A 72,089-nucleotide genomic window follows, 5' to 3' on the forward strand; every position below is an offset into this window, starting at 1 on the left:
TCCAAATCTCTCCCCTTAAAAAAATAATTATGTACTTTTTTCCTACTATATTCGACTTTTTTTGTCGGAGAGAGAAGCTAAGTAAACATTAGTCCTAGTAACTTTCAAGTTTTCGCTAATATTCCTAACCTACCATAGTGTTGTTTAGTTGATAATTACATATTCTTGTAGGAGACGTTTACATAACTGGATTGGATAACCCATTAAATAGTAAAACGATCTCTCACAAAAATAAATTTTAATTAATTAATTTACGCGTAAGTTCTAATCCATTAAATAGTAAAAACCAAAATACCTTACCATTACCAAAATTAAAATTTTATTTTGATCCTTTTTACCCAATGTAGGCGAGTAATTTACTGTATCACCCTTAACTGCAATCATATGGCAACAAAAAATCACACACAAAAATCATCAGATTTTACACTGAACTGGGAATAATGATTTTACCGAAACTGAAGCTGCAACAAAAGCAGAACTCTTCCCCAAAATAAAAGGTAGTGTACGTATGGCCCTAAGACCCATAAGCCCATAACTATAGTAAAAAGAATCGTACCTTCATAACTAGCACAACAAGTAACATTCAAACTCAGAAATACCCGTAGCCTTACACTAAAATACATCTACAAATTTCATATATTTCTTGTTCAAATCAATTAAAGCTAGTACCAAAAAACACTATAAATATTAAATACTTTCACATAATAAAAAATTATTAATAAAAATACAAATAAAAAAGTATACATTAAAACGAATCTAACGAAATCCATCAAAGAACGGAGTAAGTATTTCATCTACTTGTAATTTATACTCTCTCCATTCTGAAATATTTGTTATACTACGATTATTAGAACTATTCATCGTTTAAATTTATATTTTATGCATTAAAAAGTAAAAAAAAGGCAAATATAATTTTGTCTCAATCATCTAATTATATATTTTCACAATATTAATTTTTTATAATTTTAATTATGTATAATTTAATATATAAATTGCATTGAATTACGTAAAAGATCAAATATAACAAATTCAATATGATATAACATAACAAATACTACCTCCTATTCAGCTGAATTGTCCCATTTTTTTTTTGGCACTATTCACTTATCACTCTTAATTTGTATTTTACTCTTAATCTATAAGTTAAAACATAGTCATATGGGATCTTGTTTGATTTGTCTCAATACAAGGATTATTAATATCAACTTTTTATAATTTTTAATTAAGCATAATTTGAGATATTAAGAATTAAAATGTTGCCTCGACAAGTGTGAAAAGTCAAATGGGACAGTTCAGCTGAATAGGAGGGAGTATAAAATGCTCAATTTATTTATAATAAAGCTAGAAAAATGTATTCAATGTTTACCTGTCAGCATTGTAAGAGGAAGAACGTTGAAGATTAGTAGGAAACTCTTCTTTTTTTGTCTCAATCAAACTCCCACTAAAATACTCCTTATCTTCCAACGCCATTTTAGCAAAACTACTACTAACATTATTCTCAATCTCCATCATAACACCATTACTCCCTTCCACCGTCTGATTCTCTCCACGTGGCAATCTCGTCTTATAATGGGATATCAACGAAAACCCATGATCCTTCACTGTTGCAGCTCCACAATCTCTAAATGAGATTGAACCACAGCTGATTAACGACATTAAAACTGATGAAGCTTTCATTCTTCCACTTGGACAACTCCCTACCGTCTGATTATCATCACTTTGATTAACGGTTTGTGATAAACTTGATGATGATGAAGTAGTCGTTAGTATTAATCTTCCATCAGCTTTCATCAACGTCTCTAATGTCTCTGGACTTGAATCAGACGGTGGAGGTGAAATCTCTCCTCTACTTAATTCTGTACTCTGTTGTACTTGATTATGGTGCACTTTCTCGATTTTATCCTCTTCTATTTCGGGTTCTTCCTTGATCATTACTGCTTTTCTACGACGTCGTTTTTCATCCGTCTGAGTTGACGCGTTTGCTGCCGCTTTTTCGGCGAGTTCGAGATTTGACTCTGTTTTGTAGACTTTGTATTCGTTCATATCGATTGAGCTCCACGATTGATTTCTCCGGCGATTTCTCTTCGCTGGAAATTCAGAATCTCCGGGTACAAGAACATTCTGCCCGGTTGAAGAAGACGACGACGTTTCGGAGGATTTCGAAACTGTTGGTGGCGAAACATTATCGGTGATGATTTCAGAGCCTTTGAGAACGTATTCTCCACCATGAACTGGATGAATAAAATCATTCTGCTCTAAATCTTGCCATACATACCCATTTTTGTAACTCCTGTAAAATCAATTTAAATTATCGTAAATAAAAATTACTCCCCAAATAAAATAACAAAACCTAAAAATGAAATTAATTTGGGGATGAAGGTCCGTAGTGAGTGAAATTACCGTTTAGAGGACCAGGAATAATGAGAAGCCATGGATTTACCACGAAGGAGATTGAGACGATTGAAAACGTCACTAAGAAAAAGGCCCTGAGAAGAAGAAAGAGGAACTTCAATGAAATGGGGATGTTCAAGTTGACCATTTCTAGAAAGATAATAAACAACTGGGACAGAAACTTTTGTCTGGGTTTGATTTGTAGGAATCATGTTATTGTTATCTTCTTTATGTTTGAATTTTTGAAGATGAAGATGGTCGCTTCTTGCTCTGGTCATGGCTACCGCCATTAATGAAAGAGCAGAGCCAGAGAAGTTTGTTTTGGGGTTTTTCTAGTGTGTTTTTTGGAAGGATGTGAAGAGTAAAAATGGAGGGAGATAATAGGTATGAAAAGTATAAAACAGGGAAGGAGGATTCAAAAATTTGAAGGAAGGTCTCCAAAAAAAAAATATTAAGAGGAAGGAGGAGTGGGAACTGGGAAGGAATAATGACAAGAGGTAGAAAACAAAAGCAGAATTAGTATAGCTTTCAGTACAAATTTGGCCTGTGTGTTTGGTCAGTGTTTTACTAATTACACAACTTCTCATCACAAAGGGTTTTTTTAAAAGAGCACTTTTAAAGTTTTAATTTCGTGAGTCTATTATCAGCTTTTAATTGAATTAAATTTTGTTGGGTATGATATGAGAAAATATTTTTTAAAAAGACGATATTTCAAAAGACTAACTGATTTAATAGTACTAATTTTTTATTTCAAATTATTTTTAATGTTTGACCTTTTACACAATTTAATATATTGCTAATTTAATTTTTAATATCTTTAGTTATATATAATAAAAATTTAATGTTAATAATCTTTATATTGAAACAACTATATTTTAACTTATAGATTAAAAACTAATTACAAATTAAAGATATAAATAAATAGTGCAATATTTCTAATGTTAAACAAATTTGATATTTATCTGATTTTATTACTAAATTCAATTTGACCCACTATTAAAAATAAATTAATAATTATATAAAACTAACATAAATATAAAATTCAATTTTAATTCAACCCAAAACGTTAAATTCAAAATTGATTTAATAACGGAATCAATAGCTCAAGGAAGTTTTATTTTTTAAATTACTCTTGTTTGACTGAAAAAATACTGTAAACAGTATGATCTGAAAAGGACATAGAAGTACTCCACCATCCTTTCAAGCCTTAGTTATTCCAAATCTGATGATCTCATTTTATGGGCAAGTATTTAATTTTATGGAAATTTTACGTGGTAATTTTAATTTTAAGGTTTTGAATTTTTGGCGTGGAAATCAAAACTATTAAAAAATCTATGTGATAATTTTTAAGTTTGTCGTATTGTTCCAACCGTGACTTTTTTGAACATAAAATGTTAGAGAACGTTAATTTCGAAGCTTTAAGGTTGTTGTACGCTTATTTATGCGACTCATTATTTCAAATGACATCAGTTTGAACCTTTTTCCTCAAAATATAAACCTAGTGTTACCATCTTTGAATTTAGGGGAAAGAAATATAATTTGGATGAAAAATGATAGACGGGAAAAGGTTGAAGCTTCTAACATTTGAAATAGTAAATCGCATAAATTGACGTACAACAGCCTTAAAGCTTTGAAATTAACGTTTGCTAACGATTTTATGTGCAAAAAGATCACGGTGGAACAATTTGGTAAACCTCAGGGTTACCGCATGGATTTTTTTAAATGTTTTGGTTACCACGTGGAAAACACAAAACTTCATGGTTATCACGTGAAATTTCCCTTAATTTTAAGTTATACCCACTTATATTTCAAGTATATTTATGCTATTTAAGATTTTACATTATTCCTCCATTATTTTTAATTTATATTTATTTGTAATTTATAATTAGTTAAGTGATATCTTATTAATTTATTTTAATGTAAATTTTATTACTCTATACTTTTTTAAAAAATTTGAACATTATTTATTGATTGTTTTTAGTTTATGTATATCTATAATTTATAATCAGTAAAGTGAGATCTTACTGACTTGTTTCAATGTGAATTTTATTACTTTGAATTTTTCATTATGAAAATTATATTTTAAAAAAATTAGGTTTTAAGAAGAATAAAATAATCTCATATAACTATATTATTTCTTATGCATGAGTCGGAATTAAAGAAACGAAATTGGACATGATTAGTGTTGCTATTCAAATGTAATGGATAGTGTGGAACGGAGAAATTAATCCAAAGATTAAATTCAATTAACACAAATAAGAGAACCCAATCTAATGCTTGGTAAACTTCGGGTCTTACGAGTCAATGAGGTTAAATTTGTTGTTTGATGTTGGTAAGTAACTCAAGTATAAGACCGAAAAGAATTACTTAGGAACTTCTGATGTAAATAAGATAGCGTCAATAAAAATTTCTCCAATTCTAGAGTTGAAGATCAGCTACAGATAGATGTGTTGGATCACAAGGACACGAAAGCTATGTATAGAAGAACCTATCTATGTAAGTTCGAAATTAGCCACTCCAAAAAGTCAAGATGGACATATAGACTTTTATGAGCTTATGAAAAGATTACGAACACATGCTTTAGAGTATAAAGGTATAAAAGTTTATATATACTAAGAAATAATAAGGTAAAGCCCATAGCAAGTACTATGAAAATAATGGGTCAAAAGTGCTATGAAAATAGTAAGGACAAAAGGTAAAAACCCATGTCCAAAAATAAAAGGAAAAAGCCAAGTGGAAAACCGGACAGCTAGTAACTCGCGGCATGCAAGGGACAGTTCGGCTCGCGACTTTGTGACATAGGGCAGTCTTCATGGCTCGCGAATCCTCGTCAGTAAGTTTTTGGTTTGTTGGAGTTGTAATTCGCGGCTCGTAAAGTAATTTGAGTCTAGCGAGTTTTTAGGCCTACTGCTTCCTGGGCTTGTTTTCCGCGGCATTTTCATGGGCTTCTCCTATTAAAAGGCGGTTAGGGTTTTATTAACCCCTAATTATACATAATTTCACCCACTAATTAGAAATGAAAGTTGTGGGATCATGGGATAAGTGGAGTGTTAACTCAACTTCTATATAAGGAGATCAAATCAGAGGTTTTCAAGTGTAGAAATCTGCTGTTACTTTTTCTCTTTGTGTCCTAATTTTTATTCTCTACAAGTTTTTAAAAGTGAAGGAATCTTGCAAACTTTCCTCACATTAATTCTTAAGTTGTTCTATATAATCTCTTAGTCTTCAAACTGATCAATTATATAGTGCTTATAATTGCTTAAAAACCGTTGTTTCTCAAAAGTGTATTCCAAGTTTTTAAGCTTTAAACACCAAGTGGGCGGAATAATGCTTTTAGGAAAACTAGATTGTACCTCGGTTTAGTATCAAGTTTCTATAGATAGTATTGCCTTGAAGCATCTTTGATTTTTTGTTAGATCTATTTATGTCCTTTATTTCAATTGTAATTTCAATTTCTAGATTATTATAGTAGGAGTTAAGATATATAATTTCGGTTTGATACTTGTAATCTCTTCATGTTTTCCTATCTAAAATCATATAACAGTAAATGGATTAAATTTAATAATAAAATTGAAATAAGTGACTTGACCTTCATTAAATAAAAAACTTATTCAAAAGGTTCTTGTAATGTCGAAGTTTAATAAAATAAAAAGGTGTGTTGCTTCCAAAGTGGAAATTAGGAGAATGATACAATTGACTTTTAAAAGGTTTTTTTACTTTTATAATGAGGTTTGTTTAATTTACATACTTAAAAGTCTTCAAATTGAACCATTTAAAAGTATATACTTTTCATCAATTGAACCTTTTGGGTAATGGATTCCTAGGAACATAGAAATATTGGATAAATTCAATTTTCTTTTAGCATCAACATAAAATTTCTCTTTATTTATTTGAAATGCTCAAATAAATAACTAAAGAAAATTTGCAAAATAAAAAGTAATATATTTTACTTCTATTAAATATGCATCATTATGCTATGTTTCCAATAGAAGCACATCATGCTAATATTTCATATTCGTAATTTTCTTTTATTTTTAAATTTAAAAATATCAAAATTTTTAAAAATATTTTTAATTTAGACATAGACATTCAAGTATTTGTCCCGATCATATAATAATAATAATAATAATAATAATAATAATAATAATAATAATAATAATAATATAATATATCTTAAGAAATAAGAACCAACTAATTGTCATATGACATTCTTTGATTCATTTCTTTCCATCTAACAGTCTTAATCATATAATTATATAACAATATATTTATCTAAACAACTATCTATCACACATGACATTTTTTTGGTTCATTTGTTTCCCTCCAAAGTAACATTTTTAATATATATTTTTTAATATTTGAATAATCATCATATAATTATATAATATAATTGACATTCTATAGCTCATTTATTTCCTTCAAAAGTAACTTTTAAAATATACTCATCTTTTTAAAATATTTAAATAATCATATAATCATATAGTCATCAATATATAATCATGGAGTATAATATATCTAAAGGAAAACCAACTGTCATATGATAATTTTTAGTTTATCTGTTTCTCTCCAAAACTAATTTTACTAATACTTTTTTATTTAAATAATAATATATAATAATAATAATAATAATAATAATAATAATAATAAAAATAATAATAATAATATAATACTCATATCTTCATTATAAAAATGGTTTAGGGCAAATTAAAAAGGTAGAAATGTTTGAGAGCATAAAAATGGTTTACGGTAAATTATAAAGACAACAACCAACACTTAATAAAGGGTAGAAACGTCAAAATAATGAATCAAATGGAAATTGACAAGAATTTAGCGGAAAATACTACTGAAATTAAATAAGGCATAAACTGGATGTTACCATGTGAAAAAATCTTTAAAAAATGCTACCACCAACATTTCACGAAAATTAGATGCTCGTGAAATTTCCATTAATTTAATTTGCATTAAATTATATTTTACTATGTTTGTAAAAATACTAAATGACAATGATTCCATGTTATTTGAAGTTATACATGTATTTAGGTAGTCATATGTGTTTACTTTAATTATAGAGATTTTGATTATATGTTAATGTTGTTATTGCTAACTACATATTAAGGGTAATTTAGTAAAATACAATGTATCAATGTACATAGGCATTTAAAAGCTAAGAAAAAAATTGCATCAACAGACACTCTTAAAAATTGTAAAAAAAATGGAGAAAAGTATGAGCAACATATTTTAAATTGTAATTAAATAAAAAAACATTATCTAGAATAATCTAATTTTTTTCATGACTTTTCTATAATAATTCCATACCTATTGATTAACCATGAATGATCCAACTTTAGGGGATAATTGTCGAGAGTAAACTTGAATAACCCGATCACCTGTTATAATAGGTAATTCATAAATATAGTAAATTGAAAATTAATATAAAATAAGAAAAAAAATTTAAAATTTACATAAAAGATTTTGAATAATAAAAAAATTATTAAATTTTTTAAACATTTTTAAAATATTTTTTTCGATATTTTATTTTAATTTATCTTTTCTTTAAAAAAAACTTGCTATAGCAACTGATCCGGCTACCATGTTTATTCTAGAAAATATCCTTTTAAATTAGGATTATTCAAGGTTAAACAAGAGGTGGATTATTATAGAAAAATCGTGAATATGTTGGATTATTCTAGATAATTTTTTCTTAAATAAAATTGATGTGAAAATAAAAAAACAAACACACTTGTGAAATTTTTAAGTAAAAAAGGAAAATGTTTTTATTTTACAAAATTACCTTTATAATTTATAATATCCATCACACTATCACCCTCTCTCTCTCTCTCTCTCTCTCTCTCTATATATATATATATATATATATATATATATATATATATATATATATATATATATTTATTTATTTATTTATTTATATGACTGATATTAACTATTATCATCACTATCTCTATCATCAGTAAAACAATATTAACTACTTTGATGTATAAAACTTTTTAAAACGAGGAATATTGGTCATTGAATATTTACAAACATGATAAAATAACCTCTTTGGATTATGGTATGCTAATCCGTCTTTCATTCCTCCTTAGACTCAAATCATAACTATTTTTATGAGAACACATTATATATGTTTTAAATTTAATTTTTTTATATATTTTTTAAAAAAGCAAAAAAACTTATTACAATCGTATAATTGGACGGATATATTCTTAGTTCGATATTAATTTTAACACATTTAATATAATGGAGAACTTGAATTGTATAAATGATTCTATTTCCATCTGAGTCTACATAACTCAGTGATGCATGGCTTCTAAAAAAATGTAAAAACCATGAATATATATATAAATAATATCTACTTCAAATGTCTACTTTAATTGTTTTGTACCCCAATATTAACGTTGCTTTGGGCTAACGTTTTAGTAAAATTGCTATCACATACTCTTTTCCTAACTCTAGCTAGGACTCTAGCTTTTGCTTCAAAGCAACATTAATGGAAGATAACATGATTTATTCTTGATCTAAAAATAAGGGTACCTTATAGTTAGGCGCTAATCCAATGCCTTTCAATGACGTCACTAATAACATTTATGTTGGTTATGTATAGATTCATATATTTAGAGACGCTAATATATGTGATGGTTAAGTTGATAGGAGTTTTTATAATGTGCTATGAATAACATTTACTCAAATTTAAACCTTACTATGTACATGTTTTATCGATATTATTTACATTTTATCTGAATCCGCACCTGCACATAGTAACTTATTAAGGATATTTCCAAAAGGCAAGAAGACTAGCTTGATAATGCTACTGAGTCAATAACACTTGAGATGCATAATGTTATTTGTCATATAGGCTTTATCAATAAAGGGCAAGATATTTTCATATTTGGACATCTTTTATTGAAATAGAATTTGCTTCAGTTTGTGTTAGTAAAAGAATTGGTTATAGTAAATTCGATCTTTAAAAAGAAAGATGGTATTTGATCACATATAAGAGTAGTGGGCATACAATCTTAGTCAAAAATTATTTAGTACGTAAAGGGGATCACACCTCATGCTTGAATTGTAGGGTGGTGCTGCACACAAAGATGTCGACCCATTATTAGTGATGTTGTTTCCAATGAGGACGAAAATTATCGAGAAAAAGATAGATTTAAAGGGTAGTATCATGTGGGTACACTTACAGGAGATGTGGTCACAACCCTATCAAGCAAGATAAATTCGTTGGATTACCCAAGTCAATCTGGGGATGCAAATCAAATGTGGATGACTATGGACAAAACCATTAGGAAGTGAAAAAAGAGACCTTAGGGGTGTCGTCGGGAAAACCAAAGGTGTACAAAGAATACTAGTGGTGGAACGAGGAGGTTCAAAAAAAGATGAAGGACAAAAAAAGAAATTTAAGGAACTTATGGCACTCGAGTAGGAGAATATGATACACATGAGAGAGAGCTATAAAGAAACAAAGCGGATGGCAAAAAAAGCGGTAGCAGAGTCAAAAACATGTGCCTATAAAGACTTTTATTAGAAGCTTGATACCAAAGAAGGGGACATTTAAATGTTACTAAATCCTCTATATATACTATTAGAAATTTGAAGTAGCGACATTTGAATTAAATGTCGCTAAATATATCTCATTAAAAGCAAAATATGTTGTAGTGACAAGACTTAGAGACAATAAAATACATCAAAATGAGAAAGCGTTAGTATTTCTCTCAACTGCTTAATGAGACTAGGGGCAAAAGGGAGGAGGATAGATGAACTTTTGACGTTCAAAGAACAAAGACAGTTGGGAGTTGAACCACTGATGGAAAAATATAGGGAGTGGAAGAAGAATTTGCATATGGTGTCCATTTGGGATAGCCTCAAGGTTAAATGTATTTCACAAAGGTACGACGAGGCAATACGAGATATGTACGATAGAATATCGATTAACATTTAAACACCAGTGGGGATAACATAGTTTAGCCCAGTTAAAGTAGGCCTACATCAGAGATCGACACTAATCCCTTTCATTTTTATGGTCATTAAGAAAGAGATTTCTAAATCTATCTGGAAAATTAACTGTGGTGCATGTTATTTGCTGACGATATTGTATTGTTAGTAGAAACTAAGAAAGAAGTTAATAATAAATTGGAAGAGTGGAGGGCAATCATAGAGGGTAAAGGGGTGGCATGAGTCGTACGATGAGAGAACATTTGCGATACGACTTTGTGGGACAGAGTCGATAGGGGAGACAAAGTTGACCATTGGTAAAGAAAATTATTACATGTAGGACCATATTTGATTATTCTAAGTAATGGGGAAATTGAATGGAGATGCTACTCATCGTATACAAGCGTGTTGGCTCAAGTGGCGATCAGCAACCGGGGTGCTATGTGATAAAAAGTTTCTTAGTAGGTTAATAGGTAAATTTTAGCGAGTTGCAATCAGACTTGCTTTATAGTATGAGAAAGAATGTTGGCCCGTAAAAAAGACTTTTGAACATAAGATGAACGTGTATAGAATCAGGAACCAAGAGTTTAGAGAGAAACTAAGAGTTACCCCTATTTTTGTAAAGATGCATGAAAGTAGCTAGATTGACATGGTTTGGACATGTGTAGAGAAAGACTTTTGATGCCTCGTGAGAATGATCGAAAGCATCATTGTGGAGGAAAAGAGAAGTCGAAAAAGACCTAGGAGAACTTAGGAGGAACAATAAAAACCGAATTGCATGAGTTACACCTCAGTAAAGACCCGACTAGGGATAAGGGTGGTTGGAGGCGTCTTATTTATATCTTAGACTATTGATATTCTCTTAATTACCTATATGTGTTCTTGTTCTTGTTCTTTGCCTTTTACAGATCATTCTTTTACTCGTTTTTGCCTAGTTATTTATATTTTATTTATATTTTTTTATTTTTAATTTTATGATTAAGGGCTAAGCTTGTGTGGTTAGTTGTGAGCTTGCGGAATCTGCTTCAATTGGTTCTTTTCGTTGCAAGAATCTCTTTTTTCTGATGATCTTTCTCAACCCCATGGACTCTTTGGCCGCATCCTCGTTTAAGAGTATGGGTTGCCGCCTTCCTTCTCTCTCAAAACCCTGATTATAGTTTCCTATGAGCGGTATACATTAGATATAATGATGATGACGACTTCTTAATGTAGACTATATGATTTGGTAAAAATCTATTTTCCAAATATAATATTATGATATATTGCTTTTTTACCCAAATTAGATTGATTTAATTGATTGTAAATGATTTTTATTCAATGTAGACCAAATTATTCTAATTTACGATTATACATTTTCCGTGCAAATACTTTCAACTATTTATGAATTAATTATGCTAGTTTCACCATACATAATTATGACAATATTTTTTTTGAACTGATAATATTTACTTTTAGTTATGTTAAAAAGCATGTGATAATTATGATCAAGATCTTTACCAAGTCGAATTTTCTATTTACTAATTAATCAAAGTCTGTGTTAGTAATTTAACATTCCGCACAAGTTAAAGTGAGAATATGATCAAACTGGTATATAACACTTCTATGAAACGACTCCAACCATTTACGCCATGAGCCATGAGTTTTAGACGATTTTTGTGCACTTAGAATTAGAAAGAAGTATTAAATTGTCCAACAAAAAATTCAAAAGGTTAAATCAAATTAATGTAAAGTGAGAATCCACATAAAGGAGTTTAGTTTCACATTCACAATTCAAACATGGTTTCCAAAATTGTAATAAAATTCAAAATAGCGTTGACTAAATAAAGAATAATATTTGCTGTAACTTTGACTGCCACCTAACCATTGACTATAGTCACCAGTCGCGATAAATGCGCTGCTCAACAGTCTCTCCAGGCACCAAGACAACCCACAAAAGATTATTATAATTACTTTTTTGTGTCACGTACTCCCTTCTATTTTTTATATTAGTCTCATTTATTTTTAGGGGCCGTTTGGTTCGCACAAGGGAATCAGAATGAATTGAGGAAAGGGAATGGAGGAGAAAGGAATGGATTCCCCTAATTTAGCCTAGTCGTTTGGCTGTGTTCAGGAAACGAAATGAAATGCTCATTGATTCCCTTTGTGACTGTTTGGTTCAAGTTAAGGAATTAAATTATGAGTTTTTAAATTCTTTTATATTTTTTCCAAAAATAACTAGTTATTATATGATAAACTTGATAAACTTATTATTTAAAAAAATATCATTAACTTGTATCATCTTTTCCTGTAATATGAAAAAAAAACATAACTCTAAATAATATCTTTCAAGCTCCATTGATTACAAATAATAATAATAATAATAATAATAATAATAATAGAAAAGTGCGACTGGTATTTTTTTATTTTTTTAATTTCGAATTATGAAATTTTTTTTTAATTAATTTATTTTTTAAGTTATTGTTATTTAAATAAATGCTGTAATAAATTATTTTATTTTAATATAATATTATATTATGATAATGTTATTATAATAATTAGTTTTGAATTTAAATAATTTATTTGAATGTTTAATTATTTTTTAATATAATAATAATATATTAATTAAAATTTAGTTGTTAATTAATTTTTAATTTTTTATTAATAATTTTTTTATTAATTTAGTTGATAATAGTGTTATAATGTCCAATGGCAAATTCTTTTTAAAGTCTAGAGACAAATTCGTAATTTAATTAGGGGGTGGCGGTAAAATGAAAATAGTGGCGAATTATAACAATACCCATAAATCAAAGTTCAAATTTTAAGTGATGGGTAATAAAGTGGGGAATGGAATGGGAAAGTGTAGGGGGGGGGTGGGGAATGAGGGTATAATAGTTTGGGGTAAACTCAAAACTAAAATGGGGGAAAGGGAATAATAGAAAGTGACAAACAAACAACAACAACAAAGGGAATTGGGTATTTTCATTCCCTTTCCCTTTGATTATCACTCCCAACCAAAAGGCCCCTTAGATTATTACTCACTTATCAGTTATTATTCTTTATATATATTTTATTTTTAATTTATAAATTAAAATATAGTCAAGTGAGATGTTTAATTTGCCTCAATGCAAGGATTATTAATATCAAATTTTCATAATTTTTAATGAAGTATAATTAGAAATATTAAGGGTTAAAATATTGTCTCGACAAATATAAAAAAAGTAAAAATGAACTAATAAGTTGAATAGAACGGAGTATAAAATTTGTTATAGGTAAGGGCGACAAACGGATAAAATTTTACGGATTTTACGTCATAACATTCATTCCAATTAGAATAATGTATATATGAAGACGAATTTTGTGTATAATGTGTAGATAAGTGTCTAAAAGGTTTCTCCACTATGGGTAGTGAGTATGTAATGAGTACGAGATCTTAATCAAGCATATCCTTCTGTAATATATTTACATTTTACTACTTTATGTCGATTTTATATATTTTTATCAAAAACTATTGAAAAAAATTCAGGATATTAATCTTATCATATTATGATGTACTATCTAAATAAAACTAGATATACAATTAAATTTGTAGAGAATTGCGATTGCATGTAGGACATAACACGTACAACGAATGATCTGAGGCGTATATAAGATGGGTATTCAAAGAGTTGGAATGCATATGTAGGTGGATAGACGTGGATATGAAAATTTTACCGACCACACAAGGTAAGTAGGTGATGAGTATAAAATTTTAGGTGGATATGGATACCCGGATGGGGGACAGTGTACTGTACATGTCCACCCATTTTCTCACCCTTATCAACAAGTACTTGTTGCCAAAATACCATGTTAAAAAAAAAAGAAAAAGTAAAAATTTAGAAGAAATTGGGTGAAATGTGTGGATGAGATAAAAAGTAATTATATTTGTTGAATATAATTAAAGAAAGAGTATAAATTATGGTCAAAAATAAAAATGTAGTAAATCCTAGTACACGAAATAAAAATTATACGTAAGCCGCGAGATGAAGGGAGTATTACTATAATATGATTCTTTTATAAGGTGATCTTATTATGAGACGCAATAGCGCAATCAACACAATTATGAGAATACAAACTCTTATTTTGAGATCGTATCACCGAGAAGCAGTCTTTGACAAGGGTGAATGTAACTATAATTAATATGATGATTTAGTTATTTATTTATTGAGAAACTCTTATATACGAGAATGTCTCAAAATCTCATACGGGTCGTATAAAGATCCAAATTTTTAAAATATGTGTATTTAATATCTAAAGTGACAATTTTAAAATCTAAAATGATTTGTTAAATATTAAAAACTTGATGTAAATTATTGTATGATATAATCTCACAATAAAACGATTAATCTAAACAGGTCAAATATTCTATAATATTTCTTATTTTAAGGTCGTCTCACTGAGAGATGATCTCTCTCAAAATTAGCCTAATAATACATTGCTATCTAAGTTTTTCTAAAAAAAATTTAATTAATTGCACGTGTTTGGTGTAACAAATCTTTTTTAAAACTTAACTTTAATACTTAAAATGATGTAATAAATTTTTTTAATGCGACACAATTAGCTTTTTACCACTAATATATTCCACTTGACAAACCTCCATAAAGTCACCATTTGAAAATTTTCGATTCTTTCATTATATTGTATGATTATTTATTCAAGGGAAATTTAATGTACAAATACGCATTAATGTGCTTTGGAATACTGATTACTAATTATCTTTGTTCTTTATTTTAAGTTTTACGGTAAAAGTAAAGTTTATCACACTTCATCTATTAAGTTTTGAAAAAAATACTTTTAATAATCATTGTTAAACTGCAAATCATGAAAAACATGAATTTTATAAAGGTATTGGTATAATTATTTCAAATATATACATTTAAACATAAGTGAAATCTTGATTACATGAAGATATTTTACGATTGAATCTACCCTTGTAGAATTGTATGGTTGGATCGTTGAATCTTGTTATGATTCTACCACCTAAACTCTTGAGCAAAGTAGGATCGCACAATTTTACGTACCATATTATTTAAGATTCTACCTACGATCTGGATCAATCGCCTATTATTGGATCGTAAGATTGTAGAAATCGTAAATCAAAATCAAGATTCTAATAACTATTATCTATTGTCATATCATTTGTAATCCATAAGGGTATTTTCAGACGATTGAGACGAAGGTTCAAGCATTCTTTAAACGAACACAAATTCTTGTATAAGACGGTTTCACCGTGAGACATGCTTCATGCTTGAGTTAAGTAGCCCAATAATAGAAACTTTTATTTTATGGGCCTTTTGTTTTAAGGTCGTCTAACAGTCTTATACAAGACGGGTTGTTAAACGTGTTAAAGAGGCTTTTACTTTACATCCAAATATTCAATGACTTACGTTGATTGTTGTCCAATACATATGCTTGAAGCTTGAATAATGTCTCACTTTTTATGTCCTACAAAAATATTTTTTATCTGGAAACAATTGTGAGAAACGACCTATAAATATTTTTTTTTTTTGTTTTTTTTGTCAAAAATTACTTAAAATAAATATTTTTTTGTTAAAAAACCTAAATTACGTTTGTTTGTGATTGAGTTACTCTGATACTACTTTTGACACCTCGACCACATCAGATCACCGGTGATTATTCATGGATGCAATAGGCTGGCCCCATAGATCAACACAATTCTTTTCAGGACATGCTTGGATTTGGGTGTAATATTTAAGAGGGGGAAATAAAGTCAAACTAAAATAAAATAAAAGTAAATAGAAATGCATTTGAAGTAATTGAGATTATTGTGAAGAATGTAAAATGAGCTTGAAATAAAAATAATAAAGGAAAAACAAAATGATTTCCCCTATTATGGAAGTAATACATTCCCCCACCCTCCCCTAAGATAAATATTTACTCCACAAATTGAGAGCTCCCTTCATTTTTCATTACTTTGCAACCATTCTTCCACCTCTACAACAATTAAATTTCACTAATTTCTCATTTATCAATTTCGTTTCTTACATTGACTTTTTTTACCCCCTTAAATATTTACACCAAATCCAAGCATGCCTTTAGTATACTTTGACCTTACTAGGAGGTCACACATCACAACAATGCTACCTTGCCATCACACATGCTTAACTATGCAGGGCTGACCCTGAAATTTTAAAGGCCCTGAGCGAGATATAAATTTGGGCCCCTTATTTGTTATTTTAAAAATAAATTTAAAAAATTCAACATTATAATGCAGAAAAATTTGCAAAACTATTTAAATGATTTTTGTTAAATTGAATATATTAAGTAGCTTTAGAGACTTCAATTTCGAAAAATTGCTCTCAAAAATTACAATAGAGACAAAAATAATTATATGCATTTCGAAAAATCGAACGAAATGAGTACTTATTTGCCAATATTTTAATTCACTTTATTTTTAGGTTCTTTAAATAATTTTTTTAAAATAATCGGCAATAACACTTCATCTCGGCATTAGTTATGTTGGGCAAATACATAAAATAGGTAGGATTATTTAAATACAATCAAAAACTGAGTTTAGGAAGAGTTGAAATTTGGATTATGAAAATCAATTTTCCAAAAAAAAAAAAAAAATCCTTACAAAATAATTTATATTAATTTAAGTTTAGCCCTCTACAAAAATCAATCTCAAAAAAATCATAAAACTTTACCATAAATTCTAAATTCTTAATAATAATAAAGAATTTGAAAACATAAAACACAGTTTAATAGACAAAATAGCTAAAAAAAAAAATTTAAAAACTAATGAAACATAACCAAGTAGTTATAGTCCTAATAAATACACTTGACAAAAAAGAATCAAAACATTGACTGTAGCCTAGTAGTAAGTGCATACATTAATTTGCTTAAGTGTTCCAAGTTCAAATCCAAGCAATTATACTGTGTATATTATAATTTTGGTGAGTAGGCCTTGGGCATAGGCCCACCTCGCCCTTGCCTAGTACCGGCCTTGTAACTATGGAGTTTTTAGCAAATAAACTCCGTTGAAAAGAAGATACATTGTATTGATATGAGTAATCTATCAATTATTTTTAAAGCTCAATTCGGAGTATCACAAGTAACTAGTAGTTTTGTCCCACTCCTTTCCCCTTCCCCAAATTAACACTATGATCTTATTTATGTTGATGAAATTTAATTTATATATATATATATATTATTGACATTATTTGATTTTATTTTGGATCCGTCCTTGATCATGAACTTCTATGTAAGAACACAATTCCTTTTCACTAAAACCCAACTCTACATTACTAACTCTAATGCAATCATAAAGATTTTCAATACAGACCCAACGACTTAACAATTAATTACTCGATCTCATAATCTAACTCGATTTTGAGTTGACTCAAAAATGAATTTACAATTATGAAAAACCCAAAGTGGACACAAAATTCTATTTTAAACTGATCCAAAATACCTAATCTAAAATCAATCCGATAACCTAAATGTAGATCATTTTGAATCTTGAGTTGTCGATTAATCCAACGAGTTCACAAGACGTAATGAATAATCATGTTACAATACTTGATTCAGAATCTTCAAGATAGAAAAGCTCAGTAGTTTCAGACAAGTTTAAAATGACAAAGTATTTCCTAAAGAAGACTACAAAACAGAAAAGCACTAATGATTGATGAGTTATTTCCAATAATTATACATCAACTTCATATACAAATCATGCTATACTTTGATACTTCTATATCATACTTATTGTGGCCGATCTATGCAACTTATTTTCAATATCATACTTCTATATCAGTTGTTTTTGACTCATGTATCTCAAAAAACTAGACATATTTTAATTTGTTTCATTAAATTTGTTACGTTTTTAGTTTTGGTCATAACTCATACTTCTACATTTTCTTTTTATTGTCTACACATGTTCATTTATTATATACTCCCTATGTCTCATTCAATTTGCATCACTTCTATTTTTGGACAATGGCCCACCATTTTTTTTAATCTCATTTACATATTTTAACTCTCTTTTAATTTCATCAATGTAATTTATTTTATCTCTTCTTTTATTACTACTTTTTTAAAATTACACCAATTCCTCTTTGATGCAATTCAAAGAGGACGGAGTAGTATATGTTTTATTTTCCCATAAAATATATTATGCTTATTATTTTTATTCAATTTTCTTAATTTCACCGTATTTGTAGTTTTGACTATTTATTAGGGAACAATTGGAGTACAAGAGCTGTCCAATCACAACATTATTAGTATGTTTTTTTTTCTTTTATGGTGATTTACAAATAACAGTGATTGATTAAGATTTTCTATTCTACTTGGGCTAATGTTGTCTTATCAGGGCATTAGTCCTTACTATATATATGTTTTAAGCTAGACTAGACTAGACTACTTCAAAGGGCTGGGTATACTAATTCCTATAGTAACGTTTGCTAATACAAATTAAAATTTGAAAATTTGTATTTTCTCTTTGTTGATGGCTAAAATAAACTTACAAGAATACACTAAGAACAAACTTGAAGATTATCTTTGTAACGACAACTGTTACCCGGACACTTGATACTTGTTGTAGGCGTGTAATCACTTTCCTTTTGTGATATTTCCCCCACAAAGGCACTTGGGCTTTGACTTGGAAATTCACAACGAGATACAAGCAACACAACACACCCTTAGTACTTAGGGTACGTCCCTTAACAACAAGTGTTTGATTAATTATAAGTTTTGGAAGTTCTAACAAAAGTTTATAACTCTCTTGAAAGAACACAAGTGAAAGAGAAAAAGCAAGGATGAGATTTAAGAAAATTGGTGTCTAAAACAACCTTCCCCAAGTTCCTATTTATACTAATCCAAGTATAGCTAAGGGTCATGACACATTCAATCATCTATTGATGACCAATCTTAATGACCTCCAATCAATACCATTAACCAAGGTATTCATGAGCATTATTCCTCCTAATTACTCCTTCGTAACATCAAAAATGATATGGAATAAGTGAAGGAATCCAATGCAATTACCTTAAAGGAAACGTAAAGACACAACGTTCAGATCAGAGGAAAAAGCCGAGTCAGCTTTTGCTCCAATCCCAGGAAAGTCGACTCGGCTTTTCCTGCTGGACAAAATTAGTTTTCCAGAACCTAAAGCCGAGTCGGCTTTAGACCCAAAACCAGGAAAGCCGAGTCGGCTTTTCTTGCTGACTCGGTTTTCCAAATTTTCTTTTGTCCTATCCTTCGAATCCCTTTTAGACCTTGTATTTTAATACGCATTGTCCCACTACTTTTGTAGTACTTAGGTGATTATATAGTTAGAATTATTAGACATTATATGTTCAACAATTCTAAAAATAGGAATGTGTGATAATCAAGCTTAAATTGGAGTAATACCTAATTTTGGATACCCCTATGGATTACTCCTTTGTCTTTTTCATTCAGATTTAGCATTAGGAAAAGGTTTATATTTGATAATAAATAATAAATAAAAAAGAGATTGAATTTTATGAATTAAATTTAAAGAGTGTTAGAATGTATTGATCATAAGATAGAAAGAAAGGATTTGTTTATTTTCAAAAATAAAATAATGCAAAATAACAAAAACAATTAAAAATAAAAAATGTTTAACGGAAACGATTGAGGGAACATAACTTATCATTCCATGCTTTTTCAGTAAGCTAAATTAGATGGATCTCATCTGATTTCTGAATTTTTATAGTAGTCAACTGATTATTATTACTGATCCACAAAGACCATTTATATCTTTAACTACATTATCAGTTTATCATATACCTCTCCATCGCGTACTAAGTTACTATGGTGTGGATGTATCTTTATTCGTACGCAAGGATAACCACATATCCATGGTAAATTGATCCTACATTACCAAATATAAAAATATCAAGTAAAATTAAAGATGCATAGTACTACATCATATCATCATACCTAATAAATTGCGCTCATCAGTAGTATATTTTGAAGTAGAAACATACAAACCATACCATGCCTACACCCATACCATACCCTTTAAAGGAGGGTAGGGAATGTAAAAATTATAAACACAATATGAGACATAAAATGTATACGGTATATACTCCAAATGATTAAACAAAACTTGTAACAATTGGAAAGTTTACAATTATTAAACGCACTCAAATTGTCATATGAGACGGTTTTACTAAGAGATGCGTCTTATTTATAGATTATATAGTTCACTTAATACATATAATGAAAATATAAACTTATTTTTTAAAGTCGTTTCATCAAAAAAGAATCTCCCACAAAAGTAGCTAAATATATATGGTATACCTTCAATGTTTAAGCAAATGAGAAGTGGCCCAAATATTAAATTTCTGTTTGTCTCGTGGAACTAATTTGGTTTATATACAACATAAAGGGCCCATATCTTATGCAAATTAAACAAAACCCAGTGATCTATTCAGGGCCCATATCTATGAATAAACCCATATCAAAAGGCTTTTTAGGCTCGACTGTTTACTTTTCAGGTCCAATCTTTATCAACTACTGTTATTTGGTCTTTTCTTTGGACTCTTCTACTATTTCATTTTGTTTCAATTAATTTGGTACATTTAGTTTTGATTGTCTTTGTAGAAGTAAATTGTGACTTGAGTGCACAATTAATTTTATGTATTATAAAGATAAGAATTTTATAGGTGAATTAAGATGAGTAATTAAGTGTGTTTTAATGTGTTGTTTAAGAATGTGGTTCAATGCTTAAAGTTATGAAGGTGTTGACAAGTGTTACACATGTAATGTCAATGATGATGTTAATGGGATGATGAATGATACTTATTGAGGAGTTTAAGAAGGCAAAGAAAAGATTTTGCATGAGGTGTCTTGAACAAGGAAGTGAGAGTATAAGCTTGCCTTGAACGAGGTAGCTGAGCAGAACAGTCCAATAGGTGCAACAAAGGAGTGCTCGAACAAGCACTGTGATTTAGTGAAAACAGTAGCCTTCTGAGGTCCAGGCTCGAAGGAGCACATGGCTGCCTTGAACGAGCAGTTTCTTCAAAGTTGCCTAGGACCCTGTTTTGGTCGTTTGAAGTTCTTGGAGCTGTTTATTATGCAAGTATTCTTAACTTTAATTGTGCATACTCATAATCCCTTATAAATAGGGAGCTCATATGCCTATTGCAAATCATCAAACATAAACCCTATTTAAACATATAGCCTTATAATCTCTTACTCAATTGTAATCTCTCATTGTGAGAGTTTGAAACTTTATTGTTTTGGTATAAACAAAGATACTACATACTTCGGAGGACGTAGCCAACATTGGATGAACCTCTTTAAATACTTGTATCAATTATTTGCATTTTATTTCCTACATACGTTGTCTTGTTCATTGAAAATTTCAAATACACATTAGTTCATCAAGATGCTTCATACCTTCGATCTTTAACATTTACCTATAAGTTTATCATGTTTTAAATTTTATCCCCAAACTTAATTTTTGTTTTCAACACATCTATATATTTCCTTTATCCTTTATTTTTTTGTCTTATTATTATTATTATTCTATCAAGACAAGTTCTTTATAAAGATCGTCTCACAGTGAGACGGCTTAATATGGATTGGCCTAATTTTTATTTTTTTTTAAAATAAATAAAAAAGAAAAGCTTTTATTTTGTCATTTGTTGTGTAAGTTTAACTCAATTAATTTTATTCTATATGAAACATTTGCACTGCTTGTATGAGCCTGTCGCACGATAAGACGTTCTCATACAAGACTTCCTGATATATAGTGGCTGACTTTTAAAGCCGACAATCACAACAATAAAATCTCCACCGTTAATTATTGTGATATAGGATTTGAGCCATTTTTCTTTTCATTTTAAAAATAATAGTACACAAATAAACTTTTTTAAAAAACCAAATTATGTTAAAAAATCTTTTTTCTGGCATACAATAAAAAATAGTTTGGAGTTCTCATTAATAATGTCAAATTTAATTTAACAATTGTATAAGTATTTAATTTGCTAAATTTTATTATTGTAGTTGACATTAAATCCAACCACTTTAAAATCTCCCAAGAGGCAAACTTAACACAATGGATCAGATTACTCCTATTATCCCTTTTATTTATCATCATTTTTATTTTGGATTATCTCTCTTATTTTGCATTATTTTTAGGGAAATTTGCAAAGAAACACCTTTTAAAACCACTTTTTTGTAAAGAAACACCTTTTATAATTTTTTTTGTAAAAAAACACCTTTTAAGAGACTTTTTTTTTAAAAAAAAACACCTTAAATCAGTTTCCGGTGACTTTTGTCAACTTTCCGGCGTTGACTATGCCAGTCAACGCCGGAAAGTTGACCAAAGTCACCGGAAACTGATTTAAGGTGTTTTTTTTTTAAAAAAAGTCTCTTAAAAGGTGTTTTTTTACAAAAAAAATTATAAAAGGTTTTTCTTTACAAAAAAGGGTTTTAAAAGGTGTTTCTTTGCAAATTTCCCTAATTATTATTATTATTAATTTTTTTTAAATTTTTTTTATTTTTTTTATATAATAATAAAAATAAATTTTTTTTAAAAAAATAATATTAATAATAAAAATAAAAATAAAAATAAAAACAAAAATTTTAAAAAAGTTAAAAAAAATTTAAAAAAATTAATAATAATAATAATAATAATAATAATAATAATAAATATTATTATTCTTATTTTTTTTTAAAAAAATATTTTTTTAATTTAATTTTTATTTTTAATTTTATTATTATTAATATTTTTTTAATTATTATTATTGTTATTTTATATTTTTTTATACTTTTTATTTTTTTTATTATTATTAAATTTTTTAAATTTTTTTTAAATTTTTTTTAACTTTTTGTTTTTATTTTTATTTTTATTTTTATTATTAATATTATTTTTTTAAAAAAAATTTATTTTTATTATTATATAAAAAAATAATAAAAAAAAATTTTAAAAAAATTAATAATAATAATAATAAGGGAAATTTGCAAAGAAACACCTTTTAAAACCCTTTTTTGTGAAGAAACATCTTTTATAATTTTTTTGTAAAAAAACACCTTTTAAAAGACTTTTTTTTTAAAAAAAACACCTTAAATCAGTTTCCGGTGACTTTTGTCAACTTTCCGGCGTTGACTATGCCAGTCAACGCCGGAAAGTTGACCAAAGTCACCGGAGACTGATTTAAGGTGTTTTTTTTAAAAAAAAGTCTCTTAAAAGGTGTTTTTTTACAAAAAAAAATTATAAAAGGTTTTTCTTTACAAAAAAGGGTTTTAAAAGGTGTTTCTTTGCAAATTTCCCTAATTATTATTATTATTAATTTTTTTTAAATTTTTTTTTATTTTTTTATATAATAATAAAAATAAATTTTTTTAAAAAAAATAATATTAATAATAAAAATAAAAATAAAAATAAAAACAAAAATTTTAAAAAAAGTTAAAAAAAATTTAAAAAAATTAATAATAATAATAATAATAATAATAATAAATATTATTATTCTTATTTTTTTAAAAAAAAATATTTTTTTAATTTAATTTTTATTTTTAATTTTATTATTATTAATATTTTTTTAATTATTATTATTGTTATTTTATATTTTTTATACTTTTTATTTTTTTTATTATTATTAAATTTTTTAAATTTTTTTTAACTTTTTTTAAAATTTTTGTTTTTATTTTTATTTTTATTTTTATTATTAATATTATTTTTTTTAAAAAAAAATTATTTTTATTATTATATAAAAAAATAATAAAAAAAAATTTTAAAAAAATTAATAATAATAATAATAAGGGAAATTTGCAAAGAAACACCTTTTAAAACCCTTTTTTTGAAGAAACACCTTTTATAATTTTTTTGTAAAAAAACACCTTTTAAAAGACTTTTTTTTAAAAAAAAACACCTTAAATCAGTTTCCGGTGACTTTTGTCAACTTTCCGGCGTTGACTGGCATAGTCAACGCCGGAAAGTTGACAAAAGTCACCGGAAACTGATTTAAGGTGTCTTTTTTAAAAAAAAGTCTCTTAAAAGGTGTTTTTTTACAAAAAAAATTATAAAAGGTGTTTCTTTGCAAAAAAGGGGTTTTAAAAGATGTTCTTTTGCAAATTTCCCTTATTTTTATTTTCAAATAATCATTTTTTACTTTCTTTTAATCTTATCTATACATTTTAATTCTCTTTTAATTTCTTTTATATGCAATTTATTTTTCTCTTTACTTATTACCAAATACTTAAATTTTCCTTAAAAAATAATCAATTTTCTAAATGGTACACTATCCTAAAGGGCCATAGGAATACATGAAATTATCGGTGGACACATGTGGCATTGTGTATGAATTGTGTTGTGTTGTGTCTCAAGAAAAGTAAAAAGGGGCGAATAGTTTTCATCAAATATCGAAATGATGGAATCTATTCTATTCTAATCAAATGTCTTATTTATTTTTTAATATTATTTACCAATTATTTTTATGTTGTATTTTATTCACAATTTATAAGTAATAGCATAGTTAAGTAATTTTGTTTGATTCGTTTTTATGTAAATTTTATTAACATTAAATTTTATAATTTTTGATTAAGTTTCATCAGAGATATCAAATCTCAAATTAGTTGCATTGGAAAATTTGATTAGAGTAGGTTTATCAAAACTTTTTTTCAATAGAGACAATATATTTAATTAATTAGCCCAATGCCCTTTAAGGGTACCACCTATCATATCAAAAAAGACGAATCCAATCAAAAGTTTAAATTAACGATTGAGGAACCTTAATGTCAACTTGTGTTTGAAATCAACATATAATCTTATAAAAATTTTTTATTTTCCAAGAAATTTCTTAAATAATGGGATGAAATACACAACATTGATGTCAACTTATGTTTGTTGAATTTCTTTTAACAAAGGCGTTGAGTTGAGTGTTGGAAAAAAAATCTCAAAAGCTGACATTAAAAATACAAATAATAAGTTGATTTTCTATACATAGAACTCAAGGAATGACGTTATTGTATGCTTAGTCGGCTTGGGAAAAAGATATCAAGTAATCATTGCTGGTGCTGATGCCTGATAGTGCAACACATTTCCCTAGTTAGACATTTGACAAAGGCTTTTTTTCTTTCGACCTCGAGAGCATGTTGACAGATCGTATGCATTCAAATCTAGCTCATGGCTTCTTCCTCTCCATACTTACCACCTCCCTAACACCCATATCAGACCAAAATTTTCATACCCTCGTCTGCTTGCATGAGTATGCATTCAAACTCATCCCGACTCACTATGACCAACGAGATATACCCGCCTTTATACCCACTTCACATTCATTCCAAATTCACGTTATACACTTTATAAATCCTTACAAATTTAATTATATATCTATTTTGTTCAAACCAAACAAAGTAATAAAATAAAATTAATATTCTTTATTTTTTGTTAATAATTTATAATATAAATTATACAAAATTAATTTAATACGTTGTAGGATAGGAAGGACGACTATGGGACGCGAGGTAGGTGGATGTTGGATGGGGTAGGCGGGTATGGGGCTTGACAGGTGGATATGGGGCGAGTAAGACCTCATATCCACCAGTCCACCACCTACCCAATATCCATAGCGGGTAGGCCTTTTCATACTTATACCCATCTTTTACCCACTGAAATCATACTCATATGCGTCCCAATTAGAACAAATACAGTGCAAAACTCGTATATTTTATCCGTTTGCCATCCATAGGCTATACATTCATATGCATATTTAAGCAAGCTAAGCAATACCTATTCATAAAATCAATTTGACTTGCATAAAGCATATATACATTGCAGTCCATTGCTACTATGTTTTATTTTATATCACCTCTTAGCTAAACAATTAAACTAATACAACTAAAATATTACAATACACACATTACAATTAAGATCAATTAATTCGCTTCAAATTACGATTTTAATTAGTAGAATTTCTTGGGGGAGCGCTTCCACCAACTAGTAATGAAAAATGTGCATTACATTCTTCTGGTGTTCATCAACTTACACTAGATGGTATTCTTAAATTCTTGAACATGCCCAGGGAAAATCTTCACTTAAAAGTACTTTAAGAGTTCCTTTGAGCTCCAAGAAACTCGATATCTTCAAGGTCTTTGTCATATGCTGGTAGAATCCAATTAATTAGTAGTGTTTTGATTGGCATGAAGGCTTTTTGGGCGCAAATCTTTCTTATTCCCAAATAGTTGATAAAGCAAGTTGTAGCTCATTATCGATCCTTCTTGTGGACTAGTAAGGAAGGGATCAACTGCAAGTTCCCTATAGCTAAGGGTGGTCTTAATCTCAAAAACTTTGTTCTATGGAACAAAGCTTGCATTATGCAAACACCTCTAGTTTATAGCTTCAAAAAGGATAGCTTGTGGATCAAATGGGTACATGCCTACTATGTAATATCTCATAATGTTCTAGATATGAAAGAGTTAAGAGTATACAATATATCTTGGGGCCTCAACCATCAACTTAAGTTTTTGGTTGAGTTGGTTTCTTAACATGGTATCAGAAGCCAACGTGACAAAAGGTTACGAGTTCGAATCTCAACCACCTCTCATTTAAAGTCGAATACTCAACGCTTATGCGCATCCACACTTCTAGCCTAATGGGCTCTCGTGTGAGGGGCATGTTAGAGTATAGAATATATCCTGGGGCCTCAACCATCAACACTTTTAATTGAGTTGGTTTCTTGACAGAAAATGTCCCTTGCCCATCTTGGTTGCTCAGGAAAATTGTCAATCAAAGGCTTTTTCACTGATATGGGAAGTTTAGTTTGTTTGATAACACTTTACGGATTAGGAAAGTTTACAACATACTAATCGGAGATATACCTAATGTTTCTTGGAAAGGTTTTCATGCAAAACTAAGGTCTCACCTTAGAGTTTTCTTTGCTTGGCAAATCGCTCATGGTAGCTTAACCACCAGAGATAGAATTGCAACATGGGGTCTCTCTGTCGATCCATCTTGTCCTCTATGCAACACACAACCTGACCTGAAAGTGCTGATCATCTATTCCTTAAATGTGCATAAACATCATGTATCAGACAAGAGGTTCAGGTCAGATTCAGACAAGAGGTTCTGGTCAGATTCAACCAAGAAAAACTAGCCCCTTTAATTGATGAAGTTAGGAGAGTTGTATCTATTAATAAAAAGAAAAGTCTCATAGATGTTGAACATACTTGTGCTTGGACCGAATTAGCATTTGAAATCTGGATTCAACGACGCCAAAAAGTGAATCAAGGAAGGTGTGCTGAGCCAAAACAAGCTGCTAGTCACCTCCTTTTTTGCATTGCTGCTAGAAGTTCAGAACAAGTTAGATCAATGTACCCGACTATCTAGTTGGGTAATTTGGTGTATAGGACTGTCTTTGTTTATTTGAGCTATCTTGTATTCCTTCTCATTGCATAAAAAGTGAGTAGTAGCATCCCATCCTAGAAGGTGGGTTACTCTTTCATACTGATGTAAATATTCTAAGTTGGAAATTTTGATTTGTATAGCGTTTGCTTGGGGTTCTTCCCCTGAGTTGAACCGTTTTCTTCTAGTAACTTAGTTGCGAGAAAAAAAAGAGTCAAAGCGGTTAGGTATCCAAATTTTTTTGGAATAGGTCTAAAATTGAGTTAAGGTTTAAAATTTTAGGGTTATAATGACTAATTTTCGGTCGGATTTAGGGTCAATATGTCATGGGACAAAAAATTAACAGGTTTGTTTGTATCAAAACAAAACTTTCACACATTGGGGATTACAAAAATCAAAGCATCAACTTCCACTCTTAGTAATTAGGATTTTGGAATCAGATATACTCCACTAAACCCGCAACTAGCGCTTTAATCATACTAGGTAATCAATTATCATACAGTAATTAATCTTTGCTTAGAAGTGTATATTAGAGTGGGGAAACGATTAAAATATTAGCCAAAATGTACATTTGAGGGGTTTAATTGTGAACATGATTCAACCTCTGAATCACACAAGTCCACAACCAAATCATTATAAAAGGCTAATTAACTAGATATGTGCTTACACATGGTTATAGTGATCATTAATCAGAGTGAGGTTGTATTTTAGTGTTAGGCACAACATCCTGGAGCTCAAAGCATAATTCAAAGACTTCGATTTCTTAATTTAACATTGTGTTTAGTTGTTGGGACTAAAAATAGTAATAAAAATGATTTGTAGTGTAAATTTAAATAACATATATTATGTTATTACCCTATGAAACTGTAATCATAAAAAAGTTTTTTTTTTTTATTTTTCATTTTAATTTAATACTAACTTTTTAAATGGTAATATATTGAAATAAATCTTATGAAGAAAACAAGAATAATCATTAAAATTGTCAAAAAATTTTATTTTTATATTGAAAAAATTACAACCACAAATGATTTTACATTTTACCATGGTCCACTATACTGGAATCTTAAAATATTTAGCTCCATCAAACATTGAAATTAATGACTCCTAAGTCCTAAGTGATAGGGGTATTATATCTAAGAAAAAAAAAAAAAACTTAAACAGGCAACAGAAACCCAATAATATCTTGTGATTAATCATCTCAAAACCACCCATTTTTTTCCTTGGGAACTTGATATACAAATCCATTTCCCTTTCTCATCATCAAAACCTATGCGATGGGCAGATGAGGGCCGATTTGACCATTTTGGCCCGCTCCAACTCAATACAACCCACTTATAATTTTGTTCTTTTAAGTTTAATCGAAATAAGCTTGTCAGATTGAGTAAAACGTGTTATGATTTCGTTACTTGCTTTTGTCAATTATAAATCGATTATTAATTATCATAAATCAAAAGTAATGTATCCCAGTCATCATCACCATATCCAGTGTATCCCGCTTATAGAAAACTATGGTCAGGTTCTAGAGAGGGAAAAAAGACGGCAGCTCATACTCATAGAGGAGAGTGCGGTCAAAAAGTCCTTCGGCTCAAGAAAGGTCTTCAAAGAGAGAGAAACCTGCAACTTACAAATATAATAAATATAATACTTACAAATAACTAAGAATAAGGATAAAAGTAAAGAAGAAGGTAAAGAGCGATAATTAAAGGAAATGAATAATAACAAACGATGGGCAAAACGAACGAGTTTAGTAATCTAAGACGTGGATAAGGCGCCGCCAACTACCCCTGTCCTTGGTCAGGTCCTTGGAGAGGTAAAGTTCATGCATGTCACTTTTAATATGTTCCTCCCACTTCTTCTAGGTCTTCCTCGACTTCTCTTGGCCTTCCCTATGATGCATTTGATCCTTCTTATTGGGGCGTCATGTGTTTTTCTCTGCACATGCCCAAACCATCTCAACCTGTTCTCCCGCATCTTTGCGGAGAGAGGTGCAACCCCTAACTTCTCTCTAAACTTAGTTTCTTATCCTATCCATCATAGTATTATCACACATCCACTTCAGCATAAGCATTTTTGTTGCTTAAATCCTTTGTTCAAAAACCTTCTTTGCGGGCCAACATTCCGTCCCATACAACAATGCCGGCCTAATTGCAATGCGGTAAAATTTACCTTTTAATCTCCTCGGGAACTTTTTATCACAAAGCACCCCTGTTGCTGCTCGCCACTTAAGTCAACTCGCTTGTATACGATTAGTAACGTCTCCATCAATCTCCTCATTACTCTGAATCACCAATCCAAATATTTGAACTTGGACGTACATGCAATAACTTCTCCTCCTATGGTCACCTTTGGCTCCCCTATCGATTCTGTCCCACTGAAATTGCATCGCAAATATTATGTCTTCATACGGCTTATGCACAATCCCTTACCCCTCCAAGGCTTTCCTCCACTCTTCCAATTTACTATTAGCCTCCTCCTTTGTTTCTGCAACCAAAAATATATCATCAACGAAAAACATGCACTATGGTACGGTGTCCCAGATGGATTTAGAGATTTCCTCCATAATGACCATAACAATGAAAAGACTTAGTGTTGATCTCTAATGTAGTCCCACTTTAATTGGAAAAGAGTTAGTCATACCCACCTATGTATGTATGTTAGTTGACACTCTGTCATACATGTCCTGTATTACCTCAATGTACCTTCATGAAATACCTCTATTCTTGAGGCTATCCCAAACGATGCTTTGTGGTATGCTATCGTACGCTTTCTCTAGGTCAATGAACACCAGATGCAATTCCTTCTTTTGCTCGCTATACTTTTCCATCAATCTCCTCAAAAGATGAATTGCCTTGGTGGTTGATCTTCCCGACATGAATCCAAATTGATTCTCTCTAATTACCGTCTCTCGTCTAATTCTTTTCTCAATCACTCTTTCCCACAGTTTCATAGTGTGGCTTAGAAGTTTGGTTTGATCCCTCTATAGTTCCCGCATACTTGTGCATCACTCTTTCCCACAGTCTAATTACCGTCTACTCAAAAGTAATGTATCCCAGTGCCAGCAAAAAACAACAAAAAAATAAAAATATAATATTAATAATAATAATAATAATAATAATAATAATAATAATAAAGACTTTCATAGAGCTCGTTTTGCTGCTTCATCATCATCATCATCATAACCTATATTTTTTGCTCGTTTTGCTGCCTCATTTATGTAAATAACACAAATTCTTGTGAGAGACGGTCTTTTTGACAGACCATCTCTAATTGGGCCGGCCTATATATATTTTTTAAATATTACAAATAGGCATTAAGAATAATGTAAGTAGATATTTAAGATATTGAAAGTAGGCATTAAGGATACGGTAAGTAAGCATTAAGAATAATGTAAGTAGGCATTAAGAATACGGTAAGTAGGCATTAAGAATACGGTAAGTAGGCATTAATGTTTAATAGGCTGAACTGAATTACGTCTTTCAAAGAGACGGTCACTCAAGAGACTAACTGTATAAATAAAAGACATATTTAAGACTCAGTCCATTTAAAAGTTCAGCTTATCAAAAGCCCGTAAGAGTCGAATTCAGACCCCAATAGCCATTGGGCCCGTTACTGTTACTTCCACTAATGAGATATCTCACAACATCCTCTCAACTCTAATAGCACTACTCGAATTCGTATGAACATACCAGCTATTGGCCCTTTTTCGTAATCCTACACGATTCTAGGCTCTAGCAAATAATATGAGGAAAATTTTGTTGTCTAGAAATCTTGACAGATATTCCACCAACTCCCAAGATTAATTTCTCTAAACAATCAATAATCATCAGCATTAATGTTAACAATTATTATTATTGTTATTATTATTATTATTCAAATTAATCTCAACTTATTTTTAGCCAAGACCTTCGTTTTTCCCCTGTAATTTGGACTTAACAAATTGAAACATAATTATTCTTCTTATTGAAGCACGTATAAGTTATGTTTTATTAAAATTCTTCATTCTACCTTAAGTATAATAGTCAAAACAATTTAATTTGTATGACAATTTAAAACATTATTATATATAAAATTCGAAATATTTTATTAAATTTTAAATAATTAATTTAAACAAGATATATATAAAAATCATAGACAAATATTCAAATTCGAGTAACATACTATATGCACCACCAATACAATATTTACAATGATTTCCACTCATCAAACAAGTTGTATACGTTTCGTGTTGATGTTCATCCCTAAAAAAGTGGAAAATCCGTCGACGAGTATTTTAGTGGACAACTAGATCTAACGTTGCTTATACTACTACAAATCTTTTCATGCTTAACAGTATTCTATGTATTAATAAGTGCTTAAATATAATATTCAATCATGTCATTCACCCACAAGTCCCATCACAAATTTAGGGTTTATCACTTTATTTTAAAGGGAACTTTTATATAAAATTCCCACCACAATATATGACAATTTTTTCAGAGATCTATGACCCCATCCACGTCGAACAGCACAATGCAAAATGAGGGACCCACACCCCACCTACGCAAAACTTTTGAGGTAAATGCTTACGTAATACTTTCTCCGTTCTGAAATTCGATTATATGCACGATTCATCGTTCAAGCTTATTTTATATATTGCGACCAATATGTAACTAAAAATATAGTCAAGTGGAATCTTCTTTGAATCGTCTAATCACATACTTTCATAATATTAACATTTTATAATTATTCGATTTGTATAATTCAACATATAAATAAACAGAATAACGCATTGAAATGCATAAAAAGTAAAACGTAGCAAGTATAATAGAACGGAGGAAGTACCAGCTAAATGGGGTGGTCACAATATCGCACTCTCCCCCACTACGTGCCCAAAATTTATACAGATAAACGTGCATAACATCATATGGCACTTATCTTATCAACTTGTTAAAGCTAATGGTTTTGGTCCATGTAAACGTTCAAAGCACCACTTAAATGGAAATGATTTTTCATAATTCTACCATAAACTATAACCGGCTCACCTTAGTTTTTTGACTGGCTTCATCGTTGGCTCTACTGTTGCAGAAGAGTCGAATTTACAAATCTGCGGATAACCGTCCTTATGGCTTATGCCCCCGCAATTAAACTGAATAGAAAATTATGGTGATGATAAGCAAATTGGGGAACAGTTACAGAAATCCAAACAGAAAACTAAAAGAATCATGGTATTGTTTCAGATTGGGCAGCTTAATATGCAATATTGCTCTGTTACAAATGGTAGTAAAACTTGAACACAAATGAATCACCGGTCTTACGATTGACTGTGTTAATAGAACTAATGTGACATCTAAATTATGGAGGTAATATTAAGTTACTAGCTTAGCATACAATAAGGAAACAAAAAAGACACAAACCTCTTGTCACCCCAAAAGCAAGAAACATTATACCAACCTGTACGGGCATCACCTAAAAACATAATGCTCTATTTGCATCTCCAAATAACACTAAAAGGAAAACAATATATTTCGAGCATAAAAGCAAACCTTTTCACATGTTTTTGGACGATCAAATTTCACGTCAACAATGATTTTCACTGTCTTGCCAATTTTTAGTTCTTTTTAGGAGTGTAAATGAGTGGCCAAGTCAACAGCAAGATTACATTCAAACCCTGCCCAAGCTGCCTGGGTGTGGTTCCTTGTAAGGTTTTAGTAAGAGTGAACCACAAATGAGCTAAGGAGGTGTTTCACAAGAGGGAGTTGGGCTTAGGGTTAGAGTTAGGGTTGGAGATTGATACTTTGAGGTAAAAATTAAAAAGTTTCTTGTTTGTTCAAGAGGAATGGAAATCGGGGGAGGATGGCAATGAGACTTGGGAAAAAAAAGTACCGAAAACTTAAGTGGTAATTAAAGTTGAGACTTCGTGTATGTGAAAAAGTCAATTTTAACATCGCTAATTCCTTATTTTATTTTATTACTTGCCAAATAAGGACATATTACATAATTTTTTAAAAATCTCACCCAAAATCTTGTTCAAAGTCTCATTTAAAGTCCCAGCTAATGTCTCTCATTTCTTATTCTCACCTACCAAACAACCCCGTATTGAAATGGCTTGGTTGCTCAATATGTTATTTAGAAGTTTAAAATCCGACCAAGCACATAAAAGTTAAACTGGAGAACGTTGGTTCTTCTCATTGTTCTTTCATATAATTCTCGCATGTTTCTTGATAAACTTTTTTCACGAATCACGCATATAAAAGGTGGCCATGTAAATAGTTCATTTGCATTCTTTTTAACTATACTTGACAAAATCTATTAACCAAAATTGCAAGTCATAAAATCAATTCACCCTTACTCTTAAAAACCTGCCAAAAGGAAGTGGAACAACTAAATACAATCTAGAGTATAGCTATTTTGTTTTAAACAAAGGAGTATAAATTAAGACAACATTCGTCTTCCTTTGGAAAGGAAAAAAGATTATTTTTGAAGACATTCCAAATAGTCTCAAGAACTTCCTGTTTTGAGGAGGGAGTAACTAAAAAATAATAGGAAGCATAATGCAAAAACATAGTTGTATCATACCGGTATTACCCGTATTACCCGTATCGTAAATATGTTAAAAAACCGCATCTTAGGCTGTTTCAAGTGATATTTAATGGTTTAGGTCAAAATTTGGAGATATGATAATCACCCCGTTATCGTATTATTGTGTCTGTTACTGCAATTGCAACCGTCACTATATGTTTGCACTATGATAGGAAGGTTGTGATTTCTTGCTAGAAGAGGATAATGTAAGTAGCCTCTTCTCCGCAAAAGTAAAAACATGCGCAATGAGAATCAATCAATAATTAATCCAAACTATGGCACTTTGATAACTAACTTGGCTTTTCAGGCTCCTTATGAGCACACAGATTAGTTTCTAGTCTATAATCTCTAATCATAATTATCATGACCTCAAACGATTCATCAAGAAGAAAGGTTAGACACTACTGTTGCATACATGTACATATCATGAAGGTCACCATCAGAAGTTCCTTGAACATAATTAATAATACATATTAAGCCAAAAAAGAGGAGAACAGTGATAACATAGAGCACACATAACAAATATATTACGCGACAAAGTCTTAGAATTTAGGAGCACTTGCTTGAATCAATGGTGCAAAGACACATGTTTTCCTAAATAAAGAGCATATCATCCCAAAAACAATACAATTAATCATGCACTTCATCCTCTTATATTAGCACAGATAAATCAAAGAAGCACAGTGTGATTCAACAATACTATATGCATCTTGCAATCTTTAAATTCCTTATCATGCTAGATCTAATCCATATAAAATAAACATACTTGCCATACCTTTTGCGCAAAGCAAGTGGTCCATTCCTAATAATTTGAAATCTTGATATCAACAAATGTATAATTAAATATCAAGGTTTTGCCTTTGTGGTGGTTACAATACTAACGGCACTCTGCACAAGATAAGGAATGACATATATTATTCAAGATAAACAATGATGAAGTTGACGAATAAATTATATTCCTCATCTTTTAATAAATCATGATCAGAGATAAAGCAACCAGCTAAATGAACTGATAAACAAGGAAAAAAAAACAGCAAGCATCAGCATCATAACATTTTGTCAAATCAATTAGTATCATCCTTTTGAGCATTTTAAGCAATAAGGGTGCAGGAGGCTTGGAGAGATCAAGGTGCAAATACGTTTTTTTTTTTTTTCTGGCTGCAACCCACTATTAGATGTGTTAAAATTCAAGTTACCCACTATATTTGTGATTTACACTCAACCTGGTTCAATGATCAATGAACAATGAACAAGGATCAATGAACAATGAACAATGAACTATGAACAATAAATGACGAGCAATGAACAAGGAACAAAGATCAATGAATAATGAACAGAACAATGAACAAGGAACAATTATCAATGAATAATGAACGATGAACGATGAACGATGAACAATAAATAATGAACAATGAACGATGAACGATGAACAATGAACAATGAACAATGAACTATGAACAATGAATGATGAACAATGAACAAGGATCAATGATCAATGAACAATAAACGATGAACAATAAACAAGGATTAATGATCAATGAACAATGAACGATGAACAATGAACAAGGATTAATGATCGATGAACAATGAACGATGAACAACAAACAATGAACAAGGAACGATGAACAACGAATGACGATCAATAAACATGGATCAATGATCAATCAACAGTGAACGATGAACAATTAACAAGGATCATAAATCAATAAACAATGACGATGAACCATGAACAAGGATCAATGATCAATGAACAATAAACATTGAACAATGAACAATAATGAACAATGAACCATGAACAATGAACAATGAACAATGAGCAATGAGCAATGAACAATGAACGATGAACGATGAACAATGAACGATGAACGATGAACGATGAACAATGAACGATGAACGATGAACGATGAACAATGAACAATGAACAATGAACAATTAATGATGAACAATGAACAAGGATTAATGATTAATGAACAAAGAACGATAAACAATGAACAAGGATCAATGATCAATGAACAATGAACGATGAACGATGAACGATGAACAAGGATCAATGATCAATGAGCAATAAACAATATACGATGAACAATGAATAAGGATCAATGATCAGTGAAAAATGAACGATGAAAAATGAACAATGAACAAGGATCAATGAATAATGAACGATGAACGATGAACAATGAAAAATGAAAATTGAATGATTAACAATGAAAAAGTATCAATGCTCAATGAATAATGAACTATGAATCAATGATCAATGAACAATGAATGATGAACAATGAACAATGAACAATGAACAATGAGCTATCAACAATGAACAATGAGCAATGAAAAAGAATCAATGATCAATGAACTATGAACTATGAACAACGAACAATGGACATTGAACGATGAACTATGAACAATTAACGACGAACAATGAACAATAAACAATAAATAATAAACAACAAACAAGGAACGACCAACAATGAACAATGAACGATGAACAATGAACAATGAACTGTGAGCAATGAATGATGAACAATGAACAATGAACAATGAACAATGAACAAGGAACAATGAACAATGAATGATGATCAATAAACAAGGATCAATGATCAATGAACAATATTGCAAATATTTTGATTCTCATTTCATTACATTGGTCCCTAAAGCGAGGAAAGAGCATCGAATATGTTAGCGGATCATTCATTTTTCAAATTGTCGGGTACAGTATTGGCATCCCTACCATAAACAAACTATTGGAAAGTATGCCACTTCGTATATAATACCATATCCCACATAGTGACATCTTATCTGGCAGTTACTCGGTGCTACCTCCAGTTACTCAAGTAAATAAAATCCATAGTAAAAAATCTAGAAAAGAAATCAAATGTGTATGCATCATCATTCATCGCTGAGATGATGAGACCTAATCATAGAACCCCATACCTTTTCTCTATTTTCAACCAGGAATCACAATTCCTAATCTCTTAACAAGAATAATACGGCAATCTCAAAGGAATTATCTTACAAGAATAAGCAATTGGTTCATCATTCAAGTAAAAGTTTGGACACTATTGAAAAATACATTGCAGAAAATCGACAAATTAAGATAGACCACTTTCATGTTGAAACCTCCAAAAAAGAGAGCAGCGTGAAGCAAAAAATAGTACATTAGCGGATTTACGTGGTGCCTTATTTCTTCTTTCTTATTTGAAGGGGGATATACTAGTCTCTCTGTTTGAACATTAGTCCTCATAATTGATTTTTCATGCATTATTAGGAAGTGGAAAGCACTAAAGTGTCGCTTGTTTGCACAAAAATTCAATAGCAATTTGAAATTCCTAGGAAGTTGGTAATTTGGAACCTGTTTGTATAGCAAAATAAACTAAAACCATAGGAAATCCAAATTCCTAGAAAATATAACTTCCATACTTTAAAGGAATTCAATAATCATACCCCTCTTTTAGTAATAAGCCATTTATAGGAAATTAAGATTACTTTACGTCAACAAAAAATTTTAGCAAATTTATAAGAATTTGACAAAGGAAATTCGTTCCTCGAAATTAGAACTTCCTATGAAAATTTACTTCCTATGTTCTGCAAACGATCTCTAAGAGTATAAGTTTCTTATGTAATAGTGCGTCCAAGAAAAAGAGCAATGTTCCACACGATAAAAAATGAGAGACAAAATTAAAAGGGAAAAAAATAAAGGTAAACTATCTTTACATATATGGATGCAATCCCACTAAGCACATACACCACATATAATAAAGAAATCTACATTAATATAATACTATTTTTTTCTTCATAAATAATATATTATCACAATGATAACAGAGTTTCCTCTTCTTTTGTTGTGGTGGGGGTCAGTGAGTTTGAGATGAAGAAAAACATTCCCTTTTTCATCCCACCTAGTAGTACCAAGTAAGACTAGTCATTAATCCCATTCACCTATTAATTATTAGTATTTATTTAATGTTGTGTTTGGAAATAAGTAATTCACTTTAAATTATAAAAATTTTAATATGAAATCATAAATGAAGAAGTGAGAATGACATGGTTTGGATAGTCATTTTCAAATCCTCAACTTCAACTACTTTTAAAAGCAAGAATGAAATTGGGTACAATCCAAATTTGATTTATTTTGATTTGTAACACTAAATTTGAGTCAAATTTAGAATTTTCAATAAAATCAAGGTTTCCAAACATAACAATCAATTCAAGCACTATATTATCTAACAAAGGAATTAAAAGATAAGAACAATCATAGACAGTGCATGGTATTCAGTACTAAAAAGACGAAAAACTAATTTACGTACTTTCTCTATTGCACAATCTGACATTCAGATGCTATGTATCATCACCAATAGAAATTAATTCAACCAGGGAAGCAAAGGTACTTCAGTTATAACAAAAAGATCAGATAACTCAGAATTAACCATCTCCAAACAAATTCAGACGAATTATCAGTGTAACAAACAGAACATTATAGGCATCCATGCACATTAAGCTATCACCGTATAGGCTACATAGCTTGCCAATAACAATATTTTTGAAGCTTCTAATAAATAGCTGTGCATGCCCATCAAATATTTTTTCAAGGTAGAAAGGGTTTTTATTTTCTCGAAAGAAAGAAAAATCTACTGAAAAGACAGAATAATCACACAGAGAGCTTCTATCTGATTGCTTTTCTTTTTAACTTGTTTTATCTTCTTTTCCTTTGGTCCTAGGTTCATATTGGTGGCTTCCATTAAAGTCAAGGCATGCCACCGACACATCACAATTTGGATGTAAAGGGTGCTAATTATCAACTTCAACCAAAAAGAAAACACCTTAACCAATTGACAGACACCAAGAGAGATTTCCTGCACTGCAATTTCTTCAAATTCAGAATTCTATTTTATACTACATTTAATGTGTAATTTGAGAGACAATGCCTTTGCTCGTATAAAGAATGACTATCAATCTAAATCTTTGGATTTATCATTATCTAGAGATAAAACTGACATGGACCCAGCCATTGCATCCCCTCTTCAAAGAAAAATAAAAAAATATATATTAAAAATTTGTTCTCAAACCAAAAAAGAAAAACAAAAACAAGAAAACAAGAAAGAAGAAGAAATCCAAGAGAAGGCACAGAAAGGTGTACAGGAAACACGTCAAAAGCGGGATATTATGTAAAATTATGACTTAGTAACCAGTTCTTTAAAATGAACCTTACACTGTAACTTAAAATGAACCTTAAGAGCACCATATCAATTCTTCTAGATATTAATTAATTTTAGTGGCTTACATCATATGCATAAGTTGCCTATCAGAAGACAAAAGTGTGGGGAACACATGTAAGGTGTTGATTAAATTTATCATTTTTTAATAATATATATCAAGATTATCTCATAGGTTTAAAATATTGTAAATTGTTTGATATAAATATTAGGAGTTTGCAGCAGGCTTCTCCATGTATCCACAAGACCAAAAATAGGTAAAATCTATCTTAGAAGAAGTTGAAGCAAGAAAAAGTAAAAAGCCATAATGAAACAAGAAGAAATTCGAAAAGGTCCATGGACAGAACAAGAAGACCTTCAACTGGTCTGCTTTGTGGGATTATTTGGGGACCGGCGATGGGATTTCATAGCTAAAGTTTCAGGTTTGAAGGTGGCGGGAGAAAAATGCTAGGTATGCTTGTTTGAAGAATGGGGAACTTTAACAAGGAGCATCCATTTTAACCAAAGTTTTCTTGTAGGTTTAAAAAGAACAGGTAAGAGCTGCCGCTTACGATGGGTTAATTACCTGCATCCAGGGCTCAAAAGAGGAAAGATGACACCTCATGAAGAGAAACTTGTCCTCGAACTTCATTCTCAATGGGGAAACAGGTATGTTCTTCAGTATTCTACAGTAGAATACTATAATTGAAGTCTCTAAGTAGAGCAACTTGTTATTTAATCTTAAAAACAAAGATATGCTGATCGGTTGTTGAGTTTACCTTCTAATCGCATGCAGATGGTCACGGATTGCTAGAAGATTACCAGGAAGAACTGATAATGAGATAAAGAACTATTGGAGAACACATATGAGGAAGAAAGCACAAGAAAAGAAGCGAGAAACATATCCATCTTCATCGTCATCATCATCAACTTCAGATTCCTCCTCTTCATCAAACAACCAAGCAGTAAATTCAAAAGCTGCTAATGAGACAACAGAAAGCTTTGACAGCACAATAGCCACAGATATGTCAACTCTGCAGGGGAATAAGTATCAAAAAAGTCAGGGTAAGGGGGAAGAAGTTTATTCTATGGATGACATATGGAAAGATATCACTTCAGAAGAACCAATTAAACCAGTTTGTGATGTCTACCGTGACGGCAGTAATTTTACTTGTCCTCCACTGGCTTCTCCATTGTGGGAATACTGTCCAGACGCATTATGGAGAATGGAAGGAGATGAAATTAAGATGTTTTTCTCTAGTAATGATCAGTTTGTCCCGTGTTACCACCATGAGAATATGTCTCTAACTGGTTAATTTAGCATTAATAGTGTTATCTATGTTAAATCTCTTATCTTGCCAGGAAAACTCTGACTGTATAGTAAGGGCTCTACAATAGAAAAATTTAGTTTTCTTCTCCACCCATTGTCCATTGAGCATTGTAACATTAATGCATGATAATAGACCTAGCAACTAGGTAGTGCTTATTTTTCTTTCTAGTTCATGGTCACTTGCAGTATAAGTTTTAATAAGTTGAAACTTCCTCAATGTAATGTATCATAAACATATAGTTTACGTTAAGTTAAATAAAAAAATTTATTTATGCATTCTACTACTCACATTCCCTAGCTACTATCTTGTTTCTACTTTTTTTTTTGGTTTAGTATGATACAAACATATGGATGCCCTTTTTATATTTATTTACGTTGGGGTTTAGGAAAATGGAAATAATCGAGGAGATGAATCATATCTGTGTTTGAATAGAAGTTATCAAAGAACATAGATGCCTAATATCCTTCACCCATTTAATCTTAGAACATAGAAAGTTACATGACTTCCACTAGACCCTTTCTTTACTTCTTTTTCACTCATTTCCCTTTCTCAATTTGACTCCATTTCACTAGAAAAACTAATCAAGCCAAGATGAAAGGGTGTGAAACGAGTAATCAATGTAGGGTGTGAAACGAGTAATCAATGTTTCGAGAGATTATTGGATAGTCAATCAATGATTAGCCATTTTCTTTACTAAGGATATTGAATTGACTTGCATAGATATATATCATAGCGGATAAACAGCCCTTAAAATAGTTTTGAGATCTAAGACTTCATAACCAAATTGCAACAAACATTGAAATATTTCTTCATGCTGTCTTATTTTAGATAGTCAGCTACATGAGTTCATGATCATTAAAAGACTATATTCTCATGGGCTGTGTTTCTCTTGTAAACCAAACCAATATTATTTCTGTTTTATGAGAATAAATGAAGAGGCCACTGGTATCATCAAAAGAGCTTTTACAAATCAGCTCATTCAACAAATTTCCTACCCCTACTTAAAAGTTTAAATAGTAGTTTTGATGAGCAATTTCAGTGTTAGCAATGCTTTCAGAGTTTCAATGGGACTTATAATTAAAACACAATTGTACGACCACTCTCAAGGGTCAAGAGATAATTACAAGACAATTTCAGACAGGTAAAAGAAATTTCAGAATAAGGAAATTATAACTCAATAAAATAACATAAACTAGCTGAATCGTTTTAATAGCTACTTTATACATCATTTAAGTAGAATTTGAGGTACCATTTCCTTGAGGCCATGCATAAAAAAGATCTGTTTTTAGAGATGAACAAGTCACATTATTTGCAAAATGACAACTCACGTAACCTCCTCAATTGAAGGAAAAATTGCATTTTCAGATACCATCACTTTCCTGGTATCAGCCAACAAGGTATCCTAAAATAGAGGTAATCTACTCTAGCATAATACTTTCAGTTGAATTAATCTTTTTATAAAATGAGCTGATAAATTAGTTAAGAGTTTGATGTGATCATGCAACCAAAAGAGAATCATGCCTCCAAACTAGAAAAACTAAAAAGGAAGGATATGAAAAACAATTTTTTTAAAAAACATTAGCATATAACTCTGCATGTGAGTATTTTTCGCTTGTTGTCGGGCGCAAGCCATGATAAAGGAGGAAGGTGAACGGTAGGTTAGTGACAACCACGTAAGTAACTTTAGTCACATCCCATGATCATAAACCAAAAATCAATTCTCGTGGGGGCATCCCTACTCAGCAAAGCACTACATTTCATAGGTCGAGGTGTAATAAAAAGTATGCAAAGGTTGTTAGGTCGTTGTCCAAAAACAACGTGCCACAATACCCAAGTGTGATGTCAAATGAGTAAGAGCACATAGGTTTTAAGCATACATGGTTAGAGAAAACCAAAGGTCTTAGGTAAAGATTGGGATCTTAGAACATTGGTAGCTTGACTGGTAGGTTTTCAGAGTTGGTGGATATCATGGAAATGAGAAAAACTAACATTTTATGTCTACAAGAGAAAAGGGTTAGAGATAGACCCAAAACAATAGTAGGTGAAAGACACAAATATAAATTGTGGTGCTCAAGACAAGATAGAAATCGAATTGGAGTTGGAGTTATCACGGATGAACGAAAAAATAAGGATGTAGTAGAGGTATGCAAAAAGAAATATAGGATTATTAATAGCTACACTTCACTCAAAAAGCTCTCACATAAAAGGGTGAAATGTAGCTATTAATAAAAGACGGTTAAAGAGATTTTGAACGCCATAAGTGACTATGCACCGCAAGTGGGGATAGAGGAATTAATTAGAAGGAATTTTTTCACATAGGGGTGTGCCGCGGTGGCTAAGAAGGTGTCTATAAAAGTTTTGGCTATGGAACCAGGAAAACAGGAGAGTCCATTTTGGATTTTGCACTCTTAATCTCATACAATTGGTTGGTTGCCAAAATATGGTTTAAGAAGAAAGATAGTCATATGGTGACTTTTTGAACTAGAGGAAAATGCAACTCAAATTGACTACTTTGTGATAAGGATGATAGAAAGAGATAGCTAGCTTGACAATAAGGTTATCCCAAGAGAGTGGGTATCCACCCAACATGAACTCGTTATCCAAGATGTTCGAATTCAAGCAATACCAAAAGTAAAGAAAGCCAAAGAACATATGATTAAATGATGGAGATCAAAAGAGGATAATGCTAAAGTTTTTACCGAGACAAAACCAATAACAATGCCAGAGCCTTAATCCCAAAAGATTGGGATCAGCTACATGAACAAATATATCAATTCTAATGGTCATCCACATGGATTCTTCTTCTCCATTCTTCTAATTTTCTATCATCTCAATTTGTAAGTCTAGGTTCTTTGTATCCTTTTCCACTCTTGTCCTCCAAGTTATCTTTGGTCTTTCTCGCCCTCTTTTTAAGTCTCTCGAGCTCCAGCTATAATTTTCTTTACCAATTTGCTAATATATCTTTGTTAATGCTCAAGCAATTTTAGACAATACTCTTTCAACTTTTCTTCATTATTTGCAACTCTTAAACCCTTTCTTATATCTTTGTTTTGAATCTATCCATTAAGGTACGCTCGCTCATCCATCGAAGAATTCGAAATTCCACTACTCCCATCTTGTACTACGATCCTTTCTAAAAGCTCAACATTTCAATAACATCCCATCTTTCGAATTCAAAAGTTTTCACCAACAAAGTTGTTAAAAAGTTGATTGGGATATGACTTTGGATACAAATACTTGGACAAAGATGAAAAGTTGCATCATTCAAATAGCTAAGGTTTTAGGAGAATCAGGGGTAGTTTCGTTAAAAAGAAGGATACAACATGGTTTTATAATGACGTGAAGACAGTTATAAAGGAAAAGAAAAGGTGTTATCTTGCATTAAGAAAATTTGAGGATGAGGAAAACTTAGCCAAATTTAAGGAATTTAAAACCAAGACAAAGTGGCGTGAGGCGAAATTAAAGGAATTTAAGAGGTGTTAGGCAAAGTAGATTCTAAAGGAGAAAAAGTTAATTACCGGATGGCAAAGAGGAGACAAGCAAAAACAAATGACATAGAAGTTGTAAAATGTTTTAAGGGTAGAAAAAGAACAATCTAGTTTAGGACAAGAACATCAAAGATCAATGAAAGGAGCATTTTAATGCATTTTATGGAGAACAAGGAAAAGTTATAGGGGATATAACAATCACTCCTTTTGATGAAAATAGAAAATTAATGCAACGAATATAAAAGTTAGTGTAAGAGGGCGCTTTGAAGAATGAAGCTAGAGAAGGCGGTTGGATCAGATGGTATACTTATTCAGGTATGGAGATGCCTAGGGACGATCAGAGTAACTTGATTAATTGATCTTTTCAACAAGATTAAGAGGACAAACAAGATGCCCGATGATTGTAGAAGAAGTACTCTAGTGCCCATTTACAAGAACAAAAGAGATGTCAAAGAAGGCTCCAACTGTTGAGGAATAAAACTCATCAATCATAATATGAAATTATGGAAAAGAGTGTTTGAGAAGCTTTATCAAGGTCCATCCCTAAGCCCTTTCTTTTTGCAACAGTCCTAGATGAGATAACTCAATCAATACAAGGAGACGTGCATTGGTGCATGTTGTTTGCAAATGACATTGTTTTGGTGAATGAGACAAGGGAAAGGGTAAATGCTAAGTTAGAACAACGAAGACAAGAGTTGGAGTCACGATGTTTCAAATTAAGTTGGAATAAGGCAGAGTACATGGAGTATAGCTTTAGCACACGAGATACCGCGAGGCACTTTAAACTTTAAAGAGAAAGAAATCCTTCAAGTGAATGATTCAAATACCTTGAGTTCATAATTCAAAATAGTGAATACATCCAACAAGATGTGATACATAGAATTAAGTGTGGATGGCAAAAAAACAAAAAAAGAGCGGTGAGTGAGGTATACCCTTAAAGCTAAATGACAAGTACATCGAACGACATTAGACCAATGCTATTATATGAATCGACATTGTGGGCTTTTAGAAAGGATCATAATAGGATAATAGGAGTTGCGAAAATGTAAATGCTTCGATTAATGAGAGGGTATACTTTGAGGGATAAAATTCGAAACAAAGATATAAGAAAGGGTTTAGAAGTTGCAAATATTGAGGAAAGATGAAAGATAATCGTTTGAGATAGTTTGGGCAAATGTAAAGATGGGGTATTAGTGAAGTGGTAAGGAAGATAGAAAGTTGGAGCACGGAAGACTTAAAATGAGGGCTAGGAAACTGAAGATGACTTGGAAGACCGAAGATGACTTGGAAGGTAGAAGTGAAAAGGATATGAAGAATCTAGACTTACAAACTAAGATGGAAGAAAATCAAAAAGAATGGAGAAGAAGAATCCATGTGGACGACCATTAAAATTGATATATTGGTTCATATAGCGGACTCCAATCTTTTGGGATTAAGGTTCTGGCATTATTGTTATTGTTGTTGTTTAAAAAGTTAGCAAATCAAGGAAGATAACAAACTTAGTTTAACCTCCCCCAAATCTAATTACCTAAAGTTCATACAACCAAGTCCAGAGGAGAGTAAGCATTTATGAAATGATGTGACAAAAAGCAGTTAGGTATTCTTCTTCAAAGATCTAGGTACACACAAAAAATCATGGTAGTTTCTAAGCAGAAAAAATAGTAGATCATACTCTCTAAAGTTTCCATGCTATGTAATGGTGTCTAGAATGAGTATAAGAGAAACTAAAAGAATCCTATTGGAAGTCTTAATTATTTTTTAAAAATAACAATAACCCTCTTGTTTTAACAATTTGATTATTGTAATAAAGATGCTAATATAATTAAAATATTTCTTGAAGTGGAATGCTTGAATGGTAGCACAAAGTGATATACAACTTGAAGCATCCCATAGACTACAACGACCATCAAAGTCCTCTGACAGTATGTCCATAAGCCTATGTCCTCTAGTGAAATATGGAGCAGATTTTGTCTAAAAGCACAATACTTCCTTCTTAACAATGTTATTTATAGATATAGTATATTATGTTATTGCAGAGCATGTAGCCTCTGGCCCTCTAGATTAATTTTTCCATAATTACTTTATTCTTTCCCCACCTAATACAAACTAGAATGAAAATAAAAAAGTGAAATCAAAGTGATCTTCCTTTAAGTAGGTCCACAGGCGTATATTTATTCTTAACTAGCATAGTGCCTTGGCATTGATCTACTCCTATTGGCTCCATTAGTGAATCCAAAAAGACAAAGCGAAATAAAACCCAAGAAAACTCGAAGCCTTATCAAACAACGCCCCGAGAACATAGACATAATTAAAATAAAGATTCTACTTTGGTTAGTCAACTGTTGTAAGAATATTAGCACAGGAATCTGAATAGGAACAGCACATCTAAAGCTTGGATTTCTCATTTGAGCTTAAAAAGTAAGCAAAAAGATGAGCCTCAAAGCAAAATCTCTAAAGACACAAACTAATCTTTTCCACAACAAAAATCAAAAATGAAAAAAAAAAAAAAAAAAGATTATATGATAATACTATATTCTTTACATACTATCTCCATCAAATTAACAAAGTGAAAGGATCGACCAAAGTCATGTCTGATAAGAAAAGATAACAATGATTATAATATTGCGGTCCCAACCGCGCACAAATATAATTAGCAACGACAAATGACGATGAGAAATGTGGAATTACGTTTCTAGGCCGATTCTTTTACCCTTATAAATAATTTCTTATTCATAAATCCCTACCAAATTTACTAGTAGTTTCCTCGCATAATTCCAAAGAATTTGTTCTACTATCACAGAATTTTCCAAACGTCTTTTTCCATATTGAGCGGAACACTTCAATTATCTAACACTTCGGAAATGTCACTCTGAATTTACAAATCCGAATAATTGATCATAAATATCACGAATAGATAATAGTAAAAATGACAAGTGAAGTACAGCGAAAGAAAATTTAAAAAATTGCAAATCGTCATATAATTAAAACTACCTCCACTTAACGACGAAAAATTACCAACTTTGGACGCCATTGGAGCAAATCGCCATTACTTTAAACCTGAAATGGATGTAATTCGGTCAAAATTAAAGCAGAATTAGTAGAAATTGAAGGAAGATAGAGATGTGAGAGATAGTGTGGAACCCTGGGAATGGCGCGAAGAAATCTAGAGCCTTTGATCTGTGCTATGACATCAGATTTTTCGGTTCAATTATGGGTGGTTTATAAGAATTTTTTCCTAAAATAAGGAGTATTAATTATGAAAGTATTTCCCACCTTATGTCCATGGAAACATAATTCCCATGCCCTGTCTACGAACGACTGACAAATTTTTGTTTCCACACTCAAACAAGACTACTTGAGATAGTGGTTTGTATTAAAGAGTACTATCTCTAATAGCATTTTACCTATGTCTGCCCCAGTTGAACTCTACAGCTCGTTCTAAGTCTCATAGTATGTAAGGCTCGTGCTCTCCTAGTTGTACTCTATAACCTATCCTAAGTCTTATACCGAAGGGAGTTAGATTAAGTGTACGGAGTCGCCACTCTTATCTGAGAACAAGATGCAACCAAACAAATACAATATGTATGTGAGGGCATTCCTCTCAATAGTCATATCATAACGATCTCTAAACCAAGTCAACTTCAATGAAGATCAAGTGATGATCCTTGGTCTTGAGGGTTTTCAGAAAATACCCCCAACATCTCAAAAATTAAGAATGTCCACTGTATTTCACCATGACTAATGACTGCTTGAATTGCAATTTTTATTTTATAGTTCATTTAATAATTTTTAAATAAATCTCAATGAAATAAGAGTTACCCACATTGCAATTTTCATAATTTAACCTAATTTTTAGATTAAAATTTAACATTATTATATAATATTTATTTTTTTTTTGGAATATGAAATAATTCATTAATCCAACATAACAAGATTACAACACTAAGAAGATAACTCTCATACATGCATAAAACGGCTATACAAGATCCAAGAGAATCAAGCAAAATTTGGTGTCCTTATGGCTAACTTTCCTTTTTTGTGATAAGCCACCAAATTTTATTCCTTACATTGTACGTTCCAAAAATATTCATTTTGGTTCTTCCATATCCAATATATAACATAACATTCTTTATGCAAAAGTTTTCTTAGATTTTATGAGAAATTGAGACCACCCTCCCTTGAGCAAATGAATGCTTAGCTCTTGAACTGAATGGGCAATTTAACAAAAAGATGTTCTTGAGTTTTTGGCTCATTATGACAAACTCAATTATTACTTTGACATAAAATCGCGAGCAAACACGACCTTTATTTTGTATCTTTGATCTTGAGCAACCAAGTAATATATGAATCTGTATTTACGCGTTGTAAGCCTAATCTAGACATTCTGTTAGTGATAATTTATTCATGTTTTGGCCTTCATTATTTGGCTCGTTTAGGTTAAGAATTATGCAATTATGCTTCTTTTATTGAGATTTTATGCTTAGTTGGGTGTTTTGGTATTTTTATCCAGTTCGGGTTAACCTTGTCATATTCGAGCATAAACCAAGCATTTGGCACATACGCTGCTACCTAGGGGACTGGAGGAGGTTCGACCCCCTTGCCGAAAATGTGATCCCTTGTAAATTTGGCTTTGACCCTTTTACTATTGTAGTATATAATTTAAAGAGAGTAAAAATATAACAAAAATTACTATAACTCAATGGTTGAACTATAAACACATTTGTAATCTAAGGTTAAAGGATCAAACCCTAATTTAAACTATTATTTTTATACACTAATAAATTTATATAATTCAAGTTTATTTCAATTTATATGATTTTAATATTTCTAATTGTATTTGAGTAAAAAATATAAAAAAGTTAATATTATTAAATTTACATTAAAATAAATCAAGCAAGATCCCACTTGATTATATTTTAATTTATAGAGTAAGAGCAAAACACATTTTCAGAGTGATTAATGAATAATATTCAAAACCAAATGGGATAATAATAGTGAATAGATGAAGTATAATGCAATATAATGATTATAAATTTATTAAGTAATTAGTTAGTTAACTAAATTTCATTCTCTCTGTCCCATTTGGTGTGCACCATATAATTTGAAAAGTTCTTACATATTTGAATCAAACCACCCAAATTAAAAGGGACAAAGAGTGTATATGTATACTTTGATTTCAATTTCCAACATTTTTTATTACAAGGTAGGGTCAGGAAATGATAGGTGAAAAAAAAAACACTAAATCTTTCATGAGAAAAAATATAATCAAGTGGATCCTATTTGAATCGTTTAATCGCATTCTTTCATAATATATTAACTTTTTATATTTTTTAGATTTATGTAATTCAATATATACATGATTTAAATAACACATTAAATTGCGTAAAAAGTGTAGTATAACATGCATAATAGACGGAAGACCTATTATTTAATAATAACAAGTGACCATTATGAAAAAAAGAAATACCTTCGTATGATGACCTTGAGCTTCTAATTTTTCCATGTAGCAGAAAAATGTTAAGCTTTTGGTTTAATTAAGTATTTATTTTGACTGAATGACGAAATATGTGGTCAATTATAGTGATTACAACGTTTATTTTTTTTTGTAAGAAAATGTCATTTCGTTGGGTAAAAATAATGTAAAGTTAACAAAAAAAACTTCCTTTTGTCTATCATATAAAAAAAATAAAAAGTGACGGTCACCCTAGAAATTAAAAAAAAAAAAAGTGACGGTCACCCTGGAAATAAAAAAAAAAGTTTATTTATTATGTAAAAATCCGAAAATTTGGAGCTCCATAAATTTCCCTAACAAGATTAACAAGTGAAAATGATGTTTTTTCTTGCATTCAATGCAAATTAGTGTATCCGTCGAAGACGTAAAAGGTTAACGTGGATGAATCATGTCCCTGAAATTATTTACAATCAATTGATAAGAAATTCAAAAAATTGTTTTTTCTTTCAATTTTATCCTTAAAATTTCGTAGTCGAACAAGAAGTTGAAACTGAAATTTGGAACAATACAAATTATAATTTTTTGATAATAGCAATTCAAATTATGGCTCGATTGTCCAATTTATACCTCTTCATTTACAATTTTCTTCAAACCATTGGCTGGTAATCTCAATTTCCCTGCAAAATCATTCATTTTAGCATTGATATAATCTAGTACTTACTACTTATCAAGATATTCTAACTCTTTTTTTTTTTTTTTTGGGTTGCAGGGCAATTGCATTCTGGCGAATTTTAATAGATCTCAGTACCACTCATTCCTTCAATGCCGCATTTGCCTCTTCTGGGCAACTTATTTGTAAGCATTTTATTTTATTTTTTGCCACATTTGTACTAAAATTTTTGGGTATTACTTTAAATATTTGAATTTTTGTGGGCATAAAAGGTTTATTGCAGAAAACTGCTTTCTTGGAAGTTATACATGGTGCTTTAGGTATGTATGTTCTTTTACTTATAAGATACTACTATTTCAATTTTCATACAAATTTGCTTGAAAGTTTGTTTTATTTGTGCATGTCTAAGACATTATAGTTGTCAGTTCTATTATTAATTATTATTATCATTGGAAAAAATTGTTAAAAACTATACTACTTATAGAATTACAACTTCTGTCAAAAACGAGGTATGTTGTAAATAGGTGTTTGTTATTAATAACTACCACTTAACACCCAAGCTAACAGATGGACATAATTTTGGTACGAAAATGGCTTGATAGTTAAGCGTGTTCTACTTCAATCATCTCCTTTTCTTCACAAAATTCATTTTAATGCGCATCAACATTTCGAGAGTTGGTATGAAGTAGTAATGGAAAATTGTGAACTAATTTTTTATGATCAATGTTTCATTAACTTGGGATGACATAATACATTTCATGAAATTTACACTAGCAATCATTCTTATTGCCAACCGAATAGGCCGTAAATGGTAATCTTTCACAAATAAGACTAATTTGTAATGTGGTTTTTCACAAGATATTTATAAGGCAAGTTCTGAGAAAATGTGTAATTGTATAGGTATTTTATGACAATTTATCGTTCTGGAGGTCTGAAGTTACCTATATTATTTGTATGTTTTAACGAGAATGTAGGTATTGTTCCAAGTGGAGTGTTGTTACCTCTTATGCAATGGGGAGGAAGAACTCACTATCTTCTAGCTCTTGTTGGGAACATTGTTGAGGTTCATGGCTTTCCTTATACACATCTTTTGAACCCACTTGGGTTTTTTGTGAACTCTTTTGAATTAGTTGTCGCATTCATAGTTCGAATTGCCTGTCAATGTAAAAATTGATTCAACAGTCTGGACGGCAAGCTTAGACAATGTAAGTCTGTGTGTCAATGTTAAACGATTCTTTTTTCTAAAATCTGTACAGGTACAAGAGTCTCAATCCATTTTTGTAACTTTTGCTGCTTGGAGCATCAGTGAAGTGAGTTGCTTCAACTTGGCTATCTTTGAAAACTTTCACTTGAAATGACCTATGATTCGTTTTTTTATGTCATTGCGAACTCACTATCTTCGTTTGCTGCTTGGAGCATTAGTGAAGTGAGTATATATTCAGAATCAGATTAAGAAATTTGACGCTTATAATCTCACTTATTTTAGGGCTAATAAGTCAGAATATCAGTTTTGTCTATTTCAAATAAATTTAGGAATTTTGAGGTGAAAAGAATTGGACCAAGATGCTGAATAATGATTTGAAGCTTGAAATGAACGCTGTAGGAACTTCGTATTACAGGTTCATGGATTTATTTTGAACATCTTATTATCGAATATGTTCATGTTCTCCTGTCTTTTCGGAGGGTTATCATGTTTATGGAACTTAAAAATAGATATTTAGTCCGAATCTGAATAATTGAGGTCACATCAGAACAAGAATCTTTGACGTGCTGAATATGTAGGTTAGGGCTGTGAGTCTGACCATGGCGGCTATGCGTTTTCTGTGGCAGGAGGAGTTTGTGAGTTGAAATGGATTTGACAGGGGATTCTTTCAGTTGCTCCATGTATACTGGATTAATAGCATTTGAAATTTTTGAGATTCCTTAGAAAGATGCAGAATCAGATTCTTGTAAAGTAGAAATGATTTTTTGATGCATACTGTTGGTACAGTCTCCCCTACTCCCCCAAGAAATCGTAGAAGTCCCTTGCAAAGAAGAAAAGTGAAGGTTAGGAAGAAAGACCACGACACACCAGAGGCTTAGTACAGATTAGTATATTTTACCTCTTAGAGGCTTCTAAACAAACTCACAGGACTTTGTGGATTACTCTCCCATTTCTTTTTTACTGTCTTTATACTCACTACTCAAATTTGTGCCCACCTCACATTTCAATGGATTTAATAAATTGTTTTGGGTGATTGATAGTCATCAATATCATCATCATCCCCAGTGTATCACGCTCATAGAAAATTATAATCAAAGTCTGGGTGATTGATAGTGTGATAGTTAAAAAAAATGTATTCTGAAAAATTGTTGAAAACAAATTTAAGAACATTTCACAATTTTCTTTGAGAAACTCTTGGATGAAAGAAAAGCCTCACCAATTAATTTTCATGCATTTCCCCGTGGATATTGATATGATGGTTAAATTTGCTGAATTTAGTTGGTATCCTAACTTCGAAATGTAATGCTCATATTCTATCTGCTTTGAATGATATAAATATTTGGTGTATTGATTTGCAATTTTTATTGCCATCACATGTTCATTGGTCATCATTTTATGCTTCTTGTTTGTCTATGAGAATTATCTAAATGTTTGGAATGGATACAGGTAATTAGGTACTCAAACTACGCTTTAAGCTGTATTGGAAAATGCCCATATTGGTCGACCTACATCAGGTTTTCTTACTTCAACAATTATGTTCTTTCCGGTGGATAGATGTCGTTCAACTGTGATCCTTATGCATGGGCTTGATTTTCATATTCATTTGATCTATTTCTCTGTCAGGTACACTCTTTTCATCCCAGTGTATCCTGTTGGAGTTGCTGGTGAAAGTAAGTATGCTGATTTATCTCAATATCTTCTTTCTTTTAACCTTTATTTTTATTACTTATTTGTTACATAATTTTGGATGTTTAAGAGCCTGTAATGTTAGCTCATTTAATTTTTCATGCCTGCCTGAAGTAGTCGTTAAAAATTGTGTTAAATTCATGCCCTGCAGTGTGGCTTATGTACCAAGCTCTTCCATATATAAAGGAAAAGGACCTTTACAGAAATTTTTTCGCTGCCCTTCATTTCAGCTATCTTACCTTTGTCAAGGTACTATACATTTATTTTTTATCGCAATGTTAGAAAATTCCTTATATAGTTATATTTTGAGCATTTCCTCGTGTGTTTGTCATTGTAAAGAATATTCACCAATTTCAGACCAATGGTAAAAGGAATGTGGGAGAATTAAATTATTTATTTATTTAATCGATGGAGGGAGTATTTTGATGAGTTATTTAATCGAGAACAAGGAAATGTTTTAGAAGACATATTTATCGCTACCATGGATGAAAACAAAGAATTATGTTTAAGAAACCAGAAGTCGAGGGTGCTTTGAAGAAATGAAGCTAAAGAAAGCGGTGAAGTCATATGTTGTATCTATTGAGGTGCAGAGATGTATAGGGAGGATTCGAGTAACTTAATTAACTAATTTATTCAATTGAAGACCAACATGATGTCCAAGAACTAGGAGAGAACAGAGAAGTACTTTGGTACAAATCTATAAGAACAAAGGGGATATACAAGATTTCTCCAACTACTGTGATAAAATCATTACCGTTACTATTAAGAGTGATTTAAGTTTAAGGGATGAATCCTGAAAAAAGTTACCGATGTCAATAGGTTAAATAAAAATTACATTTAACAATGTTCGATCTTGGTAATTGTTCACGACGAGTTTTCATAGTTTGAAAACAATGTACTACCATCCGTAAGACCATCAATTAACCAACCCTAATAAGTAATTAGGCAGCCTTAAGAAAGCAAACGGTAACCAACAACTTTTGCCTTCTTCACCATCTTCACAAAAACCTGCAATTTTCTAACCTCTAATATTACTCGTTTTTTTTTTATTTAGGTGATGTCAGTTAACCTCATTGACATCACAGTGGATCGCCACTAAGAAGTATGTATGAAGATATACCAACATATGCATATTAGAGAATCAGTTCGAAACGATAGAGTACTGTAGGGTTAGAAAAAAAGGAATTACACATGATTTTTATCAATTTGAAAAGCTACTAAGAGAAATATTTTATTAGACAATGACAAAGAACATTATTCCTAGAAACTACATTATTATAGTGTAGACTACAAAATATAAACTGTAACTGAGAAGTGAGAACAAACATTAAGCCATGTGGATGGGGAACAAAGGATTTTCCAATCACAATTTACCTTCTTCAAGGTTCATTCCTGGGCTCTTTTCTTTTTTCAGAGGTCTTAGATGAGATCACTTAATTATTTCAAAGAGATGTGCCTTAGTGCATGTTACTAATGACATTGTTTTACTAGATGAAATTGATATATATTAGATATAAGGGTAGTATGGGTATTTTAGTATTAGTTAGTCATAACCTTAAGGGAGGGGTGAACTAGTATTAATAAGAAAATGATAATAGAGAACGATATTAGAATATTTGCTATACACTTTAGTTGAGTTCTAAAACTCATTTTAGGAGAGTTTTAAGCCTCTCGAATGCTTGTATTCACTTTCTTTGTAGTTCTTGCATCCGTTACAATTATGAATTCTTCATTGTCATGGCATATCAATGGGCTATTCCATTGCGTTGCAGAAATAAAGAGGATTTAAATGTAAAGTTAGAATGATGGAGACAAAAGTTGAAGTCACAAGGGTTAAATTGAGTTGAACTGTAGACGTACGACGGAATACATGAAGTGTCATTTTAGCACAAATGACTTAAGTAAAGACACTATAAAGTTGGTAGAAAAAGAAATCGCTTCATATAATTATTTCAAATACTTTGGGTTCATCTTTTAGAGTAATGTTGATATTCACTGGGATGTGAACCAAAGGATTTTGGTTATAAAAATGGAGAATGAAAATTGGGTAATTATGTTATTAAGTGATTACGGTGTACTCTTACGACCCGTTTGGTTATAGGTATTAATTAGTGGGAAATGTGATGGAAAGTTAGTGTAATTTTAGTAGAATAATATCTTAACAAGTTTAATGATCATATTTAGTCTTATTTTAATCATCTCATTTTCTTCAAATTTCATCCCAATGCATTACCATTCTGATAGGTAGTATTACACAGTAATGGATAATAACAAAAAAAACATTTATATGATGAACATTTCATCACCATGAGAATGACATAGTACTTTTCATGAAAATTTACAATATAAATCATTTTCAATTCCATCAGTTAGTAACAACAACCAAACAAACGGTAAAGGTTAAAGATAAGTTTTATCGAGGTGTCATTAGACCAACATGATTATGAGTCAAAATGTTATCCTTTTAGGAGGGATTTTTATAGGACTATGGGGGTAACTGAAATGCATAATACTTATATGGATGAGTGGATATACTTTGAAGGTCATAATTTTTGATAAAAGACATAAGATGAGTCGTAGATATTGAAGATAAGATGAAAGAGAATCGTTTAAGGTGGTTTGGACATATGTAACAACGGAGTGTTGGCAAATTAGTAAAGAAATTAGATATTTGGGACTTGAGGATATAAGAGGAGGAAGAGGAAGATCGAAGAAGACATGTATGGCGGAAAAGGATATGAAGAATTTTAATTTATTGGTTGAGAATTTGTGATGATAGATAACTGAAATGAATGGAGGAGGAGAAATCATTTGGATAACCAATGAGATTGATTTATTGGTTCTGGTAATTGACTTCAATCATTTCGGATTAAGTCTTTTGTTATTGTTGTTATGGTTGTAATAACTGAGTGGGCATAGGTGTTGTGATAACTAAATGATAATATTGTTTTCTTTTATGATTAAAATTTGATGTTATTTGTTACTACTTGCAGAGGATAATGAATTCTTTTAGAACCCTCATCCTAGTGAAAGTATTATGGTTTGTTGATTGGAGGAAATGATAAGTTCAACTATTGATTGCCTTCAACAACTCAATACCTGTGCCAACTTCTCCTGTACACCATAGCCACCATTGCCATTGCTGAGCACACAAATAGTCCAAATTTAACCAAAACGTTGATTACCAACAGCCAAATTTGCAAGATTGGTGGAATTTTGATATCAGTTTTTCCCATTAGTAGCACCATGCTAAACTTTTCAGTTTTCTCATCCTTACTAGTGCTTCCATGCATGATTATATGTTGCCTAAACTACACTTTTGGAGGATAGCAGTGCAATTTGCCTCATATCTGACATTAGCAAATGACAAAGATGGCAGAGGGATTAGAAAGTGTAGGAGGTTGAGCAAGGATGAAGATGGTAGGCCAAAGATATAAGATGAATTAATTGAGGTGAGGGAGACATCTCAATACTTAGTACGTGTCACTATGTAATCGTTAAAAAAGCAACTAAGATAGGAACCAACCACCTCTCCTGAGTCAAAGGAATGGGCTCAAGTTCATTATATTTCTTTCCTTTCAAGTGATTTTTTTTTTTAGTGAAAACGAGAACACATCCTCACAATGTTCATGTCCTTTTCAGGTCTTAATAAGTATCTTAACACTTCTTTTTAATGTTAACAAATTTCATGCTAACTAGCTGACGCTTGGATGAACTTCTGATGTTAGGTGGCTCTTGTCTGCTATCCTTTTCTTTGGTTGAAGCTTTACCTGCATTTACTGAAACAAAGACGATCCAAGCTGCGTAAACCTCGTCAAACGAAGAAAGAGTAGTCATTCAATGTTGTCCCTTCGGTCTCACAGTGGATTAATGTGCTGTTTACATTCTGTACGTATCTCCTGTATTTCACTGACTTCAGATCAAAACACATTCTTTTTTCCAGTCATGTTATCATATATTCTTTTCTATGCAATTTGCCTGAATATTAATTGTTTCGTTGGCTTACTCTCCCAGTAAGCCATGTGATCATTAGGATGGTAGTATTAGTGCATTACATTGCGAAACTTACGCGCTGATGTACCTTACAATTTAATTTTACGAAGAAAAAATAGCGATACTCATATGATGCCTTTTGCCTGCTTAAAGCACTTGTCTGTATTTATGCTAGTGCTATGTGAAGATTTTGTTTTCGATACTGATTCTATTTTGTGGCTTCATTTAGTTGATTTAGGGCTTTCTGGTGTAACTGTGAGATGTTTTACGTTTTTTTCTGAGTCCAGACCGGGTGAAATGAAGCATGGTGTATCTCAATGTTTGTTCAGAGCATGGGCTAACTGAATTATGCCCAACAATCTGATTACTAGGCATAATAAAACTTCATTTTTGTGAAATTAAATCAAGTAAACCATGAGCGCGATAATTAACAATCAATAATTCATTGAAGCAAAGGAAGAACTTTTCACCAGGACGGTTTAACACTGCCAGTATTTTGATGAAAAAAATAAAACATGTAGAAAACAGTCGAATCTTATGGGAAAATGCATATACAACCCAGTAGCTGCCATTCAAACATATAGGCTTACTAAAGGGGAGGAAATGTTCGTGTCTTAGTTAGGAAGCTCCTCGTAGTTGTCTGGCTGAATGAAGACGATGTGGTAGAGGAGAGCAGCAATTGAAGCACCGATGAATGGGCCGAGCCAGTAGACCCAGTGGTTGTCCCATGTCCAGCTGACAACAGCAGGACCAAAGGATACTGCAGGGTTCATGGAGGCACCGTCGAAGGCACCACCAGCCAAGATGTTGGCTCCAACAATCAGACCAATGGCCAAGGGAGCAATGATGCCGATGTCACCCCTCTTTGGGTCGACAGCAGTAGCGTAGACAGTGTAAACAAGTCCAAAGGTCATCACGATCTCAAAGACGAGAGCATTCCAGACACTCACTCCAGAGGATAGAGCAAATGCAGATGTTGGCTGTTGACAGGGGAAAACCAGTTTCAGGTTAGCTTAGTTTTCGACCTTGAAAATGTTATAAGCTGACATAGAGCCATCTTGAAAAATTTGGGGACCCTGTGCAAAACTTTAATTTTGCGCCTTATTTATAGTCAATATATTTATTTTGTTAATAAACTTAACATATTTGTTTTTTGATTAACTTTTTCATGTACGGGAGAAAGAGGGGCCCTATGCGGTCGATCATCTCGCACACCCTCAAAAACCTCCCTGCTGATATTGACACAAATGAGCTGCAGGACATGTTTGACTAAGACTAGCATAAACTAGGGAAGAAAAATGGCCTACCAGCTCTAAGTCATCTATATAACTAAACGAGTAGGATAATACTTCAGGCAGTACGTGGGCATGGCACGGCCCTTGCAGGCCATGCCTTGCTGAGCCACTGTATCAACGAGGGTGAATAATTTTCTTTTGGGGGTGAGGTGTAGATGACGGGAAATTGAAAGTAGAACTACACGAAAAGATTTGTAGGATTTGATGCATATTTATTTACCAGTCCACCGGTGGAGAAGTTAAGGAGAAGGCAAGCAACGACAGCACCAAGGCACTGAGCAATCCAGTAAAGGATACTCCTGAAAAACGAGATTTTACCACCAAGGAAAGCACCAAGGGTAACAGCAGGGTTGACGTGTCCACCGGAGATGTTGGCACCCACCGAGACAGCCACAAACAGTGCGAAACCATGAGACAATGCAGCAGCTACTAGCCCAGCAGGGGTTGCGGCTCCACCATCTGTGAGCTTGCCTGTACAAACACACATCAATTTCATCAGTAACTAAAGGCATACAACCTTTTTTTTTCGCAACGAAGGAAATAAGCATAAAAAGTTTGTGATCATAGACATAAGTAAACTCACTGAATGCCATGCCGGAACCTTCTCCAGCAAAAACAAAAATAAGCATCGAGATGAACTCAGCCAATGCAGCCTTGAGGGCTGCGGGTTGGCTAGCTTCGGCAGCTGAACCGATGTCAAGTCTTGGGATCGGCATTCTTGCAATGCTAGTTAACCTTTTTTTTTTCGAACCTCTTGTATATCTTTGCTTGTTCCTCTAAGCTCTGTCTGGTGCATTACAGTGCTTTAGGTCTCCATTATATATAGTTGGCATCTAGAGGTCTAAAACAATAATTAGTCTTCATTTCTTTATTATTTATTAGCTCGTTTTATATGAGATGGTCTTATAATGAAATGGGTCCATATAATTAGTCAATTTCTCTGATTGATTACTTTAACACTAATTCTTAAATGAGATGATCTCATGGTGAGACCATCTCTATTGGGTGACCCAATATACTTTTTTTGTCTTAAATTAATCACTTATAATGTTAAAGTAATCACTCATAATTTTAATATAATTAAATTTTATAGTCTTAGAGTGATTACTTATAACCTTAAAACGATACTTATAACCTTAAAACGATTACTTATGATCTTAAAGTAATCAATTGAAGAAATGGGATATTATATAGATCCGTCTCATGGTGATACGGTCTCATACAAGATGAGTTGTTATTTTAAAATTGTAAGTGATTAATTTAATAAACTAAATGTACATAGAATCAGTCCAATAGAGATAGTCTCACTATGAGATCGTCTTAATTAAGGATTTGTGATATTAGTTTTTTGATTGTTTTATTATTGTGTGGCTAGAATAACAAAATTGTGCATATTAGTCATTGAAGGGTGGCTTGATATCAAGGGCTTTTTTCTTGGGTAAAAAGAGAAAATAGTCTGGGCCTCCAGATTGTTCTGATTGTGACACGTGGGATACAGATTCAATCAAACGGTGGATGATACTGTTGATCACCGGCCAAAAGTAGTGGTGATGGGGCCATCAATGATTGATAAAGTCTAACATGGACAGTGATAGTTAATAACATAATAAGGTCTAATGGGTAATTAAGGGAGTGGTTAGGTGAGTTGTCTTGGCTCCACTTTGTTGTAATATTATTAATATTAGTTTCTTGCTTAGTGTTGATGATGAGAATGAGATGCTTTATTTGAGTTCATAATGATGCATGTAATTTGGTTAAAAGTAAAGTCAACATTATTCTGGTTCATAACTCTAGAAATCGCAAACAGAACCAAACGCTTTAATTATACTATACAAGTAAAACTAGAAGTATAGCTAAACAGCTGGTCTTGGATGACACCGTCTCAATGTGAGACGGATAGCTCAATCAGCCTAATTATAATGTTTCTCAATATACACTCAGTACTTGATCTATTTAAAGTTATAATTGATACATTTAAGGTTAAAATTGATTTTTTTTATAAGTTATAACTGATCATAATTAATCACTTTAAAGTTTGAATTTATTATTATTAGATCAAAATTGACATTTTTCATAACAAAGAAGTCTTGAACTCCTGGTCATTTCCAAGAGCATTCATTGAATCAATTGGCAAACATAATTTGAAATCGAAACTTTCTCCACCTTCACATCCAAGGTAAGTAAATATTACACCTACAACTTTATTTTTAAGTCCATTATGAATAGAAATTGTTGAGGAAAGAACAATATCGCTATTAAAACCACCATGTATAGTACTCTATACTGTCGGGCAGCGAAGCTTACACTTGTTCACTAATTATTACGGTATGCTCTTCGATATCATGGGAGTCGAAGAGGCAGAGTACAGTTGCAAGGTCTACTGCGGAGGCTGAATACAGAGCCATGGCAGTAATTTCCCCCTTTCTGTTGAGCTGGAAAATGGGTATCGACCTATGAACTATTTGATAGGCGAATGCTCCTTTTGAAAACCTTAGGCATTGAATAAGAGTACTTGTATTGTGCAATGTTTTAACACATTATTGACAGTTTTTTTGATCATTCATTTTTTAATTGAAATTCATCCATAAAATGATAGAATAATACATTTTATTAAACTTTGTTCTGAAATTGTGAAATTAGAATCATATTTAAGTAGAAATTGATCAATTTAATGTCAAAATTGATCACATATAGGTCCAAATTGAAAACTTTCTATTTAAATTGATTCATTTGAGTTTTATTTTACGTTGAAATTAATATCTTTAAGGTCAAAATTGATAAATGTCCAGAAAATGAAAAAAAAGAGGAAAAGCGTATAATGTTGTTACATGCGCGAATCGGGCATGCCCAAATTGAAAGACCGGCTTGTCCAAGTTTTTGTGTCTATATCTCACATCTCTTAAGTTTATTCACAAATTGTTGTATAAGACGGTCACATTGAGAGACGTGTCTCTTATATGGGTTGAGTAGCACATCTCATACAGATTATGAGAATATAAGCTCATTATTTGAGGTCGTCTCATCAAGAAAATGATATTTCACAAGAATAGCTCAAAGTTGTGCTATTGTCATATAAGTTTATATATCTTTTCTATTAAAAAAATTATTTATAATTTACGACAGCAAGCAATCTTTTGTTAAAAGAGGAATACATAACATGTTTCTAGAAGGGATTGATAAGATTTGAAACCTGTCTTTGAAATTAGTGTGTTTTTTATTATATACTCTATTGATAAAATCATTTGAAATTAATAGTCTGATTAAATATTACGTCTTTCTTCTCTGATGATATGAGTTGTTGTTGTTTTTTCCTCCCTAAACTCTGATCATAGTTCTCTATAAGCGAAATACACTAAGTATGATGATGATCAAATATTATGTCTTTATGTAATGTTAAACTTTGTCTTCTGCGTATACTTTGTAATGTCTATATATGCCTTTCAAATGTCATCCTAATCCTAACTATTTTTTTTGTCCACTTTATTTTTTACATGCATTTTAAAACAAATTTTAAGCTTCAATTAATAATCAATAAGCAATAAAATATGTTAATGAAGAAACGACTTTGGATTCGTATCACACTCTCATTACAACTTTTTCCGCCTATTTTCTATCATTGACATGGAAATTTTTGATACTTGACTTCATATTTAGGGAAACAATTAACACATTAAAACATGTAATATTTGTTGATTGACTATAAATATGTGTAATCTATTGATACACTATATTTCCTTATGTAAACTTATAATTTTTTTATCCCAAATCATAAACAAAATTAAAACTTGGTTCATTAGACCGTTATCAAAACTAAAGTGATCCAACCAAAAAAGATAAAAATAAAATATTAATTTTCTATTTTCATATACACAATCTTAAATCTTAAACTCAAAAATTATATTATAGTAGTATGTTATATTCAGTTTATATGTTTTGATTCATTTAAAAGATTTTAATAGTTAATCATACATGATAAAAATCTACAAATTAAATTAAAATATAATATATTGATAGAAATTATAAAATAGTATTAATATAACTATATCAGTAAATATTTATAGTATCCGTGATTTACACGAAAATCCATCTAGTATCTATAAATACACATCATAAAAATTATGACAATTATATAAAAATAAAATATGCATCAAATATAATAAGATCATATATAAATGTATTTTCTTTTTAATATATATTCCTTAAATACCTAATACTCCATAAAATTTTCTCTCCTAAAATGAACTAATAAAAAAAACACAGGTGCAGCTGGTTGTCCAATCTCTTACACCTCACATTGAGGGGAAGATCCCATTGTTTGGTCTTATTATTGCTAGCATGATAAAATTGAAAGTGACTTTTAGTACTAAATTCATTCATATTTGGTTAGTGAAACGTCATCATTTATTGCTAAACTATTACATTATCACAAATTCTTATGAGAGACGGACTTTTTAAGAGATTATCCCTAATTTGATAAGCCATCATTATCTTTTAGTTTAATTAAACTTTAATGGGCTAGACTCAAAAGACATCTCTCAAAGAGACGGTCTTTCAGGAGATTGACTGTTACATTATTTGTCTGTTGGAGTCTTTTTGTTCATCCTCTATTATATTATCAATCACTCACAATTTTGGTTTAAAATTTTTAAGGACAATGGAGTTATATAGTAAATACTAATATTCTTTCTATTCAACCTAATAGTTTCATTTTAATTTTGCGTATCTATCAATACTAAACTAATTTTAAATAACTCTAATTGCGGTAATAAAAAATTATATAAAATCAATATTAATAAAATTTACATTTAGATAAATCAATCACTTGATTATATTTTAACTATAAATTAAGAATAAAATCTAAATTAATAGTAATTAATAAATAGAGTTAAAAATAAACAGACAAATAGAGTATTATATTTAAGAAGATAATTAATAATTATAAGTTGGTCTAATAATTAAAATATTTTTCGTTAACCCTCGCAATAGGAGATTTGATTCTTACCGAGATCAGTTCCCCATTTCAAAGTTAAAAAAATACTCCATAATTCTATATAAACATTTATAAGTACAAGTCTACAATGGCAGGCTGGAATTTGATGTCATCATCCAAAATTTTCTCCCTATTTATTTGCATTTAATTTTACTCTTCAGGTAACGATGTCACTATGTAGGGCTGACCACATTCTTTTGACTCTTTCTTTGGAGTGGGTATGAATATGGGTTATCAATTTTCTTTCCTCATCGAATTCTATTTTCAAGTTGTATATTGAGTTGATGATGATAATTTAAAATTTTCCATAAATTAGTTGTACAACCGTTGAGACAAGTTTTCCGTTGAGTGAGTATTAATTAGAAGCTTGCAATGAAAAATCTTGAACAATTTTTATCTTAAAATTAAATTATTCTAAAAATTAAATCATAAGCATTTTTAGATGTAAAATTATATGGGTTGTCAATTGTAAAGTTATTTTTTGTATAAAAGTATCAAATCTAATAGTTTTAATAATTTTAGTTAATATTGTTCGTCTTCTTTACCATGTGTTTACTTAAGAAAAGAAAAGACTAAGTGAGATTTGATTTTAGAATATTATCTGGAAAAAGCAGTGCTTATTCCAATTCAGACGAGACCCAATTTTTGGATGGACAAAGACTTATTAATATGAGTTGTAATTTAATAAATAAATGAGTAGGTCTACAATTGCTAGATGAGATTTATAAGGAGTTGTTGGAAGAAAAAACAGTTAAGATGTACATATCCATACTTGTAGGCTCAATTCTCTCAAGTCTCAACTGGCATATGCTTTGTTTGTGGAAATGGAACCTACTATTTGTCATTTTCATGTTTCAATTATTATTAATTTTTTGAATAAAATAATTGGGAATATAATACACTAATAGTGCCATCATATATTCATATTCATCTTGGTTTGGAAATTGAATATCATTGTTCTTATCTCTTAAATTTGTTTAAATTTAATGGCTAAATGGCCCTTTCAAACAACTAAAAAGTCTAGGCTTATCAGAAATGATGGAATTAATACAACCTATTCTATGCTTATTGCAATTTTATGAGATTTTATAGTCATATAGTAGTAGGAATAATTTATTGATTTCCTTGTGTTTCGTGCCACATCCGTTTTATGTGTATCGGTATAATTTAGTGGGTGGTGAATAAATATGATAAGAAAAGTCTTATCCACCTCATATCAGTCCATTCAACCCCATACAAATAGGACATTACTATTTGTCGTCACTCTTTTCATTTTATCGCCACCCCTCCTAATGAAATTACGAATTTGTTCCTAAAATTTAAAAATTTACAAATTTGCCATTAGAGTTAATAACACTATCATCAACTAAATTAATAAAAAAATTATTAATAAAATATTAAAAATTAATTAATAACTGAATTTTAATTAATAAATTATTATTATATTAAAAAATAATTAAACATTCAAATAAATTATTTAAATTCAAAACTAATTATTATAATAACATTATCATAATATAATATTATATTAAAATAAAATAATTTATTACAACATTTATTTAAATAACAATAACTTAAAAAATAAATTAATTAAACAAAAAAATTTCAAAAAAAAAAATTTAGTATTAGTCGCACAAAAAGTGCGACTCGACCTAGGTACAGTCGTGTATTTTTTTTCTAAATTTTTTTTTAATTATTTTTATTTATATTGTTATTGTTATTATTATTATTATTATTATTATTTTTGTTATTATTATTATTATTATTATTATTATTATTATTATTATTATTATTATTATTATTATTATTATTATTATTGTGGTTGTTATTATTATTATTATTAAATTATTATTTTTGTTTTAATTATTATATTTAATTTATTTTTTTAAATATTATTATTATTATTATTATTTAAATAAAAATAACTTAAAAAATAAATTAATTAAACAAAAGAAATTTTATAATTCAAAACTCAAAAAAAAAAATCAGTTGCACAAAAAGTGCGACTGTACCTAGGTCGAGTCGCACAAAAAGTGCAACTGTACCTAGGTTGAGTCGCACAAAAAGTGCGACTCGACCTAGGTACAGTCGCACTTTTTGTGCGACTCGACCTAGGTGCAGTCGCACTTAATGTGCGATTGGTATTATTTTTTTATTTTTTTTAAAATTTTTTTTATTAATTTTATTTATATTATTATTGTTATTATTATTATTATTATTATTATTATTATTATTATTGTTATTGTTGTTATTATTATTATTATTATTATTATTATTATTATTATTATTATTATTATTATTATTATTATGATTGTTATTATTATTATTAAATTTTTATTTTTGTTTTAATTATTATATTTAATTTATTTTTTTAAATATTATTATTATTATTATTATTATTATTAAGATATTTTAAGTCCAATGGCAAAGTTGTAATTTTTTAAATTTCAGGGGCAAATTTGTAATTTTATTTGAGGGAGTGGCGATAAAATGAAAAAGATATCGACAAATAAGAATCGGGTACAAATAAACTTAGTGACTATGACCCATTGATTTTAAGTCAAATTTTATTTGACCGGAAAGCAATGTGCTACAGTCAGTAAGTGTGAGTCATTGCTTCTCAGTCAAATGAAGTTTAGCACTTTTAAAGGATGGCTCGCAATTACTAAGTGTGATTCATTCTTTTTAGGTTAGCTTTTTTCTAATCCTAAGTGGTGCTCATTTAAAAATTAATTTGGGGGGAAGCTTGTTTTAATTTATAATTTTAAAAATAAATCTTAATAATTATCAATTATAATTATCATATTATATATCTCTCTATGGAAATGTTAGCTAATTAAAAAGATATGTAAGCGTAAGATGAAAGTAAAATAGATACGAATGTTACGGTGAATGTACGGGTAGTTAGGCACACTAGGAAGGATAAGATAAGGAACCAAGTTTTGAGAAAGAGAGAGACTAGAGGTTGTTGTTATCTTTGTAAAGATGTGTGAAAGTCTATGATTGTTTTGGGCATGTGCAATGAAAAACTATTAATGCACCTGTGAGAAGGGTGAAAAACATCACGGTTGATAGAAAGAAAAGTCGTGGTCGGCCTAATAAAACGTGGGAGGAACAAATGCAGAGTGACATGAACGAGTAGCATCATTCTGAGGACTCGACTAGATATCAAGTCAGTTGGAAATGCCATATTCGTATCCTAGACCATCAATAATGATCTTCGTTTTATTTATTGTTTGGGCCTTGATGATTTGTTTATAATATTTATTAGGTTCATATTTTGCCTTATACTTGTCTTGTATTGCTTTCTAATGTCATGTTTTGCATTTTTGCTCTCTTTTTGCAGTTTTTCTCGAGTTAAGGATTTTATTATCCGTAGCCTCCTATCACAAAAGTATGATATGCCATCTTCCATTCCAACACAATGATCATAATTTCTATAAGTAAGATTCACTAAATATGATGATATCATAAATCTCTCTATTCTTAGTTATTTTTTCAATGCTGACATTATTTGATTGTATTTTATTTTTAGTAGACTTTTATTTTCTCTTCTAATCACTTTATCAAAGTAATCCTCTCTTGTAATTTCATTTACATGTTTATTCTCTTTGTTCGTCCATCATATATTTCTTTCATCAAGTTTTTTCAAGACGAATAAAATAGGCCAAGTTAATTATAGACTCAAATACAACACAATTTAAAATTGAGCACGTTAAAGCCTATTCACTTTAATTAGGCATCATTAAAATGAAGTGTTTGCTAGCTTACTTTAGACTACACTTGAAGAAAAACAAGGAATGCATTTTTTAGATTCAACTATAAAGAAATTTTAATAAATAAAATGATCATTTGTTTAATTAATACTCCATAATTGAACTATTTTTTTTACAAAATTTAAGACTAATTCACGGTGAGACAATTTGAAATGAGAATTATTATAAGGAACTAGAAATAAAAATCTATGACAAAGATTAAGCTTCATTAAACATAAGTTCAAACACAAATTCTCAAATGAGACTGTCTCATGGTGAGATCATTGATATTGGACTGTCCTAATGTATATTTACTGTCTTAAAGTAATCACTTATAACCTTAAAGTGATAATATACTATTTAAAGTGGTCATTTTTTATTGTCTTAAAGTGATATATCATACCTTTAAAATAATCATTTAAGTATAATCTTAAAGTGATCAATTAAAAAAATAGATCAATTATATAGTCTTTCTTATAATGAGACAGTACGTAAGTTCATGGCCTATTACAACACAAAGTTTTGAGGTTTGAAAAATACTAAACTCTAAACCCATCCACAAAAATTTGTATGTGGCCACCTCACGTACGCGACAAAAAAAAATTTATATTTGCCGAAGTTAAGCCTTAAAATAATTTTAAGACTAAAAAAGCCAAATCTAACACTTAAAACCCCTACTCCAAGCATCAATCTTCCTTCTCTAGAGGCTTAATTTAATGTTTTAGCAATCGACTTCAACCATTAAAATACCCATTCCACCACTTAAAATGTCTATTCTAACTCTTAAAACCCCTACTTCAACCCTTAATTTTATATTTTACTTACCTACTCCAACCGTATATCCATTTCAAAACTTAAAATATTTATTCTAATGATTTAAAATTTGTCAAGTCCAAGACCTAAAATGCCTATTTTATGATCTAAAATATTGAATTTAAACTTTAAAAATAACAACTTTAAAATTATGAGTTGAACTTGTAAATAATCGCATATTGACCGTTTTATAGGACATTTGTTGAAATCCATCATCCATGTAACTAAACAAAGCCTAACAACTAAAAGACGGCTATGAATGATGAATATGTTAAAGGCCCAAATACCATTGTTACAATTTACAAACATTATTCATTACACCAACAAAAGTTAGTTAATCACGTGTCCATCAACAACCTAAACGTTGGGCCACACATACCATTAAATTTATGACTTGTAATCCTAAATTGATTGAGATTGAATTGAGTTGAATTTGTTATACATAATGTTAGGTAATTTTTAGGAGTTTGATGGGTTAAAATAATAATACTAGTAAATAACAATGTTTGACGAGTGGTATTTTTGAGAGCTCTAACTTTTGAGATTGTGTATTAAAAATCCAATATAAGAAGCTCGAGGCAAACAATAAAAATAACAATTTTAAAAAATAAATTTTGAATTAGATGTTGTTTGTCGGTTTAAAATCGAGTCTTGTGTTTATATTAGTTTTTACATAAATGTAAATACATTTTAAAGTCAGATTAAAGTTGGATTCGATTATAATAGTAGATAAATGACATATTATTTAATCTATTTTGAACACTTCTATTCGCAATCACAACTAACCACTAACACCTACTAGTTTAAAATTAATACTCTCTCCGTTCCTTAAAGAAGTTCTCATTTGCCGTTTTGGAGTGTTCCATTTGTTGTTTCCATAAGAAATCTGTATGCGTCCATATCGCGAACCTTAATTCAGGGATAAAATAATTATTAAATTGTATGGTCCAGATCAGGGACCTTAATTCAAGGATAAAATAATTACTAATAATTTAGGAGTAGAAATTAGTTGATAATTCAGAACCAAGAAGTTGAGACCTGATTCATGGCGTAAAATAATTACTTACCAGGGAGGGAAAATCATAAAAGACAAAAAGACGATGCATTAATTAAAAGTTGTCCAATGTGAACTCTAGAGTACATAGGTCACTCAAGTTTTAGTGCTAAAAGATTTTATTTTTTGAAGTAGGGCACATGTCAGTCTCTAAGGAAGGCAATTCTAATTAGGGCATTATATGCATCGCCTAGATACCAATAAGAGTTTGACGCGTTAATGGTTCTAGTCGTTTATACAAAGCGGTATTTTTAGGACTGCAAAAAGATATCAACTGAGGGCATTTGAGACATTCTATGACAATCCAATAATGAGTATAAATACCCGAAACCAAACCATTAATAAGGTAATAAAAAATTAAAAACACAATTTACTCAAGCAGTCAAGCATAAGATTCAAACAATTTAATACTTGTGCTTTGATTGATAAATAAAAACATTCCATTGATTTTCAAAAGACAATTGGAACAATTGTACGAACATTTATTGAAAAAGTAGATATTAATAATCTTACTTGACTATGTTTTAATTTATAGTTTAAGAATAAAATACAAAAGAGAGGGCAAAATGTTTTTATAAGAGTACAGTATATGAGGACTTTTATTTATAAGAAACGTGATACAAAAGAGGAGGCGAAATATTTTTTTAAGCTTGCAAAAACTAGGTCCAAGAAGATGCATGACATTAAAGACTGTTAAGTACATCAAGGGCGAGGAAAGACAAGTTTTGTTAAAAGAGGAGGACATCCAAATGAGGTGGTGCTATTATTTCTCCCAATTGCTTAATGAAACTAGGGGCTATAGGAGTAAAAAACGAGCCTTGTGATGCTCAAAATCAATGCAAATATGGTTCAAGTAAAGAAATAACTATTGAGCAAATAGGAAAAGCACCTAAAAATATAGGAAGAACCAAGGGAGTCGACCCTAATGACATCCCTATCGAGGTGTAGAGCCTTTTAGGAGAAGAGGGTATTCGAGTTGACTAACCTTTTCAGTTTTACCCTAAGGACACATAGGATGCCAACAAAATGGAGGAGTAGCAGACTTATTTGGGATAACCTCTATTTCATGGACGTATATTAAGGTAATACGAGACATGTATGATGAATTCATGACTAACATCCAGACACCCATAAGGATAATATAGTCTTTCCTCGTAAGAGTAGGCCTACATCAAGGATCAACACTGAGCCCTTTTATTTTCGCCAACATCATATATGAGTTTTCCAAATCTATTTGGGAAACTTTGCCATAGGGCATTCTTTCTAGCGATATTGTGCATGGAGAAAAAACTAGCGAGGAGGCTAACACAAAATTAGAGGAGCAGAGGGCAGTCCTAGAAGGAAAAGGTTTTGTAAAAGTTGTAGGAAAACATAATATTTGAGATGCAGTTTCAGTGGGATCGAGAACGAAAGAGATCTTGTTGTGACCACCAAATAAGATGTTGTCACATGTATGATCAAGTTTAAATATTTAGGAGCCATTACCTAGAGAAATGTGACGATCAATGAAGATGTAGCACATATAATACAAGCAAATTAGCTTAAGTGGAAGAGACCACTATATTGCTATATGATAAGAAGTTTCCTACAAGACTATAAGCTAAATTCTACAGAGTTGCAATTAGGCTGATATTGTTACATGGGATGAAATGTTGGCCCGTTTAAGAAGTCCTTTGAACAAAAGATGGATATAGCTGAGATGTGAAGAGCGAGGTGGATATGTGAGCACATAAGGATGAATAGAATTAGAAATTGAGATTAGAGATAGAGGTTAGGGATTGCCCATTATCAAAAAGTTGCGTGAAAACAAGTTGAGATGATTTGGACATGTGATGCAAAAAGACTGTTGACGCACCCGTGAGGATGGTGGAAAGCCTCATAGTAGAGAATAAAAGAAGATGAGGTAGGCCCAAGAGAACTTAAAAGAAGCAAATAAAGATCGTCGCCTTGCGTGAGTTGCATTTCTCTAAGGACCTAATAAGAGATAGTAGTAGTTGAAGAGGCAAAATTCATGTCTTAGACTTTTGATAGTTTCATGCCATTTATCTCTATGTCATTTGCCTTGTTTATTGTTCTAGCTTTTGTGATTGTCTTTTCATTTATTAAGTCATGTTGTAGCTTTTTATATTGCACTGATTGTCGTGTTTTCTATTTTACCTTGCTTTGCTTCCCTCTGTAGGTCTTTCTTGAGCCGAGCGACTCTTTGATCGCATCCGGCTTTATGAGTATGGTTTGCCATATCCCTTCCTAGACCATGATCATTAAAAGTTCATTTTTTTAGTAATTTTCATTACTACAATATATGAACTCTCTAAATGCTAATGCAGTGGAATGATTATTTGTGAAATCAAATGCGATGACTGAAGTTTAACAAGCACGACCATATATAAAACTTATTAAGTGTTTTTCCTACCAAAATTATTCTAACTTTTCAGTATCATTTTCATCATTTGATATCGACATTCAAACAGATCGTAAAGATTGTTGAAAAAACATTGTTATTAGAAATTAAATTATACTTTAATATTCAACTACAAGTTCAATTGTAGGTATATAGTTTGATTTTAAATAAAGAAAATTGACTTGAACTATAAATAAATGGTTTGAATAAATTTAATATATCGTGCATTTTATCATCTTAATTTGGTTTTATGTAACACCTCTTTAAGTTATTGAATCTTATAATTTTTTTAAAAACTTATATCATAATTATATTTGCGGGCATAACTTATTGTACTATAAAAATTGAATTAGGGTAGCCCTTATATAACTTAAAAAAAATTTTATTAGTTGCTACTCTATTTGTTTTAGCAGCTCGTCTTATATGAAACCGTTTTCTTATCATGAGACGGATTCATATAATACCTATTTTTTCAACTGATTACTTTAAAATCATAAGTAATATTTTAAGGTTATAAGTAAT

General features: G+C 30.7%; 3 protein-coding genes and 1 long non-coding RNA gene across 14 annotated transcripts in view; 1 reads left to right on the forward strand and 3 right to left on the reverse strand.

Moving 5' to 3' along the window:
* LOC130813294 (protein SOSEKI 5-like) overlaps positions 1–2,941 on the reverse strand; it is an 8,385-nt gene extending 5,444 nt beyond the window's left edge. Inside the window, exons 1-2 of the mRNA XM_057679100.1 lie at positions 2,401–2,941; positions 1,367–2,290 (exon numbers count right to left, since the gene is read on the reverse strand). Of these exons, the coding sequence (XP_057535083.1) occupies positions 1,367–2,290; positions 2,401–2,681 (1,205 nt within the window). The 5' untranslated portion in view covers positions 2,682–2,941. The remainder of the gene's footprint in view (positions 1–1,366; positions 2,291–2,400) is intronic.
* Positions 2,942–24,839: 21,898 nt separating this feature from the next.
* Positions 24,840–47,986, reverse strand: LOC130814042 (uncharacterized). 10 transcript variants are annotated; one of them, XR_009042286.1, is made up of 7 exons: positions 47,396–47,986; positions 47,246–47,311; positions 38,551–47,123; positions 35,025–35,137; positions 32,713–32,816; positions 27,517–30,720; positions 24,841–26,452 (listed from the first exon to the last, which is right to left on the reverse strand). It is a non-coding gene; the product is annotated as an uncharacterized LOC130814042 (long non-coding RNA). The 10 variants fall into 10 exon arrangements; XR_009042280.1 differs by having other exon boundaries at positions 24,841–27,352; XR_009042281.1 differs by having other exon boundaries at positions 27,213–30,720.
* Positions 47,987–50,058: 2,072 nt separating this feature from the next.
* Positions 50,059–58,018, forward strand: LOC130812787 (uncharacterized). Of its 2 annotated transcripts, XR_009042123.1 has the most exons (10): positions 50,059–50,368; positions 50,476–50,561; positions 50,649–50,696; positions 51,351–51,439; positions 51,633–51,686; positions 53,027–53,094; positions 53,204–53,250; positions 53,418–53,515; positions 56,995–57,154; positions 57,878–58,018. XR_009042123.1 is itself a non-coding variant. In XM_057678384.1 (9 exons), exons 1-9 carry the CDS (start codon positions 50,310–50,312, stop codon positions 57,097–57,099), a joined length of 654 nt encoding a protein of 217 aa, XP_057534367.1. In that variant the 5' UTR covers positions 50,059–50,309; the 3' UTR covers positions 57,100–57,161. The 2 variants fall into 2 exon arrangements, 1 of the variants encoding a protein (XP_057534367.1); XM_057678384.1 differs by lacking the exon at positions 57,878–58,018 and having other exon boundaries at positions 56,995–57,161.
* On the reverse strand, positions 57,874–59,270 carry LOC130812786 (aquaporin TIP1-2-like). Its single transcript, XM_057678383.1, has 3 exons — positions 59,138–59,270; positions 58,775–59,025; positions 57,874–58,239 (listed from the first exon to the last, which is right to left on the reverse strand). Exons 1-3 carry the CDS (start codon positions 59,268–59,270, stop codon positions 57,874–57,876), a joined length of 750 nt encoding a protein of 249 aa, XP_057534366.1.
* Positions 59,271–72,089: the final 12,819 nt, after the last annotated feature.

Source organism: Amaranthus tricolor, chromosome 5, assembly GCF_026212465.1.
Source record: "Amaranthus tricolor cultivar Red isolate AtriRed21 chromosome 5, ASM2621246v1, whole genome shotgun sequence".
NCBI lineage: Eukaryota > Viridiplantae > Streptophyta > Magnoliopsida > Caryophyllales > Amaranthaceae > Amaranthus > Amaranthus tricolor.

What these genes read in the sequence shown, in the direction of transcription:
- LOC130812786 (XM_057678383.1), bottom strand. Translation starts at nt 59,270, where the DNA reads ATGCCGATCCCAAGACTTGACATCGGTTCAGCTGCCGAAGCTAGCCAA. An exon ending in AGGTTCCGGCATGGCATTCA is followed by an intron (nt 59,026 to 59,137) that starts GTGAGTTTACTT and finishes GTGTTTGTACAG; the next exon opens with GCAAGCTCACAGATGGTGGA. An exon ending in ACTTCTCCACCGGTGGACTG is followed by an intron (nt 58,240 to 58,774) that starts GTAAATAAATAT and finishes CCCTGTCAACAG; the next exon opens with CCAACATCTGCATTTGCTCT.
- LOC130812787 (XM_057678384.1), top strand. Translation starts at nt 50,310, where the DNA reads ATGGCTCGATTGTCCAATTTATACCTCTTCATTTACAATTTTCTTCAA. An exon ending in TATTGGTCGACCTACATCAG is followed by an intron (nt 53,095 to 53,203) that starts GTTTTCTTACTT and finishes TTTCTCTGTCAG; the next exon opens with GTACACTCTTTTCATCCCAG. An exon ending in GCTATCTTACCTTTGTCAAG is followed by an intron (nt 53,516 to 56,994) that starts GTACTATACATT and finishes TTCTGATGTTAG; the next exon opens with GTGGCTCTTGTCTGCTATCC.